Source organism: Ostrea edulis, chromosome 7, assembly GCF_947568905.1.
Source record: "Ostrea edulis chromosome 7, xbOstEdul1.1, whole genome shotgun sequence".
Classification (NCBI taxonomy): Eukaryota; Metazoa; Mollusca; class Bivalvia; order Ostreida; family Ostreidae; genus Ostrea; species Ostrea edulis.
This window is the reverse complement of record NC_079170.1, coordinates 74,431,668-74,499,933: the sequence shown is the minus strand read 5'-3', so window position 1 is coordinate 74,499,933 and position 68,266 is coordinate 74,431,668. Positions and strand designations below refer to the sequence as shown.

At 35.1% G+C, this 68,266-nt stretch overlaps 2 protein-coding genes and 1 long non-coding RNA gene across 3 annotated transcripts; all 3 read right to left on the bottom strand.

The window, feature by feature from the left end:
- Nucleotides 1-24,904: 24,904 nt before the first annotated feature.
- On the bottom strand, nucleotides 24,905-26,758 carry LOC130048500 (uncharacterized). Its single transcript, XR_008797290.1, has 2 exons — nucleotides 26,062-26,758; nucleotides 24,905-25,593 (listed from the first exon to the last, which is right to left on the bottom strand). It is a non-coding gene; the product is annotated as an uncharacterized LOC130048500 (long non-coding RNA).
- A 9,117-nt stretch (nucleotides 26,759-35,875) lies between these two features.
- Nucleotides 35,876-37,363, bottom strand: LOC130048770 (uncharacterized). Its single transcript, XM_056145821.1, has 3 exons — nucleotides 37,255-37,363; nucleotides 36,883-37,000; nucleotides 35,876-36,110 (listed from the first exon to the last, which is right to left on the bottom strand). Exons 1-3 carry the CDS (start codon nucleotides 37,361-37,363, stop codon nucleotides 35,876-35,878), a joined length of 462 nt encoding a protein of 153 aa, XP_056001796.1.
- A 22,386-nt stretch (nucleotides 37,364-59,749) lies between these two features.
- LOC125648716 (uncharacterized) lies at nucleotides 59,750-63,680 on the bottom strand. The gene is made up of 5 exons (XM_048875720.2): nucleotides 63,512-63,680; nucleotides 62,501-62,638; nucleotides 61,050-61,184; nucleotides 60,697-60,814; nucleotides 59,750-60,016 (listed from the first exon to the last, which is right to left on the bottom strand). Exons 1-5 carry the CDS (start codon nucleotides 63,573-63,575, stop codon nucleotides 59,779-59,781), a joined length of 693 nt encoding a protein of 230 aa, XP_048731677.2. The 5' UTR covers nucleotides 63,576-63,680; the 3' UTR covers nucleotides 59,750-59,778.
- Nucleotides 63,681-68,266: the final 4,586 nt, after the last annotated feature.

Below are 68,266 nucleotides of genomic sequence, written 5' to 3'. Positions count from 1 at the left end.
GTTGAGAGTCGAAAGTACATGTAAAACGCATGGAAAATGAAGTTCGATCGCTATGTAAACTAGCTGAGTCAAACTCAATCGGGATTGGTGTTCACTTATTGCGTACTACTTTCAATCATCCATGGCAATCTCTCACCAGAGGGCGTTACGCTACGCTCCACAATGTAGCGTGCCCTCTGGTGAGAGAATGCATCCACGGATCTTACGAAGTCATTGATTCAAGATGGGAAGTCTAGATAAAATTTTGTTTTATGCGTTTGTTGTTTTTATCAAGAGAATAAGATTAAAAAACAAGAGGCCCATGGGCCACATCGCTCACCTGAGTCACCTTGGTCCATATCAGAAGATTTTCCATATCTATTTGCATGTTAAACCGTAGTCCCTATTATGGCCCGAAACCTACCCCTGGAGGCCATGGTTTTTGCAAACTTGAATCTACACTATGTCAGAAAGCTTTCATGAAAATATGAACTTCTTTGGCCCAATGGTTTTTGAGAAGAAGATTTTTAAAGATTTTCCCTATATATTTGTATGTAAAACTTTGACCCCCTATTGTCGCCCCATCCGACCCCCGGGGGCTGTGATTTTAACAATTTAGAATCTGCATTATATAAGGAAGCTTTCATATAAATCTCAGCTTTTCTGGCTCAGTGGTTCTTGAGAAGAAGATTTTTAAAGATTTTCCCTATATATTTGTATGTAAAACTTTGACCCCCTATTGTGGCCCCATCCGACCCCCGGGGGCCATGATTTTAACAATTTAGAATTTGTATTATATAAGGAAGCTTTCATATAAATCTCAGCTTTTCTGGCTCAGTGGTTCTTGAGAAGAAGATTTTTAAAGATTTTCCCTATATATTTGTATGTAAAACTTTGACCCCCTATTGTGGCCCCATCCGATCCCCGGGGGCCATGATTTTAACAATTTAGAATCTGCACTACCTAATAAAGCTTATCTATAAATTTCATCTTTTCTGGCCCAGTGGTTCTTGAGAAGAAGATTTTTTAATGACCCTACCCTATTTTTACCTTTTCTTGATTATCTCCCCTTGGAAGGTGGCCTGGCCCTTTATTTTAACAATTTAGAATTCCCTTTACCTGAGGATGTTTTGTGCCAACTTTGGTTGAAATTGGCCCAGTGGTTGTTGAGAAGAAGTTGAAAATGTGAAAAGTTTACAGACGGACAGACGGACGGACGGACACCGGAATACGGGTGATCAGAAAAGCTCACTTGAGCTTTCAGCTCAGGTGAGCTAAAAATCAATCAAGGAGGTATAAAAATAGACTATATATTAAGTAAATTAAATACAGTTGTCAAGTTGACGATATTAGATCCTTTAAAACTTAATGTTGAGCCCTGGATTCTTTTATGTGCCAAACCTGTTTACAATGAACCTGTTTTGAACCTCACAAAGGACTGGCCCATTTCCTTCCCTTTTATAACAAACGGGAACAGGGAACAGGGAATTACATAATACATTTAACTTTACTGGGATTGGCGAAAAGAGGAGGTATTAGACTAAATATTACTATTTTGCATTATTTACGAAAAATTATTTATTGATTATCGCATTGTTAATTCATAAATGTATTTTATTACATACAAAATTAATGGGAAAATTTATGATTTCAAATTTAAGGGCGAGATAGCTCCTTGACGATGGGCCTGGATAGAGATATCTTGGCTCTGAGCACAAGGCAGCCCTAGGTTCCAGATGCTGTCTCACCTTGTCCATGACATGTGTATCAGCTAGAGCTAAGCCTGATAAACTACTATGCATATGATATAGAACATGAAACAAGAAACTAAGATAATTTGTTGAAGATCCCCACATTACCGAAACTTTCGCTCTCAACTGAAATGTTTTCATTTGTAGTCGACCAATTATAAGATAGCAGATATCTATACTTATACATGAATAAATTTTGCCAATAAACTAAGAAATGCTTGCAAATGAGCTATTGCTTGCACGTTTAAAATTTCAACCACATATGAGATGATGTCCCTATTAACTATAATTGAATTCTACCTGATCAGCAATTATTGTGAAATTAATTGAAAACCTACTTTCATTTTCAATAAACTACCCCGAAATAGCAAAAATGAGAGTAAAGTGGTGGACACGCTTTGGCGGATCTAAGTCATTTGGAGATGACAACATATAGTAATATATTACATAAATCTGTTAATAGTGAATATGTTAATAGGAAATTGATTTAAAGTATGCATAGGATTGAGCGAATTAGGATGCGATAATTGTTAAGGTAGTACTCTACATCGTCATAATGGCTGACTTCCTTTAAAAACATGGATGAAAAAATCGATATCAGCAATATTTGTCTATTCCTTTTCCATTTAAATACCTAGCCGGGTAGCTCAGTGGGTTTGAATACCGACTGCTGAACTGTAGGTCGCAGGTTCGAGTCCAGCAGGGGTTTTAAATTTTTTTCAGATTTCCTTCTACTAAAACTGTATTTTTTGGACTAAATAAAGTAAATTTGAAAATTTTCAACTTCAAAATATTGTTGTACATATCCTCCACTTTTCATCTACATCAAATTTCTCTGGTATAGCATACCTCCTTAAATCTATAAAATGCGCGAATTTGTATCTTCTATCCATAATTTTAGTTTTAAAGGAAATTTCCAAATGTTCGGGTAGCTAAACAGAGTTTCGTATAATATTCATTTCACCATGGACCGGACACAAATTCACCATGAAAAGAACATTTTTAATGCACGTTTTTTTCTTTTATTCATATTTATAACTTCAAATACATCTATTAGTAAAATAAACTTTTAAAAATAAACAAAGCAACAGATACAGTACTACTCCAAGCGCTCAAATTGTGGGTCTCTTTGATAATGCATTTAAAAACTAAAGTCCCATGCTACGGTAGGTGCTGGCACGATAAAGAACCCCTTACTGATCAATAACCCTTAACACGGAAGTTCCGATTGTTAATTGAAGGATTTACATGGACATAGATATATCAGTGATTGGGATAAGTAAATTGCTTAATGTGACAATGGCACGTTACCAGCTATTGTCAATGTGACATTTCTAAAATGAATGCGCCATATTGAAATTTTTATGAGACATTTTAAAATGACAAGTCCGAGAGACCAATAAATTATAATCTAAACACTACTGACAGACTGTAATGCCGTCGGCGTGGATAACTTTAGTTTTATTATTTGTGTTAAATTTACGTTTTATTAAAGTAAGGATTCTTATCGTGGTTGTCCGCGTCATTGTCTCCTTCTGCTCCTGCCAGTATTGGCTGATCATTAAGGCAAAAAATTAAAGTCAGTTTACCCTTTGTCAGGCTTAAGATTTTTTTTTTCCCGTGGAATCTCCAGTCCGTGCGCATTAAAATTGCAATTTAACGACATTAACAAATCAGATAACTTTTTACTGTTTGATTAGACACGAGGAAATCTAAGTCATACTTGCGCTTAAAAGAACGTAAAGTTGTACTATTACTAAAGCATTAACAGTGATAAAGATTTTTCAAGCACTTAATTAATCGATAAAGATTAAGTGGGGGATCAGCTCAAAAGTTGAAAAGTTCGTATATCTACGAAGTCAGTGGGGAAAATCTCAAACTAGGTATATCAACGATGTGCGCCACAACGGCGCAATGTTTCAATATTCTATGCGCCATTTTTTTTATTTAATGTGACTATGGCTCAGGGCGCGTGCTTATCCCAATCACTGTATATATGTTAAATTGATATTTTTAATTCTTTGGATCTGTGATTTATTTTCATAAGATAAGAAATTCTTTTTATTCTAAACTTTTACTGCATAGTTGTTCGATGCTTGGTCAATATTGTTCAATCCATAGTGAAATAGCTCAATACTGCATTAATTAGTTTTATTTTCTCTTACACTGTCATTATTTATGTGTAAAGTGTGATTTCTCGTGCTTGTGCAGGTATTCAACTAGTATAATCAGAAACACAAGATTGGAATTAACAAGAGGCCCAAGGGCCTAGAATCGCTCTTCTGATAAATTGTACAACCCCACCATTTATATTCTTAACCTCTTAGTATTCTAAATCTTTAGTTAAATCCTAAGAATTCAAAAAAAGTAGGTCAATGTGACCTACTTTTTGGTTTACACATTTTGAGAACCCAAGAAATATCAACTGACAAAGTTTGATGATTTTAAGCCAATTAGTATCTGAATATTGAAATATAGCTGTCAAATTCCAATCGTAGGTCATGGTGACCTACTTTTTGGTCAGCGAACTCCGAACATGCAAGACCCATCAACTGACAAAGTTTGATGACTGTAGGTCAAATAGTATCTGAAATATATAAATATAGGTGTCCAATTCCAAAAGTAGGTCAAGTTGACCTACTTTTTGGTCGAAACCCTTCGAACATGCAAGACCCATCAACTGACAAAGCTTGATGACTGTAGGTCAAATAGTATCTGAAATATATAAATATAGACGTCAAATTCCAAAAGTAGGTCAAGGTGAGCTACTTTTTGGTTGACACACTCCGTAGACTCAAGATGCATCAACTGTCAAAGTTTGATGATTGTAGGTCAAATAGTGTCTGAAATATAGTAATTTAGCTGTCAAATACCAAAAGTAGGTCACGGTGACCTACTTTTTGGTCGACACAAACCGAAGACTGAAGACGCATCAACTGACAAAGTTTGATGATTGTAGGTCAAATAGTGTCTGAAATATAGTAATTTAGCTGTCAAATACCAAAAGTAGGTCACGGTGACCTACTTTTTGGTCGACACAAACCGAAGACTGAAGACGCATCAACTGACAAAGTTTGATGATCCTAGGTTTTACAGTGCCCAAAATATGCATCTAAAATTGAAAATGTGAAATTTGAATATCTGCAAAATTCAAAAAGTAGGTCACTGTGACCTACTTTTTTTATAAATATGTTTCAAGGCCTCAAGATGCATCAACTTACAAGATTTGATGATTCTAAACCTCTCGGTATTTGAAATAACAACTTAAAATATATCTATAAATGATAAGCCATAAAATTCAGAAAGTAGGTCACGGTGACCTATTTTTCAGTTGACGCATTTCAAGGTCCCATGATCCAACAACTGACAAGTTTTGATGATCATAGGCTTCAAAGTGTCCAAGATATGCATCAAAATCAATTTTAAAATAAATACTTGCAGAATTCAAAAAGTAGGTCACCGTGACCTACTTTTGAGACAATTTGACACAAGGTCCTAAGATGCATCAATTGTCAAAATTTGATGATCCTAGTCCTTATAATGACTAAAATATCTAAGATTTAAGGAATTTAAAAAATTTATAAATTTAGGTCAACTTTGAAGTGACCTTGAGACCATGCCCTTTGCCCCAGGGTAATGCCTTGAACAATTTTTAATCTACAACATATCCTCATCTTTATGTGTAAGTTTGGTGATACTCTGCCCAGTGGTTCTTGAGAAGAAGATTTTTTAGCAACCACTACTTTTGTTTGTATTTTCCTGATTATGTCCCCTTGTTAAAGGGTCACATCCCTCTATTTAGTATGTATGAAAGCCCTTGGGCCAATGATACCCTGTAACAAATTTGAAAAAAATTGGCCAAGGGGTTCTTGAGTTATAGCCCTTTTTCTAAAAAGTTTACGCACACCGCACACCGCACACCGCACAAATGGCCATAGCATTAGCTCTTTGAGCCTTTGGCTCAGAAGAGCTAAAAATTAAAACATTATAACAATATGTTTAAACTTATAAAAAAGTTCAACTGTTTGGTGGATAAAAATATCTACACTTTACTATATGTATGCATGTTTGACTATAGAATGGGGGTCCAGTGATTCATTTTGGCGTGCGTCCTGCGTAAATTACGCATTGAATTTGCTCAGGACGCATGATTTCAATAACTGTACATCCCGGCGGACGCATGAACATTCGAAATTATATGAAAATGTTTTCATTTTCCCCCGGTAATTAGTATGAAATCTAAGCTCCAGAACGTACTACACACCCGAGATATTCCGAATTAAGAATATTGATATTTCATTGGTCAACTCGCATTGCATTAACCAATGAAACCAAATGATATATAAGGCATTACGGCGGGTAAACAAAACTGGGAACTAAAATTTCCTCGCATATAATCCAATTCCATCGATTTTTGCAATGTTTTAAAACTTCCTAATCAGGGAAAGTTAACAATAGTTTTGCAAAGTGATGTGAATGATAATATTGTCAGTAACTATATACGGGTAAAAAACAAACACAGAGTCCCCGAAATCAAACGTCAGTCCTGAAAACGAAGTAGAGGTTGAGAAAATTCGAAAGGTGAAAAAAATGTCGTCAAAAATGACTTACACATCATTCTTGGCTAAGATTTGAGAAAAATTAAGAAAATGGAGAAAAAATTATTTATTGCAGCATTTGCACAGAACAAAAAAAAAACTAAATGGCATGAACAAAGTAGCTAGGAATAAAAACTTCCATCATTCAACTTTAAGCACCTGAAAATCATTTTGCAATATGAACTAGCTACGAACAAGAATTTTCTGCAAATGATGGCTTGTAATAAAAAGCGAAATATTCATTCTCTAGAAGGGGGTGACAACACTAAGCTTCTTCCTTGACTTGGTTTGTTTATACCTGTGATTGTCAGGCTGTTTGTTTGAAATAATGAAATTTGGACTCATTGATTTTAGCATGGGACTCATTATTGTAATCAAGGGGAGTCCACTGGACTCATGATAACCATTTTCAAAATGAATCACTGGGGGTCAAACACACTGTCAAGTGAGGAAGGGGGGAGGATTGAGGGGTTGGGGCAGATGTTACATATCTCATATCGTTAAAGGCTCTGTTTATTACCAAAAAAATGATGCACACTGGCAGGACCAAATAAAATACATCCATCCATCCTCCAACAAGTTTCATCAAACCTGTACTTAGGAATTACCATCTGAAGACCTAAAGCGGGGAACACAAATTTCTAATATCACCAAGAAGGCTGATTCAAACCTAGGCTATATCTGCAAAGAAATCTACAAAACTGCCCCAAAGGAAGCCGACGCAATACCTATATCTCATTTATATGACCTATCTTAGAGTACGTATCTTTTGTATGAGATCCTTACTACACTAAGGACATCAGCAACATTGAGAGAGTCCAAATCATCGGAGCAAGAGTTATCTCTCTGACCATACCAACCGAGTAGCAGAATGTATCAGTGCAATATTCAGAGATTTCAAACAACCAACACTTCAAGACAGATGCTGTAACATTAGACTAACATACTTCTACAAGGTAGTTTAGGGACTGATGCCAGCCATACACCGCCACAAAATTACTGTACCCACCACGTACCTTGAAATTATGCAGAAGTGACAGAACCATCACTGCCCATACATATACAGACTATAATACTGATAAAATATCTGACCATTCAGCCTTACTATGACAGCAGAGGATTGATTTTTGCGACAAAGTCCTGCACTCTCTCACTAATTGAAATTACACTAAATTTGCAATTTGCTATGTATTCATAGATACAAGTATTGAACTGTTGAAGTAAAATATTAATATAGATATATGCTACCCGGAAAAAGGTTTAACCTGTTAACCTCCAACATATTTCCAAACTTAATTTTGATAAAACAAATAACCTCCATTGTTTACGATTATGGTGATTTATACAACACTTCAATATACAGGATTACAATTCTGATTAGTCCCGATCCACAATGCTGCTCATGTTCACTAAGTTCAGTTCACTCACCAGCATGCAGAAGCCATGATTTCGATGCCTACGGGGCTACTTTCACTTTCACAGGAAGTGAATGCAGATCGAGGTCAAATTAACGTCGTAGGCCCTGTTGTTTGGAATTGGAAACTCTGAGCATAGATTGATCATACATGATGAGTATTTACTCAATGATTGATCAGGAGAGATACTTCGAATTACATTTCATGCCCAGATATGTTGGGCCCAATGCGTCTTTGCTCCAACCATCACAAACTGACAAACGGATGGTGACCGTGATCACAGGGGCTCGGTTGTCAGATATTGAAGTTTTGTATTATTTGTTCCCGAATAATAAATTGAAGTTTTGCATGATTTGTGTCCGAATAATAGATTATATAAATAAAATCCACCACCAAAATCCGCTGTTTTCGAGGTTTTAAAAAAGGTGTATCATGTGTTAATGTAAACTTCAATATCTGACAACCGAGCCCCTGTGAGGTAAATATCTTGTAAACATGCAGAACTTTGGAATACGTACTTTTAAGATTTGAATATCATGGGCAGATATCAGGATAGATAGATTACAATATATCAAGTGTATGTATCAGACATTCTTAAAAGCAATTTTTCTTTGCCTATAAGATTTCAAAATAGACCAGACTTAATTTTATCTTATTCTAGGATATTTTAGTTTTGACTATATGGTAATTTGTCATTACTTTCGACAGGCTACATGTACCCCCATCATCACTGAAAGGCAACCGGGATGCAGTCTTTAAATCTGGAGTTCTGGGCAGAACTGTGCATTTCTGGAACAATGATGAGTTTAAGTGAAATGGTAATTTGTCATGAATTTCTACAGTGGCTACATGTACCCTGACCATCTTTGAAAGGCAACCGGGATACAGTGCAGTCTTTATCTGGAATTCTTGGCAGAACTGGACATTCCTGGAACAATGATCAATTCAAGTGAAACAGACTCGGGTGCAAGCAGAAATTCTTGTAATTACAGAATGTATTCCTTAAGAGAGGCAACATGTGACCTGAAAACAATTCTATTCAGATCTATTTAAGGAATGAATTCAGTATCTAATTCATCCAAGTATATACTGGGTTTGGGCAGTTTGCGCTTTTTTAAACTGCTAAGTGGTTTATGAAAAAGCACATTTTTGAACTTGCAAAAGAAATCAGACCAACTGCTGATATACGTGGTTTTCAGTGAGTTAATCAACGATTATCTATGAAAAGTTAGCTACACTGAACAGTTTCTTTTTTACATGAGTATATATACCTGAAACCCATTGCACATCATAAGAATTTTATTTTATGTTGGACAGTGCTCTTGTTGTAAAGTATTATGTGTAATGCATGTGAGTTGTGGACGGGGGTTTGTAGTCATCTGAGAACAAGGATTGGCACGTTGGGTGGACTTAGAGAAATCTTCATATGCTAAACCCAGTTTTAGAAGAAACGAAGAAAGCAAACACTAGATCAGTTCCAACTAATAGAGCTGTCAATCAGGATAAGCAATAAAATATGCAGGCAACAACTTTAAGGGGAAATACTCGCTAAATGCGAGTTTAAAATTGAAATTGCGAGTAAAAAATCACAAGTGATCACAACTTTTTGCGAGTGAAAAAAAAACACGATCTTTTTTCCGGATTTTCGCGGTTTATTGGTTGTACTTTGAAGTTTACAATAATTTTGTCTTGTGCATAGAAACGCTTTACAGAATGAATATACAAGTATTGAAAAAGTAAACGTGGATGGAATAAATAACTAAGGCCAAGGTCATCTCAGTCAGTCCTACTTCAATCACACTTCGGGCGTCTCAGTGACGTCTGATTTAAATAGCAAGCATGTTGATTTCATCCATGTCTTCATGAAACAACACATGACTGAGTTAGTGTCATCGTTTCACTCTATAGCCCAAAACTTCGAGTTCGTGGGGGGGTTTTTTCCACTAGAATTTTTTAGATGAAATTTCCAAAAGTTTTGAACATATTGTTTAAATTGGCGCAAACAGTCTCCAAGATTTCAAACCACATGATGTTGTAAATAGGTAGTAGATCTCTGGACAGCGAGTACACCGCACAAGTGTACCCTATGACCCTCACCATGCACCATGCTTGTTGCCTGATAATTCATTAAATTTTAAATGAAAGAATTCTCAATCTTATTTTCATTATTGCACTTTAAAGAAGATATTAAAAGATTTCCCCTATATTTTGATATAAAGACATGTTTGTTTTCTTAAATTCCTGTAAAACAGCATTCGATTTAAAAGCTTAATTTTGCTAGTTGGAAAATAATCCACTAGCTAAAATTTTATAGAAGTGAAAAAAGTTAAGTTCGATCCCTGACATGTTGACCAAATTGGCACTCAGCTGTAATAAAACATTGTATGTAGGGAACATGTACTAGAAGGAAAGAGCGTTTATGTATACATTTAGTTTTTATGTAATATTCATTAATTATTATTATATGATTGATATTAAATATGTAAATACAGTGCCCTCGTCCGAAAATAAATATTTTCTCGACTATTTGATAATAAAACAAAACAGAAAAAGTTAATAGGTTGGCTCCGTTCGTTACAAGATCGCTTTTAATAAGCAAACATCAAATTGACAAAGCTGAAAAATCACCAATGAAAACAGATGAATTTAAAACTGAAAATGGGCTGGGTGGGAGGGAAGGCTATTTAGGCACAGAATACAAAAGCGACCTTTGTTGCTTGTAACGAACCTCGCATTGCCCGAACACTGACCAGTAGTAGTATATATACTAAGCGCTGGTGCATGAGCTCGAAAACCAGCGAAATGTATTTACGGAAATAACCAAAAATGACAAAATGTAAAACTTATACGGTACCAATTTTGATGCACCAGATGCACATTTCGACAAATAATGTCTCTTCAGTGATGCTCAACCGAAATGTTTGAAATCCGAAATAACTATGAAGTTTTAGATCTAAATATAGCCAAAAACAGCGTGCCAAACAAGTGGAGCCAAATTCGTCCAAGGATAAGAGCTATGCATGAGGGAGATAATCCTTAATTTTGAAAAGAATTTCTAAATTTTATAACGGCAATGAAATATACATCCGTATTTTCAAGCTAGTAACGAAGTACTTAGCTACTGGGCTGTAGAGACCCTCGGGGACTAACAATCCACCAGCAGAGGCCTCAACCCAGGGGTCATAATGTAAAACTTATACGGTACCAATTTTGATGCACCAGATGCGCATTTCGACAAATAATGTCTCTTCAGTGATGCTCAACCGAAATGTTTGAAATCCGAAATAACTATGAAGTTTTAGATCTAAATATAGCCAAAAACAGCGTGCCAAACAAGTGGAGCCAAATTCGTCCAAGGATAAGAGCTATACAAATGTAAAGAAATGAGTTTAATAGATATACAAATAATATCAATTAAGGAAAAAAATCGGGTATTTCTGACAGACTGCTTGCTCATGCAAGACACCGTGCTGCAGTATTTACATTCCCTTTGCATCTGCCTGATCATGAAGCAAAGGGGAAAATCTATATTTTTGTTTAAAGCCAAACAGTATTTCTATTTTTGGATTTACATGTATTTACTTTTGACCATCACAATATTTCAAAAGTTCATATTTTCATATAAGAAATTATATGGTTTTGTTTACAGGTAGAAATGCTACTGTCTGTCTGCATGTAAATTTAACATGCTTCACTTTCCGAGGTTGTAGTGAAATGTCTTCAATGTTTGTGCATGTTAGGAAATAATAGAAATACTGTAAGTCCAACATTGTACAGGTTTGTGTGTTGTGTGCAATAAATTGCAAGTGTTTTAACTTAACAAAAGCTACAGTTATGCAGCTAAATTCACAATGGGCATTAGATTGATTGTTTGCTAAATTTATGATCAATGGATGCATTCTTTCTACACAAATTAATAATAATCGGGAAAGTATTTGGCAGTTGCTTGAATATCATAGTCAATATCAACATAGTCATTGTTTTGCTAAAAAAAATCTTTCATTATAGTACCATGATTCAAAGTAATGTACCTATTGATTGATTAAATTGATAATCTGATTGAAAAGATCCCCAATAATTGCTAATCAGTTAATTTTTTTATTATCTGCTAGCAAATTAATAAATTGCTATTATCAATTTTGAAATTGATTAAATATATCATTTGAACATCTGTATTATAACCCTGCATGATAGTTTAATAAGTGAATGCAAACTGATACAAAGTGCACTTAAAAGCTTTTTAAAAAGTTTATTTTCTCTCATTTCTCTCACCACAATTTTTCTCCTCTGAAATTCAAAGGGAATTAATAACTTATTAATTGATTCTCAAGTTTCCAATTATTTCTAACAATCAATTAATCTCCAATCACTACAAATGAAGGCCTGCAAAATTTATGCCAGAGCTTGTGACTTATGAGTTTTGGTAGTCTCTCCTCAAAGGATTACCTATTCAGTAGCCCCTTATTACAAACAAAGGGTTGCCTGGGACAACTTGCTTCTTTTTCCAGATTTATATTACGATCAACAAAACAATTAGAATGAAGAAAGGAAAAGACATCATAATAAATCACATAAATTGGAAACACTTATTGCACGCTTTCCCCGTGAATATGACATATTTTCTGAGAAAAGTTGATCTGCATTAGCTTCTATATTCTATCAATCCTTAAAATTAAAATCACGATAAATGTCAGAGTAAAAGAGATTAATTTGCCAGTGTGTATTTCTTGCTTATTATTTTTTAAATGAATATATACTTGTCCATATAATTGCACTAGTTGTATTTTTGTCTTAGATTTACTAATTTTGTCGATTATACAAATATGATCTTTTGAATATTCTGGTCTAAAGTTATTGAAATTCAGGTCCGTAATTAAATAAATTTAAGTGATGATAATAAAATGTCAGATTTATAATAACAAATCTTGATTTTCAAATAGACACTTTTTAATCAAGAAATATCCCCTTGGATATTTAATTTAGCATTCATGTGACGTCACTATTAGTTCTTTCTAAACTCTAATTGTTATGACTGACCTTTTCTTAGCCTTCTACCACAACTCTCTTTTAGAAAAGAACGAAATAATTCCCTAATACCAACGTAAATATTATACTTACTGAGAACAGTTGTCGCCATCTTTAAACAGGAAATTCTCATTGCGCATGCGCATTTAACGCAATGGAGCCAAGTGTGTAAACTGTTCTTTTGGACTCGTGGTTGTGTGTGACAAAAATCACGTACACCGGAAACCGACACATATGACTATTTTATATTTTCTGAATCGAGTGTGATGAGAGTTAACGTTTCCGAACGAAATACTTCCCACTACACGGGTGCATGTAGTGGGAAGAAAAAATGTAGTGGGATAAAAGGTATGTGTTCATACTCATGTAGCGTGATTCAGGCGCTTACAAACGCACACACACACACACACACACACACGTGTAACGCGTGTCAAATGAACACCTTAACTTCCCACCTGCAACTGAACACTTCTACAGTTATTGGTATTTTAGTACAAAAATTTACTATTTGGTACTAAAAACAACATAGAAGACATTGCTGCGGTCGAAATTTGTGAAATATCGTTTTATTCACTCCTTGAATTTTTGCTTATCAAGTGAACACTTTCCTTTACACACGGTCAATTGAACACTTTCCTTTACACACAGGCAATTGAACACTTTCCTTTACACACGGTCAATTGAACACTTTCCTTTACACACGGTCAATTGAACACTTTCCTTTACACACAGGCAATTGAACACTTTCCTTTACACACAGGCAATTGAACACTTTCCTTTACACACGGTCAATTGAACACTTTCCTTTACACACAGGCAATTGAACACTCTGGCACACACGGGCAAATGAACACTCTGACACACACGTGTAATTGAACACTCTGACGCACATGGCCAATTAAATACTCTGATACACGCAGCCAGTTAAACACTGATACACACGGGCAATCAAACACTCTGAAACATCCAAACAATCATTCCCACCACGCTAAATAAATAAGGCCAAATTTCTAAAACTTACAAAAAAGCGTGAAACGATGACATAAATCGAAATTGGGATGGGATAGAGAGGGAATCCACACATTTCGTTGAAATTATCGCCGCAAGAAAAAAAGGGGGGGGGGGTAGTATTGATTGGATGATTGATTGTATATTTTACGTCCCGTCGAGAATATTTTATTCATATTGAGATGTAACCAGCTTTAAGCGGAATACCACGAATTTAGACCTATCCAATGTATCCATAGGGTTCAGGGTCGTAGCAGTGAGGGTTCTTTGAATGATCGTGCCAACACCTACTACATGTACGACAAGGGATATACGTTTATAAGGTCACATCCAAAAGATCCGTGATTCTCACTTCTAAATGTCGAGCGTTTGGCGAAGGAGCAATTAACACTACCAATTTTAACGTCTTAGGTTTGACGCATGAACGATGCTTGAACTCACGACCTCCCGGTTACGAAGCGAACATTCTATCATTGAGCTACCGCGACCGGTCGGGGGAGGGGTAGTAGTGTCCATAATGATGACTTTTAATGTAATAATAACTTATGATAATCATCATTATTATATATATATACTTCTATGATTATAGGCTCCCTCGTTTGCCAATGCATGCTGTACGGGCCAGACTCTGAAGTAATTCGACCAAAAAGTATGATAAATAAAATCAAAATTCTGTAATACAGTGCCTAAAGGATCTAAAACAAGTATTCATAATTATATACATTTTTTGTATCACTTTAAGACTTTTGTTGACTTTTGACATGAATAAAAATTAGATATCTTTGTAAAGAAATGTTACGCGATATCTTAATTCCACTCTAAAAGGGAACATTTTCATGAACATTCTGTTTATATATGTAACTACATAGATGTGACCTTACAGAAAACTTTAATCAAACGTTGCAAAAACCATAAATTCTTTGAAAATCCGGTTTATAACACCAGTTTATATAACATAACTTCAGAATCAGGATTTGTTCCCGGTTCCTTTATATACTGTTACAAAAATATCTACATGTTTATGATATGTACATGCACATTATGTCAATTTTGACTATCATCTCACCTTGAAATATGACGACAAAATTGCAATAGAGAACCCCCAAAAATCACGATTTTGCTTCATCTTAGATATTTTTGTTTAGAGATTTCGTGCCTTAGGCACTCGTTACGCCTTTCCCTAAACGTGTTACGTGTTGGACCCCCCCCCCCCCCCCCCCCCCCTGAAACACGTCTGAAACACACCGACAATTGAACCTGGTACATTGCGCATAAATTGAACTATTATAACGAAAGGTAAAATTCAAGTTACATATTTGTAAGTTTTATTGATGAACTTAGTTCAGTCTCGAAAGGCAAGTAGAGATTTAAAACATTCCCTGAACATTGGCAATTCGCGCCTTCGAATGAGAAATAATCTCCCTCATAAAAGTGGTTTGGACCCCCACTCCTTTCCCTGCCAATCTGAGGACAGAGATGACCAATTGCAAATTCAAGGGAATATATTACCTTCTGTTTTTGTTCAAAAACTGGATGTGTCCTCTCATGACCTTTATAATACAAATTCACCAGGTTGATTTTTAAAATCTTATTAATGTTTTACATAAGCTCAAATTGAAGTCCAATATACGCGCATCAAATCAATTATCGCTCTCATTAATTCAATTGATGCGCACATCCATGTGGTGGAAATATTGCTCGCAAAAATTAATTTAGAGCTCTGTATGAATGACTTGATTATCTCTTTTAATTCAATGGAGGATCTTTTTAATTATATATACAAGGCTATTTCATAAGTAATTAATGCGCGCATAATTTTTTTTTAAAAGAGCAACAATTCAATTAAAGAAATCATTCAATTGTGGATATCTTGAATTGAAGATTATATCTCAATTAGATAATCAATCTCTCTAAAATAATTATTCCACGCATCAATTTAATTAATGATATCATTAATTCAATAGAAGAGAGCAATAATTCAATTATTGTGCACATTACGTGATGTTGGCATTAATGAATTATTGCTCTCTTCAATTGAATTGTAGCATACATTAATTCTATTGTTGGTATCATTAAATTATAATTCATTTGAGGAGAGCAACAATTAAATTATTGCGTGCATCAATTCAGCGGAATAAATGATATCAATAATTCAATTCATGCTCGCAATATATATATATATAATGCAGAATTGAAGATATTAATTATTTGAAGAGATCTTTGATTGCAATGTTGCGTGCATGAAATGAATTGATAATATCTTCAAATAATTAAAGATATCTTCAAATATTTGAGTTTGTTAATTTGGCGCTCCATAGATCTAAAAATATTCTTAGTGGATTCTGGTGCTTTCTGACACGACACATCATAACAGCTCTTGCCACAAATGAATCTCACCATACAAGTGATAAAAACACACTTGAATATGTTGCAGAAAAATAAAGATCAGGTGGGTCGCATATACTATAGCCACCTCTCTTTTAATCTCTTCATAGGATTCATATACTTAAAGGGATTTTTCTCCTTGAAAAGGTGATATTTAAAAATTTGTCACTTTTTAAGGAATTTCATAATCCCCCAATAGTATGTACCGGGGTAATTTCTGAACTGCTTGGTGAACATGTTGACAATTAAGAATCAGTCACTGGTTATCCATGTGAAATTTAGCTATCTCATATGAATAAACTCTTGATTATTTTACTACAATGTACCATATTAACCAATTTCGGAAATAATTCCTTATTTGTCTTAAATTTTGATTTGATAGAGCAAACTGAAATGATAAACCAAAGTTCACATTGAACACCAGTGAGGCAATTGTATACAAATATCAAATTTATATATTACAGAATTCATTAAGATATTTGAATTATTCTAATCTTTTAATGTTCCATGGTAGCAATGAAAACAAGAGGTCTTTTATTCTCAGTCATATTTTATTATATTACAGGAGATGTTATATGTACAATTAGTATATATATATATATATATATATATATATATATATATATATATACATTATATATATACATTATATATGTAATTGCATGTGCCAAAAAAATGTATACATACATGAGTAATTCAACCACAGACATATCAATAAATTTGCATTTAATACATTGAATGTAGTCCTTTGATTAAATAATTAACACAGATGGATCCATATGATAATACATGTATTTGTAAAAGAAAAAAAAAAGAGTTCCATTTCTCATACAAATGATATCTGTACAAATATCAAAATCAACAAGAGGCCCAGAGGCCACATCGCTCATCTGAGTCACCTTGGCCCTGCTGTTTTGATTTTTAAATGCTATTTTATCAATCTTTATTCTCATGAATAATGTGACCCAAACCTACCTCTAAAGAACACAACATTACTAAAATGAAATCATATAACACAAAGATAGGACAAGCATGATATTGCTGTTCTGGATAAGACCAAGGTATGAAGTCATAGGTCTTGGTATGATATGAAAGACCTTGCCATAAGTAATCTATATACAATACATGAAAGCCCTATCTAAAATAGTCCTGGATATACTTAATAAGTTATACTTTCTTAAAAGTAGGTCAAACTCAAAGTTCAGGGTCACAAGGTCAAAGAACATAATATGATTAATTGTTTTAGCTGTTTTCCGCCACACTCAACAATTTTTCAGTTATCTGGTGGTGCCCAGTTTTTATTGGTGGAAGAGAGAACCCAGATACAATGTACTTGGGAAGAGACCACCGACCTTCCGAGAGTAAACTGGGAAACTTTCTCACTTACCGGTGCAAGCAGGATTCGAACCCACGCCAACCAGAGGTGAGAGGCCCCTCAACAAGATGAAAGGTTTTATCATATTAAGAAATTCTTAATATATAATATATATGAAAGATCTACCTTAAACACAATGTAGTTCAGGACACACTGAATAGGTCAGATTTGTTTTGCCATAAAAATTGTATATACAAGATATGAAAGCCCTAGCTTAAATAGTTCAAGAGATATCTTTAAAGATTTTTCCTTTAAATATATCAGCATATAAAACTTTGATTCCCTATTGTTACCACACCATACCTCCCAGGGAAATGATTTGAACAAACTTGAATATGCACTATGTCAGGAAGGTTTAATGTAAATTTGTGTGCTTCATACTAAATTTGAAAAGAATTATGTTATTCGAATCGTAGATTGATCGCTGTTCATTATCTTCACCTTTCAGTTATAGAATTTAGTTAAAAATATTCAATTGTTAACATCGACGGACTACAACGGACGCAGACCAATAGCAATATGTCATCTGAGTTTACTCAAGTGACCTAAAATTGTATATTTTTTCTAAAGCTTTTGAAAATTGATAATGCTATTAAAGCCTAGTCTGATCCCTTACACTCCATTTCAATAGTTAAGCATAAAAACAGACTGGAGGGGATGGGGACCAAACTTAAGAAAGCTGTGAGATTAGTTCAATATTTAAACCTACAGTTTTTGAATAATAAGTATTTAACCCAACTGGGATAATTTCATCCAAAATATTTCACTAAAAATATTTGTGGGGATATTAGTTCACACAGACATTATGTTTCAAAATGAGTATGAGTATGGAAATGAACTGGGGGTTCAAATTGACTGGCTACGTATACCTAACATGGCTACATCAACAAAGAAAATCACTTGAAGCTGCGAGGTTTTAGGTTATTTGTGGGTTTAAGGAATATTTGAAAGTATGCTTGGAAACAAGTATAGTGGGAAAATATGTTAGGAATTATTTAATATTAAATTCATGAGACAGCGATGCAGGAATGCAGTGATAGAGGGACTTAACCATGCACTTTTTTCTGTGCCGTAAATTGAAGATTTTTAATAAGGGGTTCATCTGAAGCTCTAGCGCTCTGACTTGCCCCAATATCTTCTCAAGGAGCTACGATTTTGGGTTTAGTTCTGCATCTAGTTTTTTAGGAGAAGATTTTAAAAGATTTTCCTTGTATATATTTCACGTATAAAACTTAGATCCCCTATTGTGACCCCACTCTACCCCTGTGAGCCATGACCTTTAGCAAACTTGAATCTGTACTATATATGAATGTAAAACTTTGATCCTCGATTGTGACCTCACCCTACCCCCGGAGACCATGATTTGCACAAAACAGGAACCTTTTATGTGAATTCAACTTTCCTGGTCCAGTGGTTCTTGAAAAGGTTTTTTAAATGACCCCACCCTATTTTTGCATTTCCATAATTATTTCCTTTTTGAAGGGTGCATGACCCTTTATATGAACACACTTGAATACCCTTTATCTATTGATGATGCATACCAAGTTTGATTGAAACTGGCCCAGTGGTTCACTCTGGAGAAGAAAATGAAAATGTGAAAAGTTTACAGAGAGACAGACGACAGGCAAAGGTGATCAGAAAAGCTCATTTGAGCCTTTGGCTCAGGTGAGCTAAAAAAGTATATAAACATGTTCAATGTTAAACCTGTTTGTTGTATTGCTTAACAACTCCATTGCCAGCATCTACCCTTACTGAGCTTACAGTGTCAGACCTTGATATCATCATCATCACTCATTTTGACTATCCAGGCCAAATTAATATTTTTGCAAGGGTGAGGCCTGGCTGTCCTGTCGAGGTTGAAGTTTGTACTTCCACACTTGGCGACCCAGTGGATTGATCCTATCCAATCCTCTAAACTCTAGGTCTCGTTTTAGGATCTCATCCCATGTCAGCTTTGGTCTACCTGTGAAGTTCTTTTCTGTTGATCATGATGCATAACATTCTGACAAATCTGCAAAAATATTTAGAGAAGTGATTAGTAAAAGGTCTTCGTAAAAGGTCTTCATAGAGATAGCAAGAAATGTACAATTAGATAAAAATCATAATTTCTATTTCTACAAAGTAAGTGTTTATCAAATGATCAGCTGTAAATATTAATTCACATATCAATTATCATTTTTAAAGATTCAAAATGATACAGATATCATAAACATTTTATGACAAATATATCATAACTTCAGATTGTTTTTATGAAAAACAAATGTATCCCCAGCTCCCCAAATTGGAAGTGCTCCAAATGAAACCTCCAACCCCTTAATGTACTGCATGGTATGGAAGATAAAGCATGAGCAGGAACATAGACATTATGAACTCCAATAATTAAGCCACATAGGAGAAGGGTTCACAAACTATTTTACACCCTCCACCCCTACAATCCACTATATTAAGGACAACATTTGGATCTTTCATCTGTCCCTGCAATATGCACATCGCAAATGGCATTGAAGTATTCTACAAAATTTTAAGTCTATCGGATAAGCCGTATATGAGAAGTATTTACAAGCTATTTTAACATCCTCCACACCTCTTAGATCTACTATTAACTTTTAGGAAAATAATTGGACCCTCCTGTGCCGACAATATGCACATTGTACAAAGTTTCAAGTCTATCCGATAAGCCATATAGGAGAAGTGTTTACAAGATTTTGTGGCAAACGGACAGAAAGTACAAAAACAATATGTCTCCCCTGAAAGAGGGGAGACATAATTACAGTACTGCAGCAATATTTTCACTGTATTTCAGTTGGAGGCTGTCAAAATACAAATTATCAATATACTCTTAAGGTGCAAATCAAAACTTGTATATATATACCTTTTCTCAATACATTTTAATGAGTTTTATTTCATCTCTAGTGGACTCTCTTTAGGACTGGTTCATTTTGCTGGGAATATGGGCATCTAGCTATCCTCGTGCCATGCTCTTTTTAATGAATATTGTATTTTCTAGGTTATGTCAAAGCCACTTGTTCTCTTTGATGCAAAATTATGTTTGACTGAAATTAAAGTGAAGGTTATTTAGCAAGAAATCTAGTAGACACATTCAAGCAATACCTGTTCCCTACAACTACTAACTATATATTTATTCAACATATGTTCAAATTCAATGGAACCACTGGACTTCATATACTATTTTGTCAAAATGCACAGTATTAATGAAGAGGGTGTTACAACTTACATGTACCAGATAAGACGTATCATCAATGTTCTACCTAATATATTAATATCTGCTCTAGAACCTGATTTTCATGCACCCATGTTATGATGGACTGTATTATGGTATTTATCAAGCTCTTTCATCTGTCTGTTAGCTTTTTTAAAAATTCAAAATCTTAATTTATCAATCCTTATACCCACTCAGGTGATCTAATCAGTAATTAAAAAAACTGATTAATCTTTTTGAACATCATATCTAGCAAAGATACTTACGTACATATGTAACTTTAAAATGATACTTATGCCTTGTTCAAACAGCGGTTTTAATGCATATTTTCAATTAAAATTTTCAAACTTTAATGCGCATCAAATATACTTCGTAGAATAGATATAGGCCCCCTGCATAATGACAAATTTGGGTCACATGCATCATACCCCTGGTTAGCTATAGATTTATATTTATGCTAATTTTGATTGAAAAACTAATTTTAAAAAACTTAATTGATTGCTAAAAATAGTGAACATTAAGTAATTAGAAAATTCCAGATGTAGATCTGTGCTCTGCAGAAACATACTGGGTCATATATGCATAAAGAAGAAAAAAACTATAAAACAATTCTCTTTGATCCACTGTAAATTGTAGGAAAATATTCGATCCCTGGGTCAGAAGAATGTGAACAACATTAATGATAATGAAGTATTGTACACAATGGCCTTCATTTTTGCAGTTACTGCCATTACACCGGAAGTAGGGGGCGTGCATACTGATGGGGTCCTAAGATGACAGATAAAATAGTGGTAACAAATAGGGTATTGTAAAGCTTATGGTATCAAAATCTTTATTATGGGTCGAGTTTTAACAGGTTGTATCATATCTATTATACTGTAATGGGGAATAATTTCACAGGTTGTAATTTTCGCTTGTTGTTCATTTTAGACACATTTGTGGGTTCATAAATTCGCAGATTCAAATCACTATAAGCCCCCTCCCCTTTTTCTAAACACATTGTGTATTAAAGAATAAAAATAAAAATATTCAGTTTCTTAAATTTGCAAATTTGTCTAGACCACGAATATAGCGAAAATTTTCACCACGATTTATTTCCCCCCTATACAGTAATAACAAAGCTTATTAGTTTATCCAATTGTACGAAGAACACTTTAGAATATATTCATTTCATTAAATTGAAGGGGTGGGGGGGGAGAAGGAGTAAAGACTAGACCTATATCCAGTAGGTCTATTTAGTGCTTAATTCTGTCCAAGTAATGGTACAATTAATACCAAAACTTTCATGAGTAATCTGTAAAAAAATAAATAATAGACCCTAGGGAACAAAAGCACCCTGAAACCATAAGATGATATAAATATAACTGTCGGGTATGTAACATTATTTTCAAAAGGGGTTTAGGGGGAGGCAAGGTGAAGTTGACTTTACAATTATTGTCTGACAATTCTTGAAAAGCAAAAACATACTAACAAAACCCAAAAGCTCCAAACCCGTGAAGGGGTGGGTGGGTGGGTGGGAGGTTGTAAAGGTTAGTCCTGAAATTCAGTTAATTAGTACCTTAAATTTTATAATTCCACTATAATTCTATCCTATACTATATATTAGAAAAAAGATTCAACAGAGAATTTGCATTAGAGATACAGATTCGATATACTTAACATATATGATCCGTTTAGTGTTTACAAGCTATATAACATCCTCTATCCCTCTTCTGAATCAATATATGCACATCTACAAATGGCAATGAAGCATAATTTGTACAAAGTTTCAAGTCTCTCCAATAAGCCATACAGGAGGAGAAGCGGTCACAAGATTTTGTGACAGACAGATGAACAGATTGACAATATAAACTTCAGTACAAGTTTCAATCAGAAAAGCTCAGCTAAGCTAAAAACAATTTATTTATAATTTGTTGGTGGTCATTTTAAGTTGAAAAAATATGTAAATGATAAGAAAACAATTTAAGAGGCCCATGGGACACATCGCTCACCTGAGTCACCTTGGCCCATATCTGAAGATTTTCCATATATATTTTGCATGTAAAACCTTAGTCCCTATTATGGCCCCAACTACCCCTGGAGGCCACAATTTTTGCAAACTTGAATCTACACTACATCAAAAAGCTTTCATGTAAATGTCAACTTCTTTGGTCCAATTGTTCTTGAGAAGAAGATTTTCCCTATAATTGTATGTAAAACTTTGACCCCCCTCCCAATTGTGGCCCCATCCTACCCCCCGGGGGCCATGATTTGAACAAACTTGAATCTGCACTATGTCAGAAAGTTTTCTTGTAAATATCAGCTTTTCTGATTCAGTGGTTATTAAGAAGAAGATTTTAACTATATATTTGTATGTAAAACTTTGATTCCCCTTGTGGCCCCATCCTACCCCAGGGGGCTATGATTTGAACAAACTTGAATCTGCACTATGTCAGAAAGTTTTCATGTAAAAATCAGTTTTTCTGGCTCAGTGGTTCTTTAGAAGAAGATGTTTAAAGATTTTTCATATATATTTGTATGTAAAACTTTGATCCCCTATTGTGGCCCCATCCAACCCCCGGGGCCCATGATTTGAACAAACTTGAATCTGCATTATGTCAGGAAGCTTTCATGTAAATCTCAGGCCATCGTTAAAAATATTTCTGTTTGATGTACTCTGACTCACATTTTTCAAGGTGGGTCGGTAGGTAGGTTTTTTTTTAACGTCATGAAAATTTGTAATATTTTCTTTTAGAATAAGGAGAATTTTCTATTTTTCAAGGGAACCCCCCCCCAAAGTTTTAAATTGCTGGAAAAAATGGTCGGGTAGTAGCAAATTTGATGGGTCGGTCGGAGTACATCAATCAAATCAATTTTTATTTTTGGCCTCAGCTTTTCTGGCTTAGTGGTTCTTGAAAAGAAGATTTTTAAAGTTTTTCCCTATATATTTGTATGTAAAACTTTGATCCCCCCTTGTGGCCCCATCCTACCCCCGGGGGCCATGATTTGAACAAACTTGAATCTGCAATATGTCAGGAAGCTTTCGGGTAAATTTCAGCTCTTCTGACCCAGTGGTTCTTGAGAAGAAGATTTTTAAATGACCCCACCCTATTTTTGTGATTATCTCCCCTTTGAAAGGGACATGGCCCTTCATTTGAATAAACTTAAAAGCCCTTCACCCAAGGATGCTTTTGGCCAAGTTTGGTTGAAATTGGCCCAGTGGTTCTGGAGAAGAAGTCGAAAACGTGAAAAGTTTACAGACGGACAGACAGACAGACGACATACAAAATGTGATCAGAAAAGCTCACTTGAACCTTTGGTTCAGGTGAGCTAAAAATCAATTAAGATATGCAAATTCATTTTTGGGTTGAATGTATTAATTGTTACACAAATTTACTACATGTATATGTATCTATAGTTTACAAATCATTATATTTTGCTAAATGATATAACTATTCTACATATATCATCTAAGATTTTAATTATACAAAATAATATCATATAAAATCCGTAAATAAATTATGGATCAACAAAATTGTTAAATACTAAGATCTGCTTTCATATTTACCCCTCTGAAAATAAATCCCACTTTTTTGCTTAATTGAAGGATATCCCTGGAAGTCCTGGGACTTCCTTGTGAAGTCCCACTTCTCCCATGTCCTAATGCAGTGGGATAATACAGGACTTCATGTTTCTGCATTTGTCCTGGAATATCCCACTTACATCAAGAGTGACTTTGCAAGAATTTCTAGGACATATTTATTACCTAAATGTCTTACAAAGTCCCACTCTCATAGCAGCAGGTTTTTCTAGGACATTCTTGTGTTTTTCAGGACTTTATTATTAAATGAAGACGAAAACATCGTCCCAGAAATTCCCTAAAAATCTCATACTTGATACATTCAAGATAATGCAAGACTTTACATTGCTTTCCAGGACTTCGTATTAAAAGTATGCAAAGAGAGAAGTCTTGCAATTACCCTCAAAATCTTACAACCAGTGAAGTCAGATTATAAAGGACTTTAATGAGGGTTACAGGACTTTTAGATATTAATTGTTACAAAATTAAGTTCTTGTCATATCAAAGAAAAGATTTTACATTTTCTGGATTACCTTGACATGTCATTGCTACATAGTTCAGGCTAAAAAAAAACTATAAGAACAGTGAATGATTCGTGGATAAGAACATTTATGTATACAACAACAATCATGTCATAATAAGTTGTAATAGAAAAGACTATATTTCATCAAAAGTAGACTTGAAAAATGTTGGCTATGAGAACACTTCTTATAAATTTATAATGACAACAATCTGAACTTGAATAAAAATCACTTTACTGTCAAATGCGCTATTGAAATCCTCAATGTCACTTGAAAGACTACCATAATTTGAGTTTTGAGATGCTTCATCACAGGAGTTCAATCGGGTTTGTCATGTGTTTTTTTTAGGTTAGAATATTGTCCAGTGTATTATTAAGATCATTTTGATAACATATTTCCAGTTCCTGGGCTACCTTCTTCAAAATAAAGAAGATCCCTTTTTGTGAAAGAATGTTCAAAAATTCATCAGATTCTGTGGTAGGCTTTTCCATTTCCAGAGATGACACAGCGGCATTAATGTTCGAAACTGAACTTTAAAAAATGTCTGTATCAAAAGGATTGCAATTCAGGCTCAAGTGATGATAAGTTAAAAGGATTTTCCAATGTCACGGTCGTATCACTTGAAGTACCAATGGCATATCAACTTTTGGATGTCACCACTGAAGATTGCAGTTGATGTTTTAATATTTAGTACATTTAGGAATTCGCATGTTTACATCTTTCTTGCACAGCATGTACCTTTTGGGTTCTCAATCTCCTGCAATAATAATTAATTACAAATTATTAATGAAGAAACTTAATTTTCAAGACACTGATTAAAAATTTTATATTTAGAAAAGTTTCTTTGACACATCAATGTTTTGAGGTGCAAATAGCAATAAATTATCACTGATGGATACAATCAGCTTGCCATGCTAAATTTTGTAACCGTATTGTCCGTAGTTATTTTACGAAGCAGTAATAATTACAGAACAAGGTCAACTGATCGAAACAGAATCATAATGATGGATATCCATGATACAATGTTCTGGTGATTATACCCTTTCCATCTAGATCGAACCAGTCAATGGTTTACGTTAAAAAAAGAGTAGTTTGTTTTGATATGTTAAGCTGTAAATAGAATGATTGTATCGAGGAATTTCGAGTGGTCCAGCGATCAAGCGTGTATTTTTCCAATGCATGTAATCATTTACAAACGTAAACAAAATAAGCATATGGTACTTACAGAGTGTCATCCGTTACCCCGTAGTCCTTTTTCATTCCGATGTTATTGATTTCCATTCAATAAATCTTTAAATCATAAATGACTTCTTTGAAAGTTGTAACTTCCGGTGATGTCGTTTCGGTCAACTTGTACAATGTACGAAGCTTGTCGTGTTTTTTTCTTCTCCCCGTTCTAATTCGATATAAGATATATCATGTATAAAATATATCATATGTATATATATGAAGTCTTATACACTGGGTTTCCACTGGTCGATTGTATAACGTTTTACTGATCGTCTTTTGGTTACGTGTTGACCTGGGGACGAGTCAGTCAGTGTACGACCTGACGTTCACGCAAGTGATCAAAGCGCTTTTTTTCAATGTTCCTTTCTGGGCGCGAAGTCAGGGAAATATTCGCAAGGATGGAGAACATTCAACAGAATCAGTATGCAATCAAGCATGGAATGGATTCCAGATAGGAATATAGGATTCACCTTACACTCAGAAACTGGGGGATAGGCCTAGTTGTTCAAAATACACGGCGTTGCTGGTTAGTATTTTTACTTTTGGTGTGTAATAATTCGTCTTTTTTGGTAGTCTAGTGGAATTGTCACACCTTAACAAATTATCATCCTGTTTCCAATATTTTTATCTAGTACATGTTCTCTTTCATTGTAGCATGGACTTGAAGAGATAGTTATGAATTTAGAATATCATCAAGTGATTTTTAATAAAGCACTGTTTTCAGTGGATGAACCGACATCATGCAGTGTGACAGGAAAACGCCCGTGAGACCAAAGATGGCTTAGATAAAAGGGAAGACGATGCAGAAGGTGCATATATACAAGTTCAAGACATAGATATTTTAAATTTTGCATGATGTTCATTTACAAAACCTGTCATGCAACCTCTCAAATAATTCATTATGCTATCTTTTAAGCCTCTGTACCAGAGAAAAATCCAGAGATGGCCCTCAAAGAAGTTAGAAATAAGATGAGAGACCGTCTCAAGTTGTTTAGGTCTGGAGCCACCTTCCCCCACCCACGAGTCGAAGAAATAGATCTTTGAACCAGGTTACCCGTGACATCAAGATAAACAAAATTCAACTTCAGGGACAATTTGATAATACCTGTTTAAAAATTATTTTTTTTAGCTCACCTGGTTCAAGTGAGCTTTTCTGATCAAAATTTGTTCGTTGTCTGTCGTCGGCGAAAACTTTTCACATTTTCATCTTCTCCAGAACCACTGGGTCAATTTCAACCAAACTAAGTGACACAAAGCACCCTTGGGTGAAAGGCTTTCAAGTTTGTTCAAATGATGGGCCATGCCCCTTCAAAGGGGAGATAATCGCAAAAATACGGTGGGGTCATTCAAAAATCTTCTCAAGAACCACTGGGACAGAGAAGCTGAAATTTACATGAAAGCCTCCTGACATAGTACAGATTCAAGTTTGTTAAAACCAATGACCTGGGGGGTGGATTGGGTCTCAATAGGGGATCAAAGTTTTACTTACAAATATACAGAGAAAATCTTTATGAAAATTATCTTCTCAAGAAACACTTGGCCAGAAAAGCTGAGATTTACATGAAAACTTCCCGACATAGTGTAGACTCAAGTTTGTAAAATTCACAGGGTTGTCACTAACGCAAGAATAGGATCACAGAAATTTCATTGGGGTTTGTCTGATATGGTGAGTCCCGCAGATGTGTCTCGGACTCTGAGTAAAAATCATAATTTTACTTAGAAACCCTGATTTGTGTATTAATTAAAACTCATAGGAAAAAATCTAGGTAAAACGTTACGCTCTAATGTGAACCGAGATGATACCACCGAGTTCACAGTGTCCCAATCCGACTTGTTTGTTTAGTGCAGTCAATTAGGTGCAAATTAGAATATAATATTGAAATTTAGATACAAAGTAAAAAACATTTTGCCATTTTATATATGTTTCTTTTTTTTCTTTTTTTACAAATCAGGATCTATATTTAATTATAAATGTTTGTCTTCCGGTAGCCATTTTTATTGGAATTGAAAGTAGCGTAGTTTGTAAACGTTGGTAGATTTTACATCATTTTACAAACAAAATTAGTACGCATCTATTTTATCACAATAATTATTTAGTTAAAATTTTGTTTAATACTGAATAGGGTTGTAACGCTGATAGAGGATTCGGGGAAGTAATTCTGTTTGCAATGGGCAATTAGTTGTATGAGACGGAGTCGTGAATGATTACTTTTAATTTCATGTGTACAAAGTGATCACTGCACTGTTATGCATGGGCTTGGCGAAAATTAACTGATTTTTGCCATTTGTTGAAGATGAAAGTGAACAGAGGTACGACATTAGCTTGTGTTCACTCGGTATCAATAAAGGTGTAGGAAAAATCTAAATGACTCTTTAATTCAACTTTCATGGGACTCGTCAAATTTTCATGGGACTCAAGCTGCTTACAAACCATGATACCGGGACTCGTCTTCAATATTTTCTAGTGACAACCCTGAATCGTGGCCCCCAAGGGTAGATTTTGGCCACATTATAGGGATGAAAGTTTTACATACAAGTATATGGGAAATCTTTAAATATGGACCAAGATGACTAAGGTGAGCGATGTGGCCCATGGACCTCTTGTTTAATTATTTGTTTACGTAAGAAATAGTGCTTTTTAGCTCACCCCAGCCATAATTTAAATGAACTTTTCAAAGTACTTGCTTTGGAAGTTCATATAAGTATTGCTGAAATTTATGTATATGTATGTTAAATAAATTTTATTATCAGATTATCATTTTGATTCATAATTTCATTCTTAATTGCCACTTTTACAGAAAAGATATCACATATCCTGGATCTCGAGTTTTATTCCACAGTAGGGTAAGACCAAAACAGGTTAGTAGGATAAATTGGGACTTTCCAGGAGTCCTGCATCAACTCAAAAAGCAGGATTTTTAGGGAGATCCAATAAAATCCTGCAAAATCCCAGTCCTGCCTACGGGGACTTTCCAAGACATGTCCAGAATAATCCCACTTTCTCCCCTTTCAGATTCCAGGATTAAGTGAGACTTTGCAGGACTATAAAAGGCAAATTTAAGTGTTCAAATTATCCTTAAAAGTCCTGAAATGTCCCACTGCCAATACCGTCCCTCTAATTCCTTGTCAATCTCAGTTTCAAAAAAGCAGGACTTTTCAGGACAATCCTGATAAATCCTGGGATTTTGTCTTGGGACTTCCTGGGATATCCTGCTGTAATTTCAATGGGGAAATTATCCTTAGAAGTCCTGAAATGTCCCACTGCCAATACCGTCCCTCTAATTCCTTGTCAATCTCAGTTTCAAAAAAGCAGGACTTTTCAGGACAATCCTGATAAATCCTGGGATTTTGTCTCGGGACTTCCTGGGATATCCTGCTGTATTTTCAGAGGGGTACTGTATTTCATATTTACAGATGATCATCCACGCCCACCCCTCTCAAAATTATCCACCCCATTGTTTTTTATTCTACCTTTTTAAAAAAAAAAAGAAGTTGAGAACAAATATTGGCTTGTATATCAAACATTTAGAGCATTTCAATGACTGACCCTAACATTTTGTCATGTTGTGGTTATATTTGACATGTTTCTATTATGAGGGTACCCAAAGATGTGGTAGTTGTGAAGGACTGTTGCAGTGTGATATGCATTTGGTCAAGTGACTGCACATGTATGCCTTGTTAAAATTGATTAATGGAGATGCTATTGAATGTGAAAGTATGCGATACCATGCCATTTCCCAATTATGTGTTTGGAACTTTTATTATTGAGTGTGCGTGTCTTAGACTAGAAGAAGATGATGGCAAACTGAATTGAATAATGTTAAGCAAAAGAACTACAGTACAGTGACTGTTGCTTTGTGGTACAATGATGGTAATTATGACTCATTAATTAGCGGATACGGCAATGGCATATCCTGATCCTGCATAAACTGCATATTCAAACAAGAGGTCCATGGGCCGCATCACTCACCTGATTCACCTTGGCCCATATTTAAAGATTTGTTCTACATATTCGCTTCTAAAACTTTGATCCCTATTTAAGTATTGTGGCCCAACCTACTCACGGGGGCCATGATTTCTCCTACCTAAAATCTAACTCCAAAAAACCCCACACAAACATAGCTTGTAAAGGGGATAGGAGGACGTGCCTGGTGTTTAATAATTCAATGTGTACAGGCATTAGAAAAATGTGTACATGCAAAAACATACTTTAAATTGTATGCAAAATGATACCCATGTCTAATCCTATTATAACATTGGAAGGAAAATTTGATCTGGCCACCATTGCTACACGAAATTTTAAGTTACGAAAAATAAAAAATTTACATATGAACACCTAGGCTGTGTCAAGCTGAGTGAGCAAGTTTGTGCAGAACGAAGAAAAATTACACCAAACACAGCGACACCTTTTCGAAATTTTATTTTTACAAACTTGAATCTGCACTACAGAGCTGTATGTCAGGAAGCTTTCATGTAAATTATGTAAACTGCTCTGGCCTAATGGTTCTTGAGAAGAAGATTTTTATGGCCGTATTCTACCCCAGGGGGTCATGATTTTAACAAACTTGAATCTGCACTATGTCAGGAAGTTTTTATGTAAATTTGTACTTTCCTAGCCCAGTGTTTCTTGAGAAGATGATTTTTAAAGATTTTCTCTTTATATTTGTATGTAAAATATTTGATCCTTTATTGTGGCCCCATCCTACCTATGGGGGTCATGATTTGAACAAACTTCAATCTACACTATGTCAGGAAGCTTTCATGTAAATTTCAGCTCTTCTGGCCCAGTGGTTCTTTAGGAGAAAATGTTTAAATGACCTCACCCTATTTTTGCAATTTTGTAATTATATCTTCCCTTTGAAAGGGGGTGTGGCCCTTTATTTGCACAAACTTGAAAGCCTTTCACCAAAGGATGCTTTTTGTCAAGTTTGGTTGAAATTGGCCCAGTGGTTCTTGAGAAGAAGTCAGAAATGTGAAAGTTTACAGACAGACGGACAACAGGGGATTGGTAAAGCTCATTTAAACTTTCAGCTCAGGTGAGCTAAAAATTACTATTATTTAAAAAAGCGCAAAAGAATGTTCAACTTCAGTGTTACATGAAAATGTACTTCAAAAGCACTTAAAAACAATTATAATATTGCTGTATGGAAATTTTCTGTCCAAAGAAAACAATGTAAAAAAAAATATGAAGTAATCTACACTCTACAGCAACATGCGAGTATAATGAACGGGAAATATATATTCTGAAAAATAAAAAATACACCACCTGCCCCATTTTTTTCGAAGGAAGGATGAAAATCTAAAAAAAAAATAATTTTATGACTATGTGGTCTAAAATATTTTGTATACTTACTAATTTCAAAACTCGAAAAGGAAATGTTATCCATGTGAAGCACTCTGTTCATCCTCTGGGGAAGACAATCTTTGATTTGCAGTTTGTGTCATGACTACACCATGATATCTTCTAATCTCGTCATACTATCAGAAAGTAATTTTGGCAGTTGGCAAGTGCATCAATGGTGTAACTTCTTCATGATCAGATCTTCTATACTGTGTCATATTCAGCATAAAGTAACAAGGTCTATCATCTAGTTCTGAGATACTGAGGAAGGGCTGTTTTTCTCAACACAGCCTTTCTTCTGGTATTCTTAGGGATACTTTATTCATCTTTTAATTACATTTCCTTCTTGGAGATTAAAAGTTGAAGACCACTGAAAGAAAAAGAAGTGATTCAATGAGTTCCATGTACAACTGTAGTTTATCGAATGTGCTGACCAGAATATTATCTAACTGTAGCCCCCCTCCCCGATCAAGCATGCAATGTCATACATGTATCTGAAATCAATACTTATAAAAATTAATTAAAATTAAAATGTTCAAATCTACAATCTTGTTACACATCTCCTATATTTTTTACTGATCATAACTTTGAATTTTTAATAAGTGTGTCCTTTTGTCCACAAACTTTAACAACCCCTCATAAACAATTTACAAATATGATATCAGAAATAATAATCTAAAAACATTATCCTGTTGTTCATAGATTCCATCAACACATATGCCTCGTTCACACGGATGAGCATTAAATTTTACTTCGCATCAAATTTGATGAGAAGTAAAATTATGCGCATTAAATTAATTCGAATTAAATAGCGTTCACACGGTGGTAATATTTAATGCGAAGTAAATTAATGCGCATTAAATTCGTACATGCATATTATCTATTAAAGGGTGCGCGAAATAAATTAAAGAATAGTCTATGTTATTGAAATTTATTTTTATAGATATTTTAATGAATATTGTGTAGATACAGAATTCTTTGTTCAAAACGCTATATACATGTAGTATACTACATGTTTACAATTTACTTGCTGATCTACACATAAGGAGTTTTGTCGTGTTTATTTATATGTTCCCAAGAAATTACTTGTTATTTCCTCTGACGACCAGCATTCAATCTAGACAATCTATTGTTTCTTCATGGGCCCGGAATGTCTTTTTCACCATTCCGCTGACTACTGTTGTGACGCAATTTTTAATTACTAATACGTATTATAAGTCTACTATGACGTCATATGGTATAAAAAATTAACAATGAGCGGCATATTTGTTTTAAAAAATGTAAAAAAGAAAATTATATTATCACTATTTTAAAACATTTTTGTCGTATTTAAAAACAATTCCTTCCACATGCATTACTCAGCATGCCTATGCAGAGCACAGATTTACGTCTGACATTATTTTTAAATGACATGCTGTTTGTACATGTTTTTAGTGATTATTATCATTTTGCTTAGTTTTTCGTACAAAACTGACATTAATATATATAGTTGACCATGGGTATGATGCATGTGACCCAAATTGGCCATTATGCATGCGTGTACATTTAATGCGAATTAGCTTCGCTTAGCTTCACACGGAGCTAATGCGAAGTAAATTTAATTCGCATTAAATCGCGACGTCAATTTTAATTCGAAGTAAACTAATGCGCATTAAAATCTCCGTGTGAACGCGGTTCAGATTTAAATCGCATTAACTTACGTTTAATGCGAATTAAATTCTTCGTGTGAACGAGGCATAAGAGTATAACAAATAACAAAAGCTCTCCTGACATTGTCCCATTCTGAAAGAAATGATGTGCTTATATCCCCAAAGGCAGGGGGTTACCCAGAATTGTGTCTAGAGAGAGGAATAATATTTATGGAATTAACCAAAAAATTAGTTATAAATTTTTAAAATTTTTAGCTATGAATTCATGTTAAAAAATTGGTCATGGTAGCTCAGTGGTAACAGAGCATTTGCTTCATGATGAAGAAATCATGGTTTCGAGCCATGCTAATGTACTTTATTTAGGGTGTAAATGTAGGTAGTGAGGTGAATGCTCCATCGTCATATTTAGCATTCAAAAGAGAAAGTTGCTGGTCTTTCAGATGAGACCTTTAAACACCACATGCATGCGTCTGAATGTGTCGCACTTCATATTACTGAAATATTCTCTACATGTATTATACTAAAATCAAACAAACACATATAATCATATACATGTTAAAAATCTTAATTTTAGAAATTTCTTCTTCTGACAAAATGATGCGCAAGCATATAAATGGAAGTTATGCCACTATATGTCATGACACTGTACAGCTTGATCAGTTTATACATCACATAAACAATCACAGATGTAAACAATCGAGGAAAAACTCAGTACACAACATCATCCCTTAATTTTGTATTGTAGCTGAAGATCATTCTTCCAAGATCGAAATGCAGCTTGGAAATGATTAGCGAGGGTTGAATTATTCTTAAAAAGTAGATTGAAAGCAAAAGGTAACTGCCAAAGTTACCAGGAGACAATAATCCATACATCGTTCGAATTTCCTCCACTGCCACCTAAAGTGCACGTGTAAACCACGCGTGTGACACCACAGCCCGACAGGCTACATTGTAAACAAGTAAAATGCATTCAGAGTAATAGTTTTACATATCATATTCTGTTTAGTTTATAGTCTTAGTAGTTACATACCTATGCGGTACGCCACAGGGGCTCGTCACGAACTGACCCTCTCTATTCTATATTTACAATATACGAACCACAGGAACCAATAAGAACGCGTTTTCTATTTTGGGTGATTGAGGAAAAGTTCCTGTGGTTCGTAAACGACAGAAAACGCATTGCTTCTTGATATATATTGCCGGTGCAAACATATATTAGATATTTTTACAAACTACGATCTTTCCTCGATCGATCGAGACTGGGTTCGTAATATTTAACATCCTTGAAATATAAAAAGGAGACGAATGAAAATTTTAGTTAGCGAATTTTGGGATTCCGGATTCCTCCCTTGTGTAAATATAGAATAGACGATGTCAAATTTTATTAAGACAAAAATTTCGTGACGAGCCCCTGTAAACACTTCAGGATTTTGATGGTAGATGACCTATTTAATGATTTTATGCTGATTTTTATAAAAATTCAACTGAACACCACCATTTCCGTGTTCCTTTGACCAACCCTGTGTTGATTTACACGTGTGCCTTCTTATTCACTGGTTCAATTGACAGGGCTTACAAACACACACACACACACACACACACACACACACACACACACACACACACACACACACACATATATATATATATATATATATATATATATATATATATATATATTGTATCTTGTTTAACGTCTCCCTCGAGAATTTTTCACTCATATTGAGACGTGACCAAGTCCGGTGAAGGGCTTCAAATTTAGGCCTATGCTCGGCTTTTACGGTCATTGCGCAGTGAGGGTTCTTTAGCGTGCCACAGGTACTGTGACACGATTTCTAGTCAACTCGTACCCTGACCGACTCGTACCCAGGTCAACTCGTACCTCATAGGTCAACTCGTACCCAAAAGGCAAAAGTCATCTCGTACCCAAGAATCTGCCCATAATGCAATATATGTATGCGCATATAAGTGACATATCGCTTAGGTACGAGTTGTCATCAATTGAAGAGGAGGAGTCAACTCGTAACCAGATTCTTAGGACTTTTACCTTTTGGGTACGAGTTGACCTATTGGGTACGAGTTGACTTGGGTACGAGTCGGTCAGGGTACGAGTTGACTTGACTCCCTGTGACACGGGTCATCTCCGAGGACCCGTGGCATTCATACCTGATGCCGAGCGTCTGGCGATGGAACTGGCACTAATTATTTCTTAACGACGTATGCCTGTCGCAGCCGGGATTCGAACCCCGGCCTTCCGCATGCGGGGCGAACGCTCTAATAACTCGACCATCACGACAACAAGAAATATTTTCTTCTGATGTAGAAGCTCTTACATAACCTCTGCCTCTAGTTTAACATAATTTGTGCCCATAGAATCTACTGGAATACATGATCGCATATGACTAAATCCAGCATTGCTTATTCTCAGCTTCAAAATATGTGTGCTTAAAATAAGTGTAGTGTTTAAGAAAATAATGTTTTTGATGACAATTCAATATGTAAATATGTTCGTGTTCCATTTCTATTTAAGTAACACTGTCTATTCTGTGAAAAATCCATGTTCTCAATTAATCGTGAGGAATAGTCCTTAAACGTAACTGCATACCCCTCCTCTTTCAGAGGTTTGGAATAAGAATGTCATTATATTAAACGAAATTCAAATTGGACCTAAGGAATATTTAGAAAGATTGAGGTCGAGCTGATTATCTCTCTTCCGTACTGTGTTCTTAGCATAAATGACCCTTTAAAAAAACATATTAAAGTCTGACTTCATACATAATTCTATTATAGGATTATTACAGTCATTACACATTGCTTTCTTACAATGACCAATAGTAACAATAGTAGATGCTGTGGTTCGGTTGTCCGTTAACTGGTCCGTGTAGATGACTTCCATGTACATTATTGCTATTGTTGTCGTCCTCATCATCTGTATAAACGATTTCTTCTCTCACGTGCATTCCCTTGACCTGTTGGCAGAAGCTGGTGTATCTCAACAGATAAAATGGCGTAAATGTTGGAAGGGGAATTGCTGTTGAATAGGAACCGTCACTTCTAAAATACAGATTAGGTTGCTCACGATTAAAATGTTTAATACTCTGCTGCTCTGTGAACGTCTGCTTTTTATAAAGGCTTATATAATGCAATACTATAGAAATGTACAAATAGATTGATTGATTGATTGATTGAATATTGAATATGAGAGGGACTCTCGAGAATATTTCAGTCATATGGAGAGGTCACCACTGACAGTGAAGGACTGTAAAATTTAGTACTATGTCCGACGCTTATGACCTTTGAGCAGGGTTGGATCTTTATCGTGCCACACCTGCTGTGACACAGGGCCTCAGTTTTTGCGATGTCATTCGAAGGACCGTCCCATCTAGTCGCCATTCGCAATAAGCAAGGGTACTGAGGATCTTTTCAAATCAAAGCCTCCATGGGATGATTAACCTGAACAAAGTATCGATGATCCTATGTATTGGAGGTATATATTATGGCAATTCAAGATTCTGACCGTCGAAATACTCTACTGTAAATGTCCTATTTCAAGCGAGTAATTAATATTGCGAAATGACTCGTATACGTCAAATCGCGTCAACATGAAATCGCCTGTATTGTGTTAATCAAGAGTTTAACAGCAGAAAAATCAAAGCGAATAATGTATTTCGCTGGTGATGATAAATCCCTCGCGTATATATGTATTTAGAAATCTACAGTATTTATGTGAACTTTAACACAATTTGCCTCACATGATTGATTGATAAATAAAATTATGCACTTTGATAAGATCCTTTTTTTCATTTTGCCTAGCTTTAGGATGTACCTGCAGCAGTAGTCAATTCTTGTATTCGTGCCAAATCTTCCACTCGGTAATTCTCCCCCTGCACTGTTTCTATTTGCCGAATCCTCGTCATCCCAAAAAACATATCCATTCTTGAAAGCTTGAATTAAAGACCAGATGCTGTGTACATTTATCACTCATATTCATATCACTATTACATTATGTATCAAGAAGTACTATTTAAATATGATTTTAAAAATCCAGTTTTATGCATTTGATAAGATATGAGCGGGAAACATTTACCCGTATCAATGAAAAGAAATAAGAATTCCTCAGTGTACAGACAATATTGGATCTTTATCTACGAGGTGCAATGTGTTTTTCAATAGTAAGGAATATGACATGTTTAATTACCTCCATCAGGGCATGTTCTCCCACGCTTCAGAATACAATAGTTCCCACTTGGCCAATTACCTTCCTCAATAACAGTAATAGGATCTTTGGTGCAGTAAAATGAATTCATATCCCTTGGACTCGTACCATTGATGCCTGGATAAATGAATTGTTATGCTCCAATATATTAATGTCTATTCGATATACTTAGATATTTCATTGAGAATAGATATTAAAGGCGAACTAGCCACTTAACTTTATGATAAACGGGATGATTTCAGCTTCTCCATCGTCAACTTCCCATATTTATGTAGCAATATTCAATTATGAATTGCATATGATGTTTATAACTCTCAACTCATGCGATACGCAAGAGCTTGTTCTGCGTACGATCAGTTTTTAAATCAACGCAGGATTTCACAAATTCTATGACCGTTATAACAAACTAGTTTGCCAATACAACCTATCACTTGGACAAATGCTGACTGACTTGTTTCATAGCGATTGTTAGGCTGTTCTTGGAACACTCATTTTGGCTGCGGATGCCTCATTTTACTTGATCAAGATAGAGCGCACACAGCAGGTGTGACGGTCGACCGGGGATACTTACTCCTACTCACCTAACTCCACCTCTGGTATATGAAGAGGTTCGTATTTGCCAAACTCGCTATTTGTATTGGTTGTATGAGATTGAACACTTTTCGTTATATTTGCCTTTCACCCAGCAAATACTTGTATATCCTCATGTAAGCGCTAGCGAGAAGTAAGTATTCATTTAAATGTGTAAATGACATACATGTACATATCTAACAATATGAAAAAAAAAGTTTATGTAGAATATTAGTGAGTAATTTATATTGAGTTATATCTTAAGTAAGAGAGAATAAAATTTACCAAACATAATGCACTTGCTAATGCCTCTATGCCTTGCAGACGTCAATATCTTCTGTGTGTAAGTGATTTACATTCATTGAAATTCAAAGGTGAAGAAAACAAACGGTGGTCAATTTCAGAACCCTCAGAAGGAACACAAAATAGGAAGTTGGACAAACACGGAACTTTGAATATACCAGAGGTGGGATCAGTTACCTAGTTGGAGTAGACATCATCTGTCAATCTGTCACACCCGTCGTGAGCCCTATATCTTGATCAGGTAAACGGAATAGTCCGTAGTCAAAATTAATGTACCAAGGAGGGCTTAACAATCGGTATAAAACACATCAGAGATCATTTGACCCAATGACACGTTGTATTGGCAAACTAGATCGTTATATAACGACCAGGGAATATGCAAAATGCTGACTTTAAAGAGGTTCGCACCTCACATTTGGTGTAATGTCATTTTTTGGTAAATGTATCTTAAATTTCATGTTGAACGAAAATTAGGAAATTGGAAAGAAAAACGGGAGGTCGCAATGCTTGTTATTGAGCTACAATGTTCTAAACATTGCCTCTTTGCACTTAAAATTTATTCAATTTAACTTGATTTACTTGGTGGTATCAATACAATATAAGCAACAAAAATCAATCATTACATAAAATAGATACATAATCATGTCTTCTAACAATACAGATAAAAAAAAGTTTAATACAAGTAATGGAAATGAAAAACTACCTTTTTGCACTTGATATACGAACAAAATTATATCAAATCTGCGAGTTTAAAACATATATTAGGAGTAATGTCAATTTCTAAAATTTTACATAGTTTTCAAGGTCTTGTCTTAAAATTGAAAATGGATGTATAAAAAATGGGGTTTGAGACCAAATGTTTGAATAGCCCATTTTCGAGTTAGTGCCGGAACGCGTGTTTATTCTAGATTTTATATAACGTGATCACGTGATTTCAAAATTTGGTTAGGCTTCGATACTTCCGGTAAAATAGCATCTGTTGGGAAGAAACGAAGGGATCAAAAGCAAGATACTACTGCTCAGGGTGAGGACTCTTGAAAGATGGAAAAGTATGGTTATACGAAAAACATTACATTCTACCCCTTTCTGGCACAGACAAAAGATCCGAAAAGCGTGATTAAAGTTGATGAGACAAATTGATTACGACCCTTCGAAACATCATGGACTTGTACTAGTTATAGACTGTACTCCAAACACTTCGTAGATTGAACGCCTACAAAGAAAAATCCCTACCTGACTGTTTGCCAACAACAATTATAAACAGCCTTTGAAGTTGAAAAGTACGAGTTCTTTCGACAAGCGGGACGTCGAGCCATCCATCTCACAGAAGCATGAACTGGTTTGTAATTTATATTTTACAAATTAATTCAATGAATGTTCACTATTCATTCTCATACATGTATATATATATATACATTCTGAACATGTTTATAAAGTTTGTTCAACAAATTATAAAAAAATTGCATTGGACATAGTGGAACACTGCGAAAAACAGTGTTGGTGGTGCTAGGAGGGGGGGGTCTCAATTTTATATGCGAGGAAATAAGACTCATTAGATACTATATTTGGGTAGCATCCTAATGGAGTGTAATACAACTGCTTTCATCTAAAGCTTCATTTAACCTATATGCTTCAGTAATGTTTCGTTTGGTATAAAAGGGTTTTTTTTAAATCAGAACCCCCCCCCCCCTCTCTTTTTTCAAGTGAAGTAGAGACAAATTGGTTGCACATTAAACCACTGGTATTCTGTTTAAAAATATTCAGTACAGCCACAAAATTTATTTTCATTATTCTTTTTCCAGATATCGGAAACTTTGTTTTAGTGATGATAATTATTCCACTAATCGCAGTTATATTGGTTTCTCGTCACCTCGAAACATCAAGAAAACAGAAATGGAGGTACAGACAGATATAAGAATGGAACAAATGACAGAGCTCCTGGATTTGAAGTCAAAATCCTAGAACCCTGATGTTGTTTGTCCAGAGAGTCGCGTGTACATCCAGTGACGGAGGCGTGAGTGTCATTGAATATTTGCACTTTCCATTATCGCAACAATAGATTCTAGATCGCTACAAACGATTAGAGAATATTCATGAAAATGTGGGAGCATTTTTTATAAAGTGTATTATAATTTTAAAAATGATAGAATGTTGTCATTTATGTTCTAATGAACCGTTATGCACTGGAAAATTGAACGTGTTTTAAGTTTCAAATGCAAATTAGTGCTACTGTAAATTCAAATAAAGTTTATTATCTATCTTTTAATTTGTTTTGAATATTTCTTAGATTGATTACATTTACCCTCTTGGAATACTTTAATATCAGTTGCTTGGATATTATTACCAATCCATGATCAATTCGTAACATAAAAATGACAGTGGTGATGTTCAAATGTTCATGATGATAATAAAACATAGCCACCGATCAGAGTACAAAAATGCTAGCTTTGAAATATCAAGACAATTTGCAAAATGATCAACAACAGTTACTACAAAAACGAAAGGAACTAAACAGCTGTTGGGAATTGAGAAATTATGATATACAAAAACATGAAAAATCAAATATATGTTGATTATTGAATGACATGATACCACAATGGGAATGATATCTGACATGGTGTGATACTTTTACCATATAATTTTGCTTAGCAGTAATATAATCTATTTCTAATATATGACAAGATTTGAAACAACACAAAAACTTGCGCAACAGATACAACCTCCAGACACAATTTGCCCTGACGGGTGCACCAGCACCCATACATTGTAAGGATTTGACGTCTGTCTCGTTACTGGAATGCAGTCCGATTTAATGGCAACTGTTCTAAGCATTTATGACATTTGTACACCTTCAATATGGTTTGAAGTGATTAATCTGAACCCATTTTCGTTCTTGCAAGACTGTACACAGAATCCTGTGTGTAAGTTATAAAATATCGTAAGTTTGAATGTCTGAAATTGGCTGAATTCAGACACTTATTCCAAGTGATGAAATTACTTTAATTAATCACGTTCCCGTTTTCTTCGATGTCAAATTAGTGACGGATTTAGGATTTCCGACGGGGGGGGGGGTGAAAGTAAAGTTTTATCCAAAATACTCAGCCATTTTGGGTGAGAAGTCGTGAGTTTTTACTTGCATTATTTTTGAATTTGTGGCGAAAGGTAGGAGGACTGTTGGACCCCCCCCCTCTAAATCCCCCACTGGCGCAGTGCATCAAAAGTTCCTCTGGTACTTACTGGACAATTGGTTCAATATTACTCGACCGAATAACATTTTATCAGACCGAAATTGCTCAAAAGCTCAAGAGCTAACTTCCTTAAAGAGCCCTATGCACTTGAAAAAAGGGTCAATTCAAATTTTAAAAGGGTTTGGCGGGATTGGCATCCTGTAGTGGAAGGACTGATAAACCAAATAAAGTTTAATCTGCGGTATATTACAGTTTCTGTTTCATCCCTACAACTTCTATTTTATACTCCTATACGTGTATTTCAGTTTTATAATTTATGATACGAGTACTTGAGACTTAGAACCAGTTCAATTGTTGTAATGTTGTAATTCATTAATTTCTTTGCTATATGTTTTGCAAACAAAACACCGATTATTCAAAGATTTTCAATTAATCTACTCAAATTTTTACATAAAAATTGAGTATTTTCGTCAATAGTTTAAAGATATGGTCTTTGACTCACACTTTTTAAGTTCCATTTTCAATTTCAAGACAAGGCCTTGAAAATTATGCTAAATTTTCGAAACCGACATTACTTCTAATGTGTCCTTTTAAAGTTAAATTTGATGTCATGATTGTTTCGTATATCAAGTCCAAAAAGGTCATCATTTATTTCCATTACTAGTGTTAAACTATTTTATCTGTAGTGTTCTTACACAATATGATTTGTGTTGCTTATGCAGTGTTGACATCAACAGACACATCGAGTTTAGTTGAATACATTTTAAATGCAAAAGGTAATGTTTAGCACAATGTAGCTCAATAACAAGCGTTGCGAACCCAGTTTGTTTTAATTTCCCACTTTTCCTTCAATGTAGAAATCAAAATTACACTTCCCAAAACATTGACATTACTACAAATCTCAGGTGCAAGCCTCTTTAAATGAGAATGTTGAAATCCCTAAATATCAATTTGTTTATCTGTAATCTGCCTCGATTTAGAAACCAATCATACACACAACAAGGCCTTGCGTATCAAATTGGTTGAGATCCAGGGGTCCGTGTTTGCCCAACTATCTAGTTTGTATTGCTTGTAGGAGTTATGAGATTGATCACTGTTCGTTATATTCACCCTTCATATAAACACAATTGCGGATGATAAAAGAATATAGCTACGTAAATATGGGAAGTTCAAGATGTAGAAGCTGGAATCATGAAGCTGATTTGTTCAATTGTCGTTAGTATATATTTAACAAAATATATCTAAGTACAAATTAAATGCGAAGGACACTGTAGAGTATCTTATTTTGAGTTCACACTATCCGTAGCAGGGGCATAGCTTGTATGTGATGTATTTGGGAGCATGAGGGTTGTTTTTGTTTTGTCATGGTGTTTGAAAACAGCACGGTATATCCGTCCAATGACGCAGTATAAAAGTATATCCTATCTTATTCAGATATCGTGATTATTTACCAAAGAAATGATGCCCGTTTCCTAGAATGTTTCGGTTATTAACATCTTCATTATCCTGGTATCTCCATCCCTCCAACCACCTAGAGGGACATCCGGCCTTTGGCTTGACTAATGAGTATGTTCCCTCTGGCCATTTCACTGAATGCAAATATATAAGCAGATGTTTTTCATTCAAATATTTTAAATAATTTCAGTAAAATTGTAATGAATAAGATATCGCATACATACATTGCCTACAATAGATGCTATCACATAGATATCACTAATACTAGGGATGGAATACTGAGATCTGAACATCGTTTTAAGAGACCTACCGGAGGCTTTGTAATATGTTATGCACGCTTGTAGATGGAACATAAAAGTAAATTGATGTCCACTATGTCCCCTATCTCATAAGATACCCTTTTTTCTTTTCACCTCTGACAGCGTTAATCATTATAGAAATGGAAACAGCTTGATTAATTGTATCATCTCTTGCAAAAGTCCTCTAAAGTAAAAATATGTCAAACACGCTGTCCTGGAATCCGCAGGGACGGGGTGCCAAAGAAAAGCAAGCTTGACACACTGATTTTGACTACGAATAACTCCGTTTACCTGATGAGGATATAGGGCTCACGGCGGATGTGACCGGTCGACAGTGGATCCGTACTCATCCTGGGCACCTGATCCCACCTCTGGTGTGTCCAGGGGTCCGTGTGTGCGCAACCATCTATTTTGTATTGCTTATAGGAGTTATGAGATTGATAACTGTTCGTTATCATCACCTTTCTGCTACACCCCCTGTGAACCCTATATCGTCATCAAGTAAATGGAGTGATTGGTAGTCCAAATAAAATGCAAAGAACAGCCCAACAATTACACACGTAGAATGAAGCACAAAGAAACAGTATCTAAGTACATGTTGTATAATAAGATCAGTATAGCAACGATAAAATTTGCGGAACGCTCATCTAATTAAAACAAAAGCAAAAACTTAAATAAGCTGAAATCAGGGAAATATTCTTTGGCGTTACTAAAAGGTTAAACAGTATGTTAACAAGTCAATTAAGTACTTCAACGATTCAATATAATATTGTCAGTAAGGAACTGGGAAAAGGTGAAGATAATGGATAGGGATCAATATCTACATATTGCTATAATGAACACAAAATTAAGAATAATATTATAACATAATAATTTCATAATGCAATATTTGATAAGATTTGTTGATTTGTTGATTCGATATTAACAAAAACACCATACCTGCTGAGATGACAGAAGCAAAGCTGAGTAAGAAAATTGCATCTCTAAATGTGGAACCGCCCATTTTCTGATAATGACCAATCTTGATCCTGAAAATGCAATCAGTTTCAGTTTGGATTTTTTTAAACTAACAAATGTATTACCTACGAAAGCAAATGAAGGTCCATATAATATACAAAATACTCTATTTAATAAACAGGTCTATATATATCTTGCGCCATTAAAAAATCATGATTGGCAATGGTAATCATGTTTTACACGTCAAGCAGTTGTAAAGTCTGAATAATATAAAGGACCAAAACGCAAATTACGAGAATTCCATATTCATCATATCGTCATTGTTTGGAGTATTTTCTCTTCGTTTGCCATTTTGCAATTTCAAGATGAAAATATTCAATTTAATTACTCCTATATAGAATTTTTAAAAAATGAAAATAGGATTATCACAGAGATTGGAACATGCCAGACGTACTGATGCACATTTGAAAGATAAAAATATTGCCAAATGTGTATATGAAAAGTGAAAATACCGAACAGCGATCAATCTCATAAGTCTTCTAAGGGATAAAAAAACAGAAAGTTGGGCAAACAAGGTTTCATGAATATAACAGATGCTTGTTTTTCAAATAAAATTCATTAATTATAAACAATATTTGAGCCCTCTAACTCACTGGCATGTATTTTCGTGCGACAAAGAGTTAAGAGTTAAGTACCTGGTCATGACTCCATAACACCACACTCAATAACTATCAGACCATAACATGTAAACAAAGGAACAATGTTATCGGGTAATGTGAAATATTATACAGGGGATGCTTGCTCCTCCTAGGTACCTGATCCCATCTCTGGTGTGTCCAGAGGTCCGTGTTTGACTAACTATCTATTTTGTATTACTTATAGGAGTTATGATATTGATCACTGTTCATTATCTTCACTTTTCATTTTGACTTATTGGATAATTAGAGTTTGTTCATGTTATGTAATATCACGATTGCAATCAAATTGGATTTACCTACAGGAAGTTAAATAAATGTCTTACAGTTTCTATACTTAGAACATGTTCCAATTTTACAATTGAATATCAAAGTACATAACACATGCCATGAAGACGGGGTAATACAGTACCTCTCTGGTGAATACTTATTTTTAGAAACATTTGAAGAACAAACTAGCATCAGATTTCGATGTTATATCACATAATGTACGTCATGAGAGGGTGCTACCTTTTAGTGTATCTACCCGGTGAATATGCCATTAACTTTGGATTTAAATATATAGCACCGCAGTAGACAGCATATTTATAAATGGAGCGGACGAATTAACATATAAATAACGAAATAAACAGAAACACGTTTAAGACGAACACCGGGGATAACACAGACCAATCTAATACCGTTCTAATCTATACTTTTAAAGCTTACCGTATTCAAGGTTATTTCAAAGTCATCTGTTAGATGTATATGTCCTTTTATATATATTTTTCATATCATAATCAATATACAAATCTTCTGTTGTGCAATTAATGTGCAAATTATTCGCCGCGGAATTGCATTCGCTTAGCATACCTTAATGCACTGTATGTTATACCATCTCATAGTCTCCAATCCAAATCAATGATTCAGGGATCGGTCAATATTTATTGCGGGGTTGGGAACGGTGCATTTCACATTTCCATTTTAAAAAAGACCCATCTCCTATCTTTTAAAAATACAAAAAAGTCCCTGTCCTATATTAGATGTTCAATTAAAAAGTGTGCATCCTATCTAATAAATATATATATATATATATATATATATATATATATATATATATATGTGTGTGTGTGTGTGTGTGTGTGTGTGTGTGTGTGTGTGTGATTAAACACCATTTTTACTTCATTTTAAAAACCTCTAGTGTTCTTCATAATTGTATCTCCAGTTATATCAGCTGAGGGATTTAAGCTCCTGAAAAAGTTTTGTTACTTTGTCATGTTTGTTCGGTTATTTGTCTAGAAATCTCATTATTTTCATCTTTTTTTTTGGTTAAATTGTTGTTTAAAGTCCTTATTTTTCAATTACTGTTTTACTGAATTGTTGTCTCATGTTGAATTATTTTTCACATCTCAGTATTCTCCACGAAAGGTGAAGATAACGAACAGTGATCAATTTCATAACTCCTATAAGCAATGCAAAATAGAGAGTTGGGCAAACATGGACCCCTGGACACACAAGAGGTGGTATCAGGTGCCTAGGAGAAGTAAGCATCCCCTGTTGACCGGTCACACCCGCCGTGAGCCCTATATCCTGATCACGTAAACGGAGTTATCCGCAGTCAAAATCAGACAGCATTTGACCCATCCATAGGTTGTAAAATTATTAAAGATGTCTTTAAATTTTAATTGCATTCTGGTCTGTGTCTTTCAAATAATGACCAACATGATATACTATTTTTAGCTTCTGTGATTGAAATCCATACTCCATGCAAAACTTACACGTAATGTTTGCACTTTCATTCACAGCTGAATACTTTTTTAAAGATTTTTCATTACTCCTCCTAGGCACCTGATCCCACCATTGGTGTGTCCAAGGGTCCGTGTTTGCCCAACTATCTATTTTGTATTGCTTGTAGGAGTTATGGGATTGATCACTGTTCGTTATCTTCACCTTTCATTACATGTTTTTATATTTAAAAAATTCAAGTGCTAGTATTTTACTGCAAATTTTTTTTTAGTAAATTTAATTTGGACATGAAATAAAGCATGCACACAATTAAGTATTATTGTTTTAAAATAGTTCAATTAAAAGTTTGAAATACCTTATGATATTTTTTGTTCATTGATGCATTTGCCCAAAAAAATATATAGCTGTCCTATCAGTGTTGAAAATAAAAAAAAGTTGGAGTACTATCAGTATGCAAGTAAAAATAAATATGTGTCCTATTGCATTTTGCAATCCCCCAATAAATATTGACCGATCCCTTAGATGATGAATAAAAACAAGGTTTCTGATTTCACTATAATATTAATAGCATGGAATTGCATGGGAATGATCGGACCAAAATATGAATTTCATGTTTCCAGGATGCTACTAAACATACCAGGGCTTCGTCTTGGGACATTTCAAGACTCCACATCGAACTCATCTAGCTGCGATCCTGGGTTGTATTGGCAGTAAAGAGTTTTACAAAATATATCATTTTAGTTTCTTTAATTTTCAACACATGAACATCTAAAGTCCCAGTTGGACGTTCGACTGAGTGGTAATATAGTCAACAGGATCTATAAAAGAAATATGGTCTTGTTCATTACAATGAACGTAAGGAAACGGATAAAAATAAACGAGCCTACCTCTGAGATTTACAAAAAAATACTTGGTGAGGTTTATGGATTTCAGTACCAGAGGCAACACAATTTTAATACATGTATATTGAAGATTTTGGTTTGCTTTTGGATAGAATTTTGCCTTTTTTCGAAATGATTTATTGTGCTGAAACGTAATTCAATCGGTTGTATTATCATTTTTTCTGTGATATTAATTTTTGATGTTTCACCTAAACCAGGCTAAGGCTAGCACCTGTTGTATTTCATTTTTAAGACACATTCTATACATCATAAAAAGAAACTAATGATTGGTTAATATTCAAATGTCTGTGACTTTTAGCATCAAAAGGACTGAGCGCTATAAAATAGTTATATATTGAAATGTTTGAGGAACATCTGTAACGGTCCCATTGCAATTAGTACTAGTCATTATTTTTTTTTTCTGGTAATGTTCTCATAAAGAACAGAAAAGATCGATTTGAAACCTTTCAGGATGATAGTGTATCATTTGTAGATGTAGATAACGATAGTCATTATCTTCTACACGTGGTTTGAAGACATGAGTCTGTGTAGCGAAATGTAAAACTTATACGGTACCAATTTTGATGCACCAGATGCGTCTGAATATACTATCTTATGTTGGTCAGTATCTTTGATATTATTGATTTGATTATTGATTACTGACATATTATTTGAAATCAGTTATGAACATTTTAGTATCAACTAATCAAATATCAGTGCATGCACGTGCATGCACACGCTGTCAAGAAAGTTGAGCATGTCGATGCATTACAAGTTTAGATATCTGATTACAAGATAAATTAAAAAAAATCAATGGGAAGGGGAAATATAAAAATAATGCACATGCATACACGCGCATCATGCCTGTGAGTTTTATCACTATCAATAATCTTACGTCGTAGGCTTTTGTAGTATGTAAAACTTATACGGTACCAATTTTGATGCACCAGATGCACATTTCGACAAATAATGTCTCTTCAGTGATGCTCAACCCAAATGTTTGAAATCCGAAATAACTAGGAAGTTTTAGAGCTAAATATAGCCAAAAATAGCGTACCAAAAAAGTGGAGCCAAATTCGTCCAAGGATAAGAGCTATGCATGAGGGAGATAATCCTAAATTTTGAAATGAATTTCTAAATTTTATAACAGCAATTAAATATGCATCCGTATTTTCAAGCTAGTAACGAAGTACTTAGCTACTGGGCTGTAAAGACCATCGGGGACTAACAGTCCACCAGCAGAGGCCTCGACCCAGGGGTCATAATGTAAAACTTATACGGTACCAATGTTGATGCACCAGATGCACATTTCGACAAATAATGTCTCATCAGTGATGCTCAACCCAAATGTTTGGAAATCCGAAATAACTATGAAGTTTTAAGCTAAATATAACCAAAAACAGCGTGCCAAAAAAAGTGGAGCCAAATTCGTCCAAGGATAAGAGCTATGCATGAGGGAGATAATCCTAAATTTTGAAATGAATTCCCATAATGAAAAACACCATTCTTTATCAATGTTAATCACGTGCACACGGAGGATTTAGACGTCTGCAAGGCATGTTTATATATCTCAACTGATTCGATCATCTTCACAAGTCAAGGGTTATTGATTCGTTACCTTGCACTAACCCTTGACATCAGTCGCTATTTAAAAGTTGGGCTCGAGAAAAAGGATGACGCGAAACGTTAAAATTAATCAGCCAATGGGATTTCTTGTTTCAGATGAAAGTTTGGTAAGGGAATAAACAGAAAGTAAAAAATGGCGTCCGTTGATGAAAAGATGTGAAAAACATCAAATCGATCATTTGACTGAAAACCAAAAGCTTTCGATATCATGTATCAGAGAAGGAAAAGATGTTTTTATTGGGACTAAAACCGGCAGTGGTAAATCGCTACCTTACGAAGTTGTTTCCATTATTTTGGGGGGAAATGCAGTGACGCTGATAGTCGCCCCACTTTTCAACATCATTGCGTGTTAAATTATTTCGTAACGTAATCAATAATTCACATTTTTCGTCCTTTAATTGTTGTATATTATTATATAGTTCATAGTCAATTTTAGACAACTTGTTTAATTTGTTAAAACATAGTCGACACACGTACTTCGACAATCCATCATTTTCATTCGGCTCATACCCCAAAACCTCGTCTAATTGTTTCTTCAAACAAAACGAACTCCCAAAAATCAATCGATGGTATCTGTCTTGTACTAATTGGCCACAAATTCTACACCATAATGCCGTCGCCATGCGTGTTTACTGTTTAGTTTTGGTTTCGACCGATTATAAAAGCCGTTGTCTGATTGGTTAGCAGCTCCAGGCTGCAAACCAATCATTTTTCTTCTCGAGCCCAACTTTTAAATAGCGACTGATGTCAAGGGTTAGTGCGAGGTAACGAATCAATAACCCTTGACTTGTGAAGATGCTGATTCGATATGCGAGAGCTTGTTCTGCGTATAGTCAGTTTTTAAATCGAGGTAAGCTACTGACAAACAAGTTGATGGTACAGGAATTTCAACAGTCTTAATTGAAGTCAGCATTTCGAAAATTATATGGTCGTTATAACGATCTAGTTCGTCAATACAACCTCGCATTGGGTCAAATGCTGTCTGGCGTGTTTCATGCCGATTGTTAAGCCGTTCTTGGCACACTGATTTTGACTGCGGATAACTCTGTTTACCTGATCAGGATATAGGACTCACGACGGGTGTGACCGGTCAACAGGGGATGCTTACTCCTCCTAGGCACCTGATCCCACCTCTGGTGTGTCCAGGGGTCCGTGTTTGTCCAACTATCTATTTTGTATTGCTTATAGGAGTTATGAGATTGATCACTGTTCGTTATCTTCACCTTGCATAAAGAGATTAACAAGTACATTCTATGTTTGATAAGTTTGATTATATCTTACTTAATATGTAACTCAATATAATGCACTCATTTAGGAATTATGCAGGGACCTTTAAGAGTGTTTATATGTATGTAAACCTTATACGGTACCAATTTTGATACACCAGATGCGCATTTGACAAATAATGTCTCTTCAGTGATGCTCAACCCAAATGTTTGAAATCCGAAATAACTAGGAAGTTTTAGAGCTAAATATAGCCAAAAACAGCGTGCCAAAAAGTGGAGCCAAATTCGTCCAAGGATAAGAGCTATGCGTGAGGGAGTTAATCCTTAATTTTGAAATGAATTTTTATTACAGCAATTAAATATGCATTCGTATTTTCAAGCTAGTAACGAAGTACTTAGCTACTGGGCTGTAGAGACCCTCGGGGACTAACAGTCCACCAGCAGAGGCCTCGACCCAGGTGTCATAATGTAAAACTTATACGGTACCAATTTTGATGCACCAGATGCGCATTTCGACAAATAATGTCTCTTCGGTGATGCTCAACCGATATGTTTGAAATCCGAAATAACTATGAAGCTTTAGAGCTAAATATAGCCAAAAACAGCGTGCCAAAAAGTGGAATATGTATCTCAATATGAATTCAATATCATTCCACATCTCTCTCATTCATGAAGGGGATATATGTAAATGAATATTAGCCAATCAATTTGAGTGCATCTGCGTGTGTGTTTTAGAATGTACATTTTACAATACCAATGAATAGGGAATCCAAAATAGAGTGCTCAATGTAATTTTCAAAACAATTCAAATCTAACCATTTGATAGACCGGTATTTGCATTTACCCGTCAAAATTCACAATGGACGAGCATTCAACCGCACGGGAATTGGAGTAAGATTTGTTGTTGATACTGTCAATAGATATTCTAATTATACACGTACAAAGAAAATTCCAATTCATTCGAGTATTTTATTCGAAAGCTAGGACCATTTTTGTGCTTCACAAATGAACGAAATCAATGCACGAGCAGACATGCACGACTTGGCATCAATGTTGATAATTTCTTTGGAAACGACGGGGTTAATTATACTCGGTCTTTCCTATCAAGACCGAATATGAATAACCTCCTCGTTTACACAGAAACTACAATGTTGATGACATTCAATATATGTTCGGTAGATATATTTAAAGTATTTCAGTTTGTTTTCATTATTTATAGGAAAGCTATGTCAATTTGAAAATCGTCCAATCATAATTTGGCACACTTGCATGTATGTGCTGGAAAGTATTTGTCTCTATACGTTTGATTAGGACTATCAGAATACATTGGTAACCTCTGGGAAGTATGTGTGCCTATATGTTTGATTGTGAATATCAAAATACATTTATAACCTTGAAAATGCAACGAAAAACACAAAAAAAGTTATGGTTATTTAGATAATTGAAATTTCAAAAGACAATGACATGTGATTGTATATTTTACATCGGTTTGTAGACATTTTTATGTCAAACTATGCTTTGAATATGTTCAGACCCTTTATCCGCAAGAAGTTATGCAAGTGCAAATTTGTGATTTTGACCATGCCAACCAGTAAGGGTCTGACTTATACTAACGATATAAATATCAAACAACAATTTCATTGGAGAATAAAAAGTAAGTCTGATTCACTAGTTCGATGTAAATCCGATGCACATTAATACGCATGCATGCATTTCGAGTCAAAATGGCATTTCTTCCGCAAAATTAAGTATGCTATTCTATCATCCCAATACAATTCACATCGATCTCATAAGTATGACCAGGTCCCCCCCCCCATTTCAGTATGACCCCGGGTCACCCTATTCTCCACACAGTTTACTACGCAATATAAATAGTCCAATATAAAAGTGAAAGTTCAATGCAGACAGTGTCTAATGTATACTACCAAAGGAAAGTTTTGAGGAGATCATTATTGATCATTTACATCTCATCCCTTCGTAACAAAAATAGCTTAATTTCAAAAATGAAAATTCACTGTTATCTACATCCTCCAGATGATCCCAAATACGGGAATGCGATGAAAAGTGAATATAACGAACAGTTATATGACAAATCGACACAAGTAATGACGGAAATAAGAAACGTGTACCATAAATCCCGTTAGAATGATCGTTTCCTGAACTTCTAAATTCTATAAATCATTTTGTCTGTGTCCCTACAATTGGACAAAAAAAAATATTTTTTGCACATTATTGTTTTTCTTGCAAACGTTTAAAACAAGTCGTGATAAATCTATCTTCTATTCATATTGTGGATAAGAATAGGCAACATTAAACCTAAGTCGGAAAATCAAAGGGACTTGTCTCTCAATTACTTTTTATTGGATGGATTTCTGACGCAGATTTGCTTAGATACAACATACTTAATATTGTCATCCCATACTAAAGGTGATCCGACATCATGTTGAGCTTGGCTGACAACTAGTAGTAAATCAATCTTTGAATTATGATATTTCTAAAATGACCATTACATATTGTACAAATTGTGGAAACAAGTGATTTTTCAATATTTCATCAATCAGCAACTTTAATTTAACTATCAATTCTTAATGAAAATTTCTGAAGGTACACTCACATATCAAAGTAAAAATTTCTTCAAACGCTTCAGAAGACATTCAAATCACCACATCATATGTCACTTTGCTGTATTTCAATTTGAATATTTTTATTCATATAATCTGTTCGATTCTGCATTATGGCTGCTGTCGCAGAGGAGAAAAATCTAACTAAAACGTCTAATGGGGATTTCAGAAGGTACACTCACGTATCAAAGTAAAAAACTTCAAACACTTCAGAAGACATTCAAATCACCACATCATATGTGACTTTGCTGTATTTCAGTTTAAATGGTTCTTTTTATTCACATGGATGTTTCTTAACTAAAAAAAACGGTTTTCAAGTATTACAAACGACTAAGTGCCTAATAACAGAATGCATTTTTATCTGATTTAAAATATGATGTTATAGACCATGTCTCTCTACCACAAACTGATTTAGGCAATGAACGTGTAATTCATCAGACAAACATACTGAGTACATGTTTCACAACTCAAGCAAAAGAGTTTTGTCTCAATTGGCACATCCCTATTCCAAGCTTCATAGCTGGGTAACCCTACCATTGTAATCATAATCACTTGTATCAAACCAATGATCAATTATCAATGATTGGTAGTAATCACGAAAAGCGTGACATGTCCACTGAACGTGCTGTTCAGTTAAAAAAAAATGATTAAAAACACACACAAGCAGTGGTAAATGCTTAATAAGCAACCAACAGAAGCAGGAAATGATATTGCATATAAATCCGTATTCTCTCTCTCTCTCTCTCTCTCTCTCTCTCTCTCTCTCTCTCTCTCTCTCTGTATGAAAATATTTTGAAAGTGTAGATTGTATCTTGCTTAACGTCTCACTGGAGAATTAGAATTTGAAAGTGTAGAAAAACGCCTGAAAACTACTAACCGTAGACCATCATCCGACTGTTTAATACAGGCAGACGTCCGATTGGGATACTTATTATTAAACACAACCAGTGAAAATTGCACAATCAAGATAAATTCTTATTCTGATTAAATGATGGATAGTACAGAAGTGTTATAATAAGTTAAACAAAATCCACAAAGACATTAAGTACTCGTGTGAAACATAGACTAAGTTTGCTGTTAACTTTTCTCTCGCTATTCGATTCGCTCCCTGTTGGTGAATCAGTCCCGTCACGCACAGATAAAGTCCTCTACATACGGTAACGCTGGATAGATATGTCACATAAGCTGTATGTCGGGTTGCCCTTTATTTAAACTAGTCAATTTATCTAGAATACACCCTGGCAATGTAGGCTAGAATCAATAGTACCCGATTTGGAACACTTCTGGTATACTGGTCCACAAAATATGGTGCTAACATATGTGCTGCCGAAGGCAGTTTAGTGTATATATACTATCGCGTTAGCGATCAGTGAAATCGCTAAAACGGGAAAAAATCACAAAAATAAGCAAAAATTCGAATTCCTTTTTAAAAATGAAGTTTAAAAAACTGTTTTTTGAATCTGTTTTTTTTTTAAATCCGAAATGAAAAATAATACAAGAAGACGAACATGTTTCGTTCCAAAATAAATGGAATCCGTTGTTGAGCAAAATGGTTACTTGCGCTTTATATACGTAATTGTCATGGGTATTCGTATGATACGACGTCACTGGTGTTGATGTAAACAAACTGAACAGCTGATTTGCGATAAAATACCCATAACGTTTTTTATTTCTGCTGTTGTAAGAGAGCTGACTCACTGTTTAATAGGAATATCAGTTTTGATAAATTTGGACGGCAACATCTGTGGCAGCTGTGACAACGGGAAAATAGGATTAAGAAAGGATTATTTATATTCATTTAACGATTGCTGGAAAGCTTATGATATTCTTGATAAAGAAGGGTTCGAACATTTAAAAGTAAACCATTCTGTAAATTTTGTAGATCGCGATACAGGGGCACACATCAATATGGTAAAATCTACTTGGTGTGCATTAAAAAGTCATTACCAGTCAGCTGCACAGTTAAATCTCTGTACGATATTTATTTTAGTCAGTACTGCATCCGAAAAAAATATCTTACAGACTGCCAAAATCCATTCCTCAAATTTCTAGAACTCATCTAATCTGTTTATGACCCCTCGATACTCGTGCCCAACCTTACTTCATCAAAGCCAAAGGAACCCTTGATTGCCAAACAACGACGAGTTCTTCAACCCCTTGATCTGATTAATGCAAACAACATCTTAGATGATTTTATGTTGTAAGGTAAGACAATTCGAAATTATATTTGACTTGTCGGGGCTGCCGCCCCAAAGCCCTCGCTTAGTATACTTAAACGCCGTTGGGCTTTTCTATGGGGGATTTTTATCGCACGATTTTCATTGCTCAGCATCCGAGGCGATAATGCAAATGGCGACGTGTTTACATTTCGCTTAGCAACAACAAGGGAAATAACTCTTCATGCACAGTCGTGTGCTTCTGGGGACCAGTATACTAGAACCTTCGCCCGATTTTTCAAATACGTGATAACGATAAGGTTTTGTAGTTTTTAAGTCAAATTAGGTATGTTTAATTAAGTATTTTTATTAGATATTTCGTAATTATGTTTACTATTGCATAGTGACTAAACAGTGGTATTTTGTACAAGTGATTTTTATTATTCTAATGCAGGTAATGAAAAAACAGCCCAAGATCTAGATTTAGACTCATATAGGTCATAGCGGAGATAACTTGGTTCCGCCCTACCATGTTAGGTTTTAATAAACCAATGTCAAATCCATGATTATTTATTCATATACCTAAAAGGCAGATCTATATGCGAACAAATATGAAATATTAAATAGCGTAGATACAAGAAAAATTATGATATATCATAATAAACATCCCTGGGCAAGACTTAACGTTTTCAATTTCTTTGTGTACACATGCACATAGAGTTCTACGATGTAAATGAATATTTCCTTCCATTTTTTTCGGACCTGGCGCTTGGATTAAAGAAATACTCTAACATATCTGTTGTAATTTTAACAGATGTGTCATTTACTACAAAATCTTTCAAAGAAAGATATGTCTGAATTCAACGAAGATCATAAACTTTGCTAATTGAATAAAACAAATTAAGTTTTATTCATTTTACGAAAATAGAGCGACATAGATACCCATTCAATGAGTGAATATCTGAAGTTGTCCATTTCGTAAACTGTTTGTAATATATTGATCCCTATACAGTACCCTCAACGTTATTCTTGACATTCCTATCGTGCTCTATCGTGCGTGCATCTTATGGTATCGTGCGTGTATCCTATCGTATGGTGCGTGTATCCTATCGTGTATCAGGTTTTCCGTTTTCTATCGTGTTTTGCGTTTATCAGGTTTATCGTGTATCGTATTTTGCGTGTATCAGGTTTTCCGTTTATCGTGGAAATCGTTTATCGTGTAGCTTGGGAAACTATCGGGATCGTATATTAAATCTAATGAAAAAGTAAGATACTTTCCGAAAGCTTTATTCGTTTTGTTAAAGAAGCTATTTTTAGGAATCGAGGAAAGACAGTATATTTGAAAGCGAACATGAAGCTGTCGATTTTAAGGCAGAAAAAGAGCTAATTGTCGGTCCAGAGAGGGTGAAAATTTATCACAATTTCATTCTAAGTAGTCTGAAAAGTAGGTAGTGGTTTGCCGAGCAAACTGAGGACAGTAAAACTGAAAGCTCCTTCATCTGGACATTTCCTTGTCTAGTTTATCGGTGTTTCATACCGATTGTTAAGCCGTTCTTGGCACACTGATTTGACTGCGGATAACTCCGTTTACCTGATCAGGATATGGGGCTCACAGCGGGTGTGACCGGTCAACAGGGGATGCTTACTCCTCCTAGGCACCTGATCCCACCTATGGTGTGTCCAGGGGTCCGTGTTTGCCCAACTATCTATTTTGTATTCCTTGTAAGAGTTATGAGACTGATCACTGTTGCTTGTCTTCACCTTGCTAGAAACAATTATTTGTAATTAACACTAACAGAGAAATAGGAAGTTCCGATCTGAAAGGGAAAATTAGTAAATTACATTGTTTATTACATATATTTTAATAATGGTTCTTTTTCTTCCGATTTTGTTTATCAGGTTTACCGTGTATCCTATCGTATCGTGCGTGTATCCTATCCTATCGTGCATGTGTCGTGTTCTATCGTTTATCATGTCAAGAATAACGTTGCGGGTACTGTACCTGGATTGCTGAATCCAGGCGTTGATGTAAACTTTGATATACATGTACGCTTAATCAGAAAAAGACTATAGGTGGTTTGAATGAAAGGTGAAGATAACGAATAGTGATTAATCTCATAACTCCTACAAGCAAAACAAAATAGATTGATGGGCAAACACAGACCCCTGGACACACCAGAGGTGGGAGCAGGTGCCTAGGAGGAGTAAGCATCCCCTGTCGACCGGTCACACCCACCGTGAGCCCTCTATTTTATTGTAATAGGATTACAAAGGTATCGGACACAAGTTCTAAAAACATATATCGCCCTCTCCCTATATAAATAGTACAGAGTAGGTCGTGATGTGCATGACTATTAATCAACATTAAACATTACGAGTACATATCTGGGAGATATCCAGTATTAGACCTGGCATATTACAACATTCTAATTGTACATGGCAAATTAATGTACATTGCTTGATTATTAATTAAATCAATCTCTTGTTCAATGTATGTATGAATAAGATAGAAAAATAGTAATCACCTTTAGTGCCGAGAATGTAGAACATGTGTGTTCACTATTTGAAGTTTGTTATAACGGTCTAGTTCTTCAAATACAACCTATCATTCGGTCAAGTGCTGTCTGACATGTTTGATACCGACTGTTAGACCGTTCTTGGCACATGATTGTGACTACGAATAACTCCGTTTACCTCACCAAGATATAGGGCGCACAGCGGGTGTGACCGGTGGACAGGGGATGTTTACTGCCCTTGGGCACCTGATCCCACCTCTGGTGTCTCCAGGGTCCAGGGATCCGTGTTTGCCAAACTAGCTATTTTGTATTTCCTGTAGGAGTTATGAGATTGATTGCTGTTCGTTATTTTCACCTTTCATACTAAACATCTTGTTCAAGAATTCATTACTGGTATTTTTGTCAATACATGAAAGCAAACAATTACATTCATCCTCTATTGATCCACATGTGCAACATGGGCTCTCAACGATATTGAGTGGAATATATCTTTATTAAGAATGCAGTTCTGTCGAAACATTGTCTATCTAAATACCTCTCTTCGAATGCAAAATAAATGGGAGGGAACATTTTAAAGTTACTGATGTATTTCATAAATTTTGATAAAGGTTCAGATTACATTGTCGCCAAAGGAAAATAGGGCCACTCCTGTCTGACTGTTGGAGGAAAGGATTTTGCTTATTTTTTTAGTTTGTAGTCTGCATCTTGAAATACTATTGTCTTTAAAAAAAGCATTGTTACATACTTTGAGGAACGGGATGTAATGCTTGAAAAAATATCCGAGAGATACCGAGGAGCTAAATTGGAGTTGACTTTACAAATTGTTTTCAGTCTCCTAGTTTTTGTTCCGATGTAAAGTGGTTCCCACCCGGTTGCAGGATACGGATATTTCCTTGTAGCCAATGATGTTAAACCGGAAACTACTCTAGCAGTACTTAATTGAAGTTTACGATAATTTCAGATTTCTGAATCAGTTTGGCTACACCCCTACACTATGCAAGGTGAAGATAACAAACAGTGATCAATCTCATAACTCCTACAAGCAATAAAAAATAGATAGTTGGGCAAACACGGACCCCTGGAGACACCAGAGGTGGGATCAGGTGCCTAGGAGGAGTAAGCATCCCCTGTCGACCGGTCACACCCGCCGTGAGCCCTATATCCTGATCAGGTAAACGGAGTTATCCGCAGCCAAAATCAGTGTGCCAAGAACGGCTTAACAATCGGTATGAAACACGTCAGACAGCATTTGACCCAATGCGAGGTTGTATTGACGAACTAGATCGTTATAACGACCATAGAATTTGCGAAATGCTGACTTCAATCGAGACTGTTGAAATCCCTGTACCATCAACTTGTTTGTCAGTAGCTTACCTCGATTTAAAAACTGACTATACCCAGAACAAACTCCTGCATATCGAATCAGTTGAGATATATAAACACCATATGCAGGTGATAATGGAATATTGCTACATAAATGTGGGAAGTTGACGATGGAGAAGCTGAAATCATCCCGTTTGTCATACAGTTTGTCAGTTTGCCGTTAATGTCTAATTTCAATAAAATATCTAAGTATGAAGCAGAAGTTCTTAGAATCATTAAGTTAACGATACGTTATATTATGCTATTGATAGTATTTCCTTGGTGCTGTCGTATTTTCACAATGGTGTATGGAAAAGGAATATTTCATTTCAGAGACATATTCTACCGCGGCGTACTCTGCAGTGGCACATGTACAATTTTACAGACTGTTGGTGTATATAGTCTGAATATTTGCATTTGATCAAACATGCAGTAGGTATACAGCATTTAGAGTCCACATTTTGCTACGGTTTTATGGGGCGCAGTACTCTTGGAAAATTGAGAACATATATGTAATTGAAAAGTGGTACGGGAATTATGAGCAATATACTGTTTGATCTTTAGGTAACCATTGATGTCCATGGTCCTCTTGTTTTCTTTATTTTTCCTGTACATTTGATTAACAAACACGTTTCTCCCTCTAATACGCGTTGAAACGTTATCTTTTAATCGATGTACGTTATATATGGCAGAGAAAGAAAGTGAAAGATAGTGTAGTCTACTTCATATTCCTTCTCTTCCACATGTTTGGTAAAGCAGAAAACTAAGGCATTAAATGAAACTCAAATAAATTTCAAGGAAGATTTGGATCGAAATTGTTAGCTCTCTGCTTTGATATGTTGTTAACATAACTAATACTTTTTAAAATCATGTTTGATTCCATATAGAATTCAGCTCTAGAAATATTACTGTCGTAAGACAGTGCTTTATTGCGATGGCCAATAGTAACAATAGAAGAGCTTGTAGTTCCTTTGTCCGCTGACCGGTCCGAATGGATAACTTCCGTGCACACTATTGATATTGTTGTCGTCTTCATCATCTGTATACACGGTTTCTTCTCTCACCAACATTCCTTGGACCTGTTGGCAGAAGTCGTTGTATCTCAACAGATAAAACGGTTTCGATGTTGGAAGTTGGATAGCTGTAGAGTAGGGACCGTCATCTCTAAAATACAGAGTAGGTTGCTCATGAACAAAATGTTTAATTATCTGTTTGGTTTTGAACGCCTGCTTCTTTTAAAGGTGTATAAGATATAATACTCTATAAATTTTGACATTCATTGATAGTTTGGCGAACTGCAAATTATACTATGTTGTAATGCAAGGAAATTAAGGATAGGAAAGCCCGAACTGATCAGCACTATATTAATGTTTTAAGTTTAGGTTGGTTGGTTATATATATTGTGTCACGTTCCACTCGAGAATTGTTCACTCATGAATCTGGATATGTCACCATTACCGATGAAAGGTCGCAAGAATTTAAGGTTAGGTTAAGCGCTCACAGGTCTTTAAGCAGTCAGGAATCTTTATCGTGCCAGACCTGCTATGACACGGGGTCTCGGTTTTCTTTACTATTCCATGAAAAGGACCGTCCCACTCATTCGTCTTTTACGACAAGCAAGCGGTACTAAGGATCTATTCACACCCGGATCCCTATGGGACAAGTAAGTTTAGCAAATTATCGATGAGTCCATGCATATGAAGTATATAGTACGGGGAATCAAAATTCTGACCACACAAAAAATGAAATACTACAACCGTAAACACCCTTGCATGTTAATTCATCTATAAAGCATATAATGCGAGTAAGATTCTATTTTCATCTTGCTTGGTGTTAAAACGTACCTGCAGCAGTAGTCTATTCTTGTATTCCTGTCAAAACCTCCACTTGGTAATTCTCCACCGACACTGTTCTTATTGTTCGAGTCTTCGTCATCCCAAAAAACATATCCACTCTGAAAACCTAGAATTAAAGACCAAATGTTGTGCAGATTTCTAAAGTACATTCATATCACTATTCCATCTCTTTAATCATACCAAATCAACATTACGGAATATATGCATTTACAATCGAATAAAAAAAAATATAGGGAAATAATAATAGTTACCTTTAATAAGAATTGTCTACAGACATAATCTAAATTTTCCAAAGTAATGTCAATTTGGTCAATAGTAATAGACATCATATATTCAATTACCTCCATGAGGGCACGTACTTCCATGCTTCAGAATACAATAGTCCCCACTTGGCCAATTACCTTCGGCATTAACATCATTTGGATCCTTGGAGCAGTAAGAGAAATTCATATCCCTTGGATGGGTTCCAATGATACCTGGGTAAGTGGATTATTTTTTTATTATATTGATCTATGTCAGATTCATTTAGCAGATATATCCTCATATAAGCGAGAGGCTAGATATATGTTTAAACGTATAAATGAAATACATATCAAATAATATCATAAAGGTTCATGCAGAATTTTAGTGAGTACATTACATTGAGTGAGATCTTTAGCAAGAGAGAATGAAACTTATGAAACAAAGAATGTACTTGCTAATCTCTCCATGCCTTGTAGACCTCCACATCCTCTGTATGCAAGTGATTTACATGCATTCATAAAGATTGGTATTTGTTCATGATAAACAGGAAAAATAATGAATAGTTATGAATCTTATAACTCGTATAAGGAACATAACATTGAAATTTGGTCAAACGTGGATCCTTGAATATACCACAGGTGGGATCAGGTGCCTAAGAGGAGTTAACATTCTCCGTCGACCGTCCCCACCCACCGTGAGCCCCATATCTTGATTCATGTATAAACGGAGTGATACCAAACCAGAATCAGTGTGCCAAGAACGGCCTAACAATAGGTATGAAACACGTCAGTCAGTATTTGACCCAATGAGGGGCTGTAGTGACAAACTAGGTCGTTAAAGCGACCGTACAATTTGCGAAATGCCAACTTTACACAAGGTGTTTGAAACCCCTGTATCATTAACTTGTTTTTCAGCAGTGTTAAGTGATTTAAATACTGACCAAGCGTGGAAGAAGCTCATGTGTACTTAATCAGGTAAGATATTAAATACCATATACATGTGGTAATGGAACATTGTAATAAATACATGGGAGTTGACAATGAGGAGGCTGAAAACATCCTTTTTATCATAACATTTGATTGTTAGTTTGTTGTTGATATCTATTTTTAATAAAATATCTATGTATGAAGCAGATTTGAAGGACCATGAGGTGTTATTTATTTTGAATCCACAGGGACATAGCATAGCATAAATTAGTTTAAATCGAAATATTTGAAGTTGCTATTATGCGTAAACATTAAAATGTTAATTTAAACATTAACCATATGCGACGTAAGATTTTTCTTTTAATGAATAAACAAATTAAGAAAGTGATCAACATCTAAAGGTGACAGTAATCAAAATAGCACAATCTTGACGATGGACAGAAGCACACACACTATCACTACCGCAGTCATGCCTTGCATGGCATTTGTAATGTTTTTGAAATACGACGGTTGATTTTTTTCACGGTATTGGAGTAAACCCCTTCTTATATACCTTAAAGTACACATGTTAACTACAGATGAAGGTATTTAAGATCGTATCCACATAGTGTGTGACTGTTTACCAAAGAAGTGGTGCTGATCTTCTAATTGATTTTTGTTATCATCATCTTCATTGTCCTGGTATCTCCATCCCTCCAGCCACCCTGTGGGACATCCGGTCTTTGGCTTGACCAGCGTATATGTTCCCTCTGGCCATTTCACTAAATGAAAATATATAATCAAAGATTTGTCATTAGGTATATTTCACTTTTTTTCAGAGACAATCTAAAAGCCTCATTTGCATATTTTCCATGTGACCAATATTGTGAGGTATGATAATAACATGAAGTACAAAAAGAAATACATAGAAAAATTAATAGGAATAGCCCTTGGGTTGATATTTTGTGTTTGGAATTTCGAACCCGTGCATTACGTTTACCGCGAACATATACACAAGGTTTTATATTGAATTAATACTTCGAGAATGTATCACATTGCACAAGAAAATCCATTATATGACAATTTTATTTAGCTTAACAGTCTCTGCTATCACATAGGGCTGAAACGATTCACATAAATGTTCGATTCATTGCTTCAATTTTTGGTTCGATACGTTAGTCGTAAACTGGTTAAGTAAAATATACCAGGATCGGCTTGCACTGATTATTCCTACCTCAATGAGGGATAAAATAGCGTCAAATGACGTTCAGGATGGTGTTTACCTTGCTTCTTACGAAAGCAATAATAAACTTTATAAGTTTAAACTACCGTGTCAGCATGCTTCTCACCGTTTGGCAATTTAGAGAGATTTTGCGTTTAAAATTATGAATGTGATTCTTGGTAATTAAATTAATATTCAATGCTATTATTAGGTTATTATGTAAATTGTCGTTTCAGCCCTACTATCACATACCGGTATCTAAAGATATTTATGTAAATCTACATGGTATAAGGAATTATAAAATTATGAAAATGTAAGTTGTATGTCACTGTAGACATTTCATGGAGCAATAGTATTAACACTACCTGTATTGGTATTTACCGATATTACCGAAATATGAAATTTACTTACTTGAATTTTTAAAAATACATACCTGCGGATACGGTTGATACAAAACAAACTAAAAGCACCGCCTCCATTAGAAAGAGAGCACCCATCTTAAATATAATGATAATCTTTGGAAACGATAGTTGTAATTACAAAGATTCAATTCGTATGAAGCCTCGTTGATTTCAATAGAATCTGAGTAAAGAGGAAAAGTATTCTGTGTCTTTTATAAGGTATGTGCTATACGTCTGTTCTATTTCTGTCCGTAAAATGGTTATTTATTTCGTCAATTTATTCTGACCATTTCCTATTTTCATGTGTAATTCATCAAATCAGACAAAGCTTACATTATCTATATATACTCACATTTAAAAACATCATACCACAATACATTCCAAACTTAGTTCTGCATAACTGTCTGTCAACATGTCATCACCATTTCTTTATTGCGATCTCTTGATAGTGGAGTAAGAATATATTTACTGGATCAATATTCTTAGATTTCTTAGATTGCATCACATTTATAATTTTCTGTTAATATCATTTTTCTTGGTTTTCCCAAACCGTAAAATTAAGTGATCAATTCAAATTGTTTAATAACAAAAAGAAATGTGAATCTCAATAAAAATATACATGGTGAAAGGTGAAGATAACGAACAGTGATCAAACTCATAATAGTGCATTTACAAAGTATGTTTTTTTCCAGAAATCCAATAATTTGATTTTCGTGACAATGGATGGAACCACGGGACTTTTAAAGATCAAGTGATACATATTCAAATTCTATTAAATCTATTTCAAATATCAAGTTATGAATCATCAACATTATGCTCTGAAGTTATGTAACCAAATCTATTTACAAATACTGTATTAAGTAATATTTCAAAACTGAACTATTTTGATATTTTTTAGAAATGATATGGTTAATAGAATTATATATTAACAGCTATAATGTATATCGTTTTTATTTACAGTGATGTAAAGTGGGCATATGTTCATCTTGTATATTTCAGAGCACATTCAACTGAATAACAATTAGCCTATCGTCAAAGACAGAGATTGGAAAAATTACAGATGAACAAGTGCAGAGAACAAATAAATATTCTCATGGCTCCTATAAAAAAAATCAATATTAAGAGGACAACCACGGATCCCTTGACATATCAGAGGTGGGGTCAAGAGCCTAGACGGAGTAAACACCCCTTTTAACCGGTCACACCCGAGGTGAAATAAAACACTTCTTGTCAGCTAGAAGAAAACATATCCCGGGGCGGTTGGAGGGTATAATTGTTTGATTGTATATTGTTTAACGTCCCTCTAGGGAATCTTACAATCATATGGAGACGTCACCATTGCCGGTGAAGGAAGGACTGCAATGTTTAGGCCTATGTTCAGCGCTTATGGGCATTGAGAAGGGAAGAATCCATTTCGTGCAATATCGGCTGTGACACGAGACCTTGGTTTGGGGGGTCTAATCCGAATGACCGTCCCACTCAATTGCCAGTTACGACAAGCAAATGGTGCTCCAGACCTATTCTAACCTGAATCCCGAGGGGAGTGGTGAGTATGAGGATGGTGGCGATGGTTCATGTAAGTACAGACATCAAACTGACATTAAATAAAAAAGTGTGATGCTAAAATAGTAGCAATCCAATCACTGATCAAATCAATAAAGGAATACAATGTAGGTTAATTTATTGAGTAGATAGATAAAATAAATGAACAATGACTAACTATCTGTCGGGATCGAACTAAAATGGAGAGCAGTGGATGTGACAATGGCAAGCCGCATTGTATGTATATATATATATATCAATGTACATGTTTGTTCGCTATGCTTTTTCAATTGACGAAGAATACCAAACCAATTCCTAGTATTTTGATCGAGGTGTCATCTAGTCAGGTATTACATACGTAGAATGCCAGTCCATTTATTTGCTTAGTACATATGTCCAGCTATTTTGAACATGATATTTATTTTTAGTATTAGTAATTGTCTCCGAAACCTACAGAAAACAATTTGCATATTACACATGGATCTTTGAGAACAATAAAACCACCTCTTTTGTCATGTTTTTAATGCCCCAGTAAAATCAGTTGTTAATTTCAAATATCCGGATTAACATGCATCTGCGTGGAATATATAAGATCGATAGCATGGAATATTTTGCATGGAATATACAAGATATCTACAGATCACTAAAATATCCAAATAATTCCAATCAACATTCCAATTAGCTTATTGATGCAAAAAAGTTTTTGAAAAGCAAAACGTGATCAAACAAGTATAAGGATACAAAATTGTTCATTCATCGTTTTATAGGACTGTCATGGTTCAGGTATTTTGGGGGTTCGGTTCGGTTCGGAAAACAAAACTCCGGGATCCGGTATTCGTTTTTATTCCAGTTCGGTTTTATTTTGTATAACAAAATAATTCATTGAATCCAAAAATAACGAAGACCCTAGAGTATTTTTTTCTTTATAAATTTAACGATTATTTTCTATTGCATTTTATTAGACAACAAAAGTAAGAAATATTTATTTACAGACGACATTATGTACAAAACAACAGGCAACATTGATTTAGCTCTCGATTACTTTTTAATGGACTCTAAGCTCTAGGTATGGTGCTGTAAATTTAGACCTATGCATGACACTTACAGTCGTAGTAGTAAGGGGTTTTAAACGTGCAAACACTTGCTGCGACACGGAACCTCAAGATCATATCTGAAAGATCCTTGACTCTTTTAAATGCCGAACGCTTAGCGAAGGAGCAATCACCATCTATCATTATGTCTTAGGTTTTAGTGGAGCTCGAAAATACGACCTCCCAAAGCGAACGGACGCTCTACCACTGAGCTACCTCAATCTCATTGCATGATATCATTCGCTCTTAAAGATTATGCAGACCGTGGATGCTTTGTTAAAAACTTAGATTCCCCCTTTCTTAGAAAATTAAAGTATCCCCACCCTTGCAATTTCTTTGCACATGTCATCATGTTTTGTTTTACTTTTACCTACCAATGTTACTTGGACTGTCATTGGTTAGAAAAATCATTAATAAACATATCGAAACAAGCATACATGTGGCACGTATATAAAAGAAAAGGGCATGTTATAAACTGTAAACACAACCTTACTGAGATCCGGAAAATACGAAATGAACTGAATTTGTTTTACTAAGGTCAATTTGTCGGTTAGCCGTTACAGTCCTACTGTTTTAATTGTGAAAAAAGAAGAAGAAACAACTATTGAAGGTATTCAAATTACTGTTACAACAGTCTCTCCGATAGATAAACAGCAGTATTACAGTAGTCTGTCCGATAGACTAAGCAGCAGTGTTACAGCAGTCTGTCAGATAGACTAAACAGCAGTGTTACAGCAGTCTGTCCGATAGACTAAACAGCAGTGCTACAATTGTCTGTCCGATAGACTAAACAACAGTGTTACAACAGTCAGTCCGATAGGCTAAACAGCAGTGTTACAACAGTCTGTCCGATAGACCAAACAACAGTATTACAGCAGTCTGTCCGATAGACTAATCAGCAGTGTTACAACAGTCTGTCCGATAGGCTAAACAGCAGTGTTACAATTGTCTGTCCGATAGACTAATCAGAAGTGTCACAACACTATATCCGATAGATTAAACAGCAGAGTTACAATTGTCTGTCCGATAGAACTAAATAGCAGTATTACAGCAGTTTGTCCGATAGACTAAACAACAGTATTACAGTAGTCTGTCCGATAGAGTAAACAGCAGCGTTACAACAGTCTGTCTGATATACTAAACAGCAGTGTTACAGCAGTCTGTCCGATAGATTAAACAGCAGTGTTACAACAGTGTGTCCGATAGACTAAGCAGCAGTGTTACAGCAGTCTTTCAGATAGACTAAACAGTAGTGTTACAGCAGTCTGTCCGATAGACTAAACAGCAGTGTTACAATTGTCTGTCCGATAGACTAAACAACAGTGTTACAACAGTCTGTCCGATAGGCTAAACAGCAGTGTTACAACAGTCTGTCCGATAGACCAAACAACAGTATTACAGCAGTCTGTCCGATAGACTAATCAGCAGTGTTACAACAGTCTGTCCGATAGGCTAAACAGCAATGTTACAATTGTCTGTCCGATAGACTAATCAGCAGTGTCACAACACTATATCCGATGGATTAAACAGCAGAGTTACAATTGTCTGTCCGATAGAACTAAATAGCAGTGTTACAGCAGTTTGTCCGATAGACTAAACAACAGTATTACAGTAGTCTGTCCGATAGAGTAAACAGCAGCGTTACAACAGTCTGTCTGATGAACTAAACAGCAGTGTTACAGCAGTCTGTCCGATAAACTAAACAGCAGAGTTACAACAGTCTGTCTGATAAACTAAACAGCAACGTTACAACAGTCTGTCTGATAAACTAAACAGCAGTGTTACAACAGTCTGTCCGATAGACTAAACAGCAGTGTTACAGTAGTATGTCTGGTAGACTAAACAGCAGCGTTACAACAGTCTGTCCGATAGACTAAACAGCAGTTTTACAGCAGTTTGTCTGATAGACTAAACAGCAGAGTTACAATTGTCTGTCCGATAGAACTAAATAGCAGTATTACAGCAGTCTGTCCGATAGACTAAACAACAGTGTTACAACAGTCTGTCCGATAGATTAAACAGCAGTGTTACAACAGTCTGCCCGATAGACTAAACAACAGTATTACAGTAGTTTGTCCGATAGACTAAACATCAGCGTTACAACAGTCTGTCCGATAGATTAAACAGCAGTGTTACAACAGTCTGTCCGATAGA

Coding starts and splice junctions, on each gene's coding strand:
- LOC130048770 (XM_056145821.1), bottom strand. CDS start 37,363: ATGAATTCATTTTACTGCACCAAAGATCCTATTACTGTTATTGAGGAA. Junction 37,001..37,254: donor GAGAACATGCCCTGATGGAG/GTAATTAAACAT, acceptor CTTTAATTCAAG/CTTTCAAGAATGGATATGTT. Junction 36,111..36,882: donor AGAATTGACTACTGCTGCAG/GTACATCCTAAA, acceptor TCTGTATTTTAG/AAGTGACGGTTCCTATTCAA.
- LOC125648716 (XM_048875720.2), bottom strand. CDS start 63,575: ATGGGTGCTCTCTTTCTAATGGAGGCGGTGCTTTTAGTTTGTTTTGTA. Junction 62,639..63,511: donor TGTATCAACCGTATCCGCAG/GTATGTATTTTT, acceptor ATTTTCATTTAG/TGAAATGGCCAGAGGGAACA. Junction 60,815..61,049: donor AAGTACGTGCCCTCATGGAG/GTAATTGAATAT, acceptor CTTTAATTCTAG/GTTTTCAGAGTGGATATGTT.